This window comes from Pteropus medius, unplaced genomic scaffold (assembly GCF_902729225.1).
Source record: "Pteropus medius unplaced genomic scaffold, Ma_sr-lr_union100, whole genome shotgun sequence".
NCBI lineage: Eukaryota > Metazoa > Chordata > Mammalia > Chiroptera > Pteropodidae > Pteropus > Pteropus medius.
In genome coordinates, this window is record NW_024354503.1 from 7,352,250 (window position 1) to 7,424,338 (window position 72,089).

The 72,089-nt window shown below is 34.2% G+C and overlaps 2 protein-coding genes and 1 pseudogene across 3 annotated transcripts; 1 reads left to right on the plus strand and 2 right to left on the minus strand.

Annotated features, from left to right (window-relative positions):
• The first annotated feature begins 10,764 nt into the window (after nt 1-10,764).
• Nucleotides 10,765-39,808, plus strand: HSF2 (heat shock transcription factor 2). 2 transcript variants are annotated; one of them, XM_039854145.1, is made up of 13 exons: nt 10,765-10,971; nt 21,101-21,209; nt 21,383-21,510; nt 22,382-22,506; nt 24,554-24,629; nt 27,553-27,614; nt 28,173-28,260; nt 29,667-29,815; nt 30,486-30,725; nt 31,384-31,489; nt 35,562-35,615; nt 38,272-38,356; nt 38,805-39,808. In XM_039854145.1, exons 1-13 carry the CDS (start codon nt 10,879-10,881, stop codon nt 39,095-39,097), a joined length of 1,608 nt encoding a protein of 535 aa, XP_039710079.1. In that variant the 5' UTR covers nt 10,765-10,878; the 3' UTR covers nt 39,098-39,808. The 2 variants fall into 2 exon arrangements, with proteins under 2 accessions (XP_039710079.1, XP_039710080.1); XM_039854146.1 differs by lacking the exon at nt 35,562-35,615 and having other exon boundaries at nt 10,766-10,971.
• Nucleotides 30,054-30,169, minus strand: LOC120596440 (uncharacterized; annotated as a pseudogene).
• A 6,696-nt stretch (nt 39,809-46,504) lies between the features above and the next one.
• On the minus strand, nt 46,505-70,587 carry SERINC1 (serine incorporator 1). The gene is made up of 10 exons (XM_039854943.1): nt 70,406-70,587; nt 60,800-60,961; nt 58,257-58,426; nt 52,583-52,662; nt 52,241-52,378; nt 50,425-50,594; nt 50,225-50,315; nt 48,711-48,855; nt 48,371-48,601; nt 46,505-47,080 (listed from the first exon to the last, which is right to left on the minus strand). Exons 1-10 carry the CDS (start codon nt 70,442-70,444, stop codon nt 46,945-46,947), a joined length of 1,362 nt encoding a protein of 453 aa, XP_039710877.1. The 5' UTR covers nt 70,445-70,587; the 3' UTR covers nt 46,505-46,944.
• Nucleotides 70,588-72,089: the final 1,502 nt, after the last annotated feature.

Below are 72,089 nucleotides of genomic sequence, written 5' to 3' on the forward strand. Positions count from 1 at the left end.
TCTCCTTCCACACCCGCTTCTCTCACCCAGCATTTTTCTCAGTAGGTCCAGCTGCCTAGCATTTACCCTCATCACAAGCCTGGGTGAAAGATACAAAGAAAATGAAAATTAGAGATAGTAGGGGGATAGGGGTGGGAGTGGAGGAGGGTAGATGAGAGTGAGAAAGAGAGGGAGGAAGGGAGAAGGAAGGCAGAAAGGAAGGGAGGAAGGGAGGAGACAGGAAAGGATGAAGGAAGGGAAGGAGAAAGGAAGAAAAAGCAGCCATTCTTCTCAATAGAAATTGAATACACTGCTTGGAAAGAAGTAGGGCAGCTTGTGTGGGAGTTGGAACTCTTAGGAGTCCCAAATTATAGTGTTCAGCTTCCGACCCATACATCTTAAAACAAAGCTTGCCAGTGCAATAAACACCTTTGACAGAAACTCACTCAGCTCTTCTATATCTTTCTTAAACATAAATGGACAAGCAAGACCCGCCAAAATTCTGAGGGAAAAAAAACCTGATATTTGAATGAGAAAGGTCAAAATATGCAAACATGATTCCAGGAAAAGCAGAGGTAATTCATTAACAAAGGGATTTAAAAAAAAAAAAATACATCTTATAGCACTCTCAAAAATATTCAAGAAGATACTATACCTATTGCATGTATAAAACAAATAAAAAAGAACAGAATTCTATTAAAAATTTAAAATCAGAAAGCATGTGTGTTAAATTAAAATGTCATATTAAAATATGAATAATAAAAATCTTCCAGAATAATAGACCTAAATGATAAGAAATAAGAGAAAATAAAACATAGATGATTACTCCAAGATGTCCATTAGAAAGCGAGAATAGAGATAATACAAAGGACGTGATAATAATAATATATAATGATAATAGAAGAAATCTACAGCTAAAGTCTTTCAGTGAAAGTCTGCAGATTGAAAGAGCCTGTGGTATGTTGGGTTCAATGAATAAAAGAAAGACACACTGAGCTATATCATTGTAAACAATAAAAACAATTTAAAAAAACAATAAAACAATTTAAAAAAAAACAATAAAAAATAGAATATAATTAAATTTTCCAGTGTGGAAATAAAAACAAATTATTTAAAAAGTAATAAATCACACACTATCATCAGAATTATCAGCAGTACTAGATGCTAGAAAAGAGTGGAAGATTTTTTTTTTCAAAATTTTGAGAGAAAATGATTTCCCACCTAGGAGACTGTATAGAGCAAAACCATGCACCAAATGTGAAGCAAAAATAAATAAATATTTTCAGATATGTAAGCATTCAGAAAGTTTAGCTTCGATGGTACTTTCTGATGAAATTCTTTTAGGATATACTGCAACTGAAAGAAGGAATTAGCCAAGAAAGAGGCAATAGTGGATTCTACTCAGAAGAGCTGTGAAGGAGAGTCTCAGGATGACAGTGAGGCACCCAAGCAGCAAGTCACTCTGGGTAGACCAGGAGGAAGGAGGGCTCCAAGGAGAACCTGGCAGGAAAAACGTCAATGATGTCAAAGACTGTATGAGAAGAAGTTTGAACAAAACTTAAAATGTAATAAAGGCAAATGATGCAAGGAAAAAGAAACCAATATGGATAATACAACGCACTCCTTGATGCTGCAGGGAATAATATTTACATAATCATAATAACCATTTACAGTGTCAATTGAATTTCATATTTTAGAATCAACTTATGAACAAATTATGAAAGTATTGTAGTTATAGAGTAGAATGTATGTGGTGTGAAACAATAAAAGTAAAAGTACTGTGACAAAAGGTGACAAGTGGAAGAGAAATTAGGAGAACTGAAGAGACATCAGGGCTCTTACTCATGTTTTACAGAGTGGAGTCAAAAGATAACCTCTATAGTCAGAGAAATAAGAAATCGAGATAGTAAAAATTTTATATAGCCTGAGCTAAACTAAAGCTATGGCATAGAAGATAAAATTTTTGATAAAATTATATTGGAAAGCTTGGTAATAATGAGCTATCAATCATAGCAAGAAGTCAATACAATATAAAAATATCTAAAACTGATAAATCTAGAAATACATAAGCACATTTTGAAGATATCTTAGAGATTTAGTATGTGACAGCTAAATTAACTTAATCTCATTGTGCCTATTTCCTCATTTGTAAAATGAGAATAGTAGTACACGGTGTTTATTGTGAAAACTAAATGATATAATACATGTAAATCTCTTATAATACTGCCTAGTATGTTGAGTGACAAATACAAATAAATATATATTCAATGCCTCTTGATGAGTAATACTGGAGATGGGAAAGTGAACCACAGGGCTCTTAATTTTAATTATTTATCTCTTTTTTTTCTTTTAACAAGGATAACTATTGCTTTGATAACAAAAAAACTAAATAACTTTTAAAATCATATTTTACCATTGAATAAGGTCAATTCCAAAGCCTAGAGATGCCAAATTTAAAATTATACAACAAATTTTTAAGCTCTCCTATAAAACTAGTAAAAATCTTTTTTTTTTACATTCAATATTATTTTATATTAATTGCAGGTGTACAATATAGTGGTTAGACATTTATATAATTTGCAAAGTGATCCCCACCCCCCCCCACCCCACCTGCCCCACTCTGGTGGAGTCGGGGGTGCCACCACCCGCATTGGCTATTTATCTATGCTGCTGTGCTGCATACCAGTTTTTTAAAGGGAAATTCTTAAAATCTCCCCCCACCATCTCCTCCCACTCTCCCTGTCTATCACCACTGGTAACCACTAATCCATTAAAGTCAAATTGAATTAAAGGATTAATATGAACAAAACTAAGCCAAATTCTCATCCTTCTTTGATCTTCTAGACAGAAATGTTTGGGCTCTCTACTCCTCTTTGGTATGTATATCGATTTTTCCTTTCTTTTTTCCTTCACTTTCTTTTATTATCCTCCTGGCCCTTTTTCTCTTTCATTGTCTTCTCTTCCTCTATACTGGTTGCCCTTCCTGTGCTTTAGTATGCTAGTGGCCTGTCTTACAATGCTTGCTTATCCCTGCTGGGGTATTTAATACTGAGTGGATTGGTGACCATGGAAATAGATATTTCAGAAATTAAAATTTATTCATCTCAATAACAAAGTCATCGTAATATGTATTATAAATGAAATTTATTTAATATTATAAGTATATTCTAATGCTAGAATGCTTTCCTAAGTTCTCACTTTTTAAATTTAAGAAAGTAATTTTTTTAAAAATTAAAAACTATGAACTATATTTAATAGTATCCCAAAGTTCTATTGTCTCAATGAATCGTTGAAATGACTCAGAAAAATCATGTGCCTTTAACATCATCTAGACACTTTTTTAAAAAATCTATATTGCTGGTAGAATAACTTACTGTGCATTATGTTTTATCATTAATTAAAAGAAAACTGCTATTAGCCAAGAAGAGAAACTCTGATCCTAGGGAATACAACTCTCTTAAGTACATGTAGTGATGTAGTTTTGCTAAGAATGAGCAATCCTAGTGCTGGGAGAGTGAAACTTAGGAAATTAATCAACTTAAACACCATTTTGGGGTCTCTTAAAATGAGATTCAGGTTTCTTTAATACACATATTTCTTACAATGTCTTTTTCTGCTGTATTTATTTTTAATCAGAGACCGGAAATAATGCAAGCATTTACAGGCTGCAGCAGTAACTCAGCATGGACAGCAGAGGGAGCTAGAGGCACAGGCCAGACGTGTGGGGGAAGCTAGTAGTTCACTACCACCAAACCAAGCCTTAATTAGTCCCATGCATGCATATGCAAAACTATGCAACGTGAGGGTATGCAAAGCACACGGATTGAAATAATTGGGAGATTTCTGTATTCTCAAAAGTAGTATGAAAATGTCGAACTATCCTTAATGGAGCCTATTCTTGCCAAATATTAATTCTTGGGTAAATATAATTAGTAAAAGATCTATTTATTTTTTTAAATATTTTAGAAATAGCATTTTTAAGTATTTCAGCACCTCTATAACTCCTTTGCAAAGAGTCCAGGCTTCTCACATAAAGACTTTCCACTTTGGAGGAAGGAGGTTAGGTCAAAACAAATCATCTCACCCAGTTGCAGCCTTATTCCCACAAAAAGGGCATTTTTAAATTCTTGTTCACTACTCTTTTCTCTATGGTCTTATATTTTCTCACTTTTTTCCATATCTTTCCTTTTCTTTGTATTTTATTTGTTTTTCCTTTTTCTTTCATTTCCGCAACTAATTTTCTCCAGATGTTTCCTATTTGTTTTCTCATTTTTATTTTATCAGATTGTCTGTTTTTTTAATGCTCCTTAATTTCTTTTTAATAATTTTTCCTTTTTTCTCCCTTTTTTCTTCCATCCATAACCTTAGCCATTCTCGAAATTTTCTCTTTTTACATTTAGTGAAAAAACTACCCATTTTCAACTTTTATGAGGTGGGAAGAACAATATCTGTGGCTACATTCACTAATTTACTTATTTTATATAAATGCTTAACCTGTGCCTACAGTATATAAGACATGTACCAGGCACCAAGTTTGGGAGGTAGCAACAAAGATAAAAATGAAAAAGACATTATTCCTTTCCTCTGTTGCTCATAATAATAAATACATACAAATAACCTTGAAGGCAGTATAATATCAGTACTATCGGAAAAATATAATATTTTTCTCTGAGGATATGGGATTGGATGTGAAAACTATGAGACAGCTTCCGTGAGAGATCTTGAGGGATGGAAAGATATCAGTGAGTGTAAATGAAGAGAACAAGATAACAACATGAGGTGAAAAGGGAATAGTGTAATCTTGTTAAAGCACAGGATGCATGTGGAATAACTAGGAATTTTGTACGTCAGACAATAAGGATGGTTCCTCTGCAATATGTATATAACCTCCTGCCTTTTGGTAGACTCCGTGGGAAAAACTGAATAACACAATTACTAATCCTCATCCTTTATTTGCCTCTTTCCTCCTTTGTAAAATTGGATAAAAATAGTACCTGATTCATAGGGGTTTGGTGAGAATTAAATGAGTTAATAAATGTAAAGTACTTATAACTGTTGCTAGAACATATTAAGTACTGTAAATGCGTTTCCTGTTCGTTTTATTAATTTAATTGAGGTCAATTTAAACGTTCAATATTCCTTCCATGAAGATTTTTCTAATCCCTCCAACAAACTCTGATCTTTACTTCACTGTACTCCAAATCGATGTTATCTGGTTATTATTCAACAGTTCTCTACTTATTTTGTGTATTTTCATTTTGTCTTCATTAGCTCATAAATTCCTTTGGGCAGGAACCATAAAGTATTATATATTTTCTTGATTTGTCCATAGAACTAATATAAATTGGGACAGCTAATACACATTCAAAAACATTAGCTAATCAATATACTCCTTGTCTTAGAAGTGAATAAGTGACTAGTATGAAATGTAAGCCTGCACATTCATTAGTGGAAAGTGAAAATTACAAATAAGCTTAGAAGCTATCTGAGAACTGCTCAAATAAACGGTTTACTGTTTCAGGGTTATTTGATGATATCAGAATATCTATTGGACATCCACTATTACACATTTATGCACAATGAATTCATGATTTAATTAAAATTTCACAACAATCTTATGAGATTTTGTAAACAAAGTGAGGCTCAGAGAGGTCCACAGTCACATTGTCATTAATAATGACAGAGCTAGGGTTAAAATCCATGTCTGCTAAACTCCAAGTATATGCTCTTTCTTCTATAATATCTTCTATTAATATAAATTGTAAAAATAATTTTTGGAATGAGTAGGTAAGTTACATAGGCAGAACAATTACGGAAGCAGAAAGTGAGAGTAAAAAGCAAAATACAAATTTTCAGATAGTTCTCTAGCAAGAACTATCAAATATTTAAAACTAACTGATTTAAAAGGTTAGAATTCTGCAAATTAATTATAAGTTCACTAAACATATTAATATTGAAATTTTTTCAATGGTGAATCAAATGCTTCTTTTTTAAAGGTAGTATGGAAATTCTTGAACAAGGCTTTATTGAGGGAACAAAGTTCATAATGACAATACTTTGATTTTTAGTTCATGTTTTTAAAAATTAGCCTAAATCTTCTTGACCCCATGAGTAGGCCATTTCTTTGTTAACTTGGAGTAGAATTAATACATTACTAAACGTATATTGACTTTACTTGGAGGGAGATGAGGAGCCTTTGCAGGGTTTTGATGTATATTTGCAGCTAAAAATAAGTAGCATAGAGCCATGTAGTGACTTGTTAAAGGATAATTTAAAAGCAGGAGGCTAGCAAAGGGAAAAAATGGTTTGACTACATCCAAAATACTGATGTTCAAATTTTTTTCTTCTTAGGAATCATTAAACCTTTTCTAGTTAATGACAAATATCACAGAGTAAACTTTAATTTTAATATAGAGAAATAATTCTCTATTCATCTAAGCTTAGAATGCCTTAATATCTCATCAACTGTTGATTAAAATAAAAATGTTAATAGCCATTAAAAATGTGTTTGTCAATTTATGCAGTCAATATTTTGATTAAAGTTGCTTTAATATGCAGAGTGTCTGTACTTTTTCGATGACCTGAGGTTTTGGTGTAGTTGAAGGTCACAGACCTGTACTGATATCCAGAAAAGGGAAGTTGAGGATAGTTGGGTTGCTGCAATGCTCACTTAGGATGTTAATTTTCCGAGGCTGCCATAACAAAATGTCACAGGCTAGGTGCTTTAAACAAGAAAAATTTATTTTCTAACAATTCTGGAGGCTAGAAGTTTAAAATCAATATGTCAGCCAGTTTGGTTACTTCCTATGCCTCTCTCTTCCCGTGATATCCTTGTATGCTTACTCTCCCATCTGTATTTGTCTGTGTCCTAATCACTTCATACAGGGTTACCATCATATTGGATTTAGGACCATTCATCTGACCTCATTACCTTTTTAAGGTCCCTATCTCCAAACAGTCACATTCTGAGGTCCTAAGAATTAGAATTTCAACATATGAATTGAGAGGGCAGGCACAATCCAGCCTATACACCTAACAGCAATATCTAAATGATCTATTGGCTTGAAGCAAGACTCAGGACCAGAGCATTAGGCAAAAACCAGGAGAACCAAAACATGTTTTTGTTTGTATTTTTTTGTTTTGTTGTTGCTGTTGTTTATTGCGACTTTTCACATCTTCAAAAAGCATCACAGTCATAGTGAAAAGAGCGGAATTTTACTGCACTTTCTTATATTTATTATAAGTCTTGTTAAGTGGCCTCTAAAGGTCTTCGCCAGGCTGTGTCCAACTCTGACGAAGAGTTAAGGGAGCAGCCCAGCCAAGTGGGTGGGTGGGTATTGGAGGCAGGGCTCTGAACCAAGCATGGGAACTGGAATGTGAATCAGAAAACTATGTCCGAACACCAATAATAAGACCCAGAGGTAGGTAAAGAGAGTCAAAAAAAAGCAGCTACCCTGGGGACTGGGAACGGCACACGCTCACTCCAGATACATCAGATATAAGACTTGGGATACCAGGTGTGGTTCGGTTTCCACGGTTCTAGAAGAGTAAATCTTAAACAAAGTGGTAGGAAGGCATGGGTTTTAAAGTGAAAAAGTTCCAAATCAAAACACTAAATATATATCATACCAGTTGTGAATCTATGAGAACGTGATCAAATTTCCTGAGAATGAGAATGCCTCAATTTCAATTAATATCTCTGTAACACTAGTTCCTTTTCTTTACTCTTTTCCCACAGCTGAGTAAGACTAGAGGAGATAATTATGACAATTATAAATTTAATTGAGTGAAAAATACACTAGAACTAAATAAGGCCAGAAGCAACATGGAATATATCTTCAGCCACCAGTACCCTCAAAGTCACATGTAATAAACTACAGTCTCCTGGCTTTGCATTAATTTGTTATGAAAATATCAAAGAATAAAGGAATCTCCTTTAATGTCTATCTAATAGTTAAAGCTCCCCTGAGATAGGGAGGAATATTAGATTCCTCCCTATCAAGCTTAAACATGTCCTATTGCCATGGAAGCATAATGTTGACATTTCTGGTTGCTGAGAGCGTCACAAGATTGGATACGTATATGATAGCATTCTGTTAGCTCAAATGTGGGGCTTTTTAATTGGCAGGACTTTTCTTTTATATGCCGGTACAATAATGGAAAGTATAGATTTACCATGTAAATTATATATGAAAATCTTAATAAAAGCATTCATATTTAAAGACTTATGTTTAAGGATTTTTGGGGGCAGCATCTTTCATAGTGAAAAAATAAACAAAAGCCTCAAAACAAAGTGGATGCCCACCAACAGCAGAATGGCTGAATATATTGTGCTGCACACACATCATGGGATACCATGAAGTCATTAAGAGAAGTAAATTATAGCTATGCCAGTTGACTTGAAATAATTTCCACCATGCGTTGTCAAGCAAGGAAAGTAAAATGCATAAAATTATGTATATACAGCATATTCATAGCAACATTATTCACAATAGTCAAAAAGTAGTAGTGTTTAAAATTTAAAATGTTTTAATTATAATGTATATTTAATTTCAAAGTTTATTATTACATAATACTAATTTATAGCAACAATATCTGCATATAATTTTACTTTTTCAAAATTTTACATTTAAGGACCATTTTATAAAATATATTCAATTTGGATTTTAAATACAACCGTGCTTTGAATACAATAAAATTTTTAATACTTTGATCATTACCAACAGGACACAGATTATGTGAAAATCTCGATGACAAACTAACTGATTTTGCTGACATAAAGGAAAGAAAAAACAATTTTATAGAGCATATGATTTATGAATTATATGTCTTTATTTTATTAGTCATCTAAAACACTAATTCCCAATCAATAGAACACCAGACAATAATTATATTTGGTCTTCTTGGATATTTTGCCAACTAAGTGTCTAATAAAAACTATAGCTTTACACGTATCTTTCAAATTTGTTATTATGAAGATGTATTTGTCAAGGTAAGAAAATAGAGCATATTTTATTTAACAACTTGTTAACCTAATTTGTGATCTTTCGATGTTCTAAAATATGTATGTGGGCCTCTATTTTTACTTTTGATCCAGGCTACTCAAATTTAGATTCGCCTAGAAAGCTCTTTGAATAAGGGACCTGTAAGATCCCAAGGTTAGGGACTTAAAGAAGAGCATAGGTTACTGGCTCAAGATATCTTGATGCCCAGTGTAGTGAAGAGTGGGAAAATCCAAGACACTGCTTTTAGTCAATACACATATACTGAACTTCATTCATTTCATTAAGAAAACGCATTTCCACTTCCATCATCCTAATAACAAAACTTCTAGTATTGATAAAAAAAAAATAAGATTAAAGGCTTCATAGAGCAGGCTTTTGATTAGTCTTTCAAATGCTAACTATTCCTGGAGAAAGCATTCCTAATTAGAATATTTCGAATGTTAACTACCCCTAAGGTGTAAATTACAATGAACTGTCACATCATGTACCACTGTTTAGGTAGCAGTATTTGAATAATAGCAAATGTAACAATCACCAAATATAAAGGCTTTATAAATCAAGAATTAACAGTTCTTTCATGTGTTCTTGCAAATTCTTGATTCAAACAATGTCAGACTTTTCTCTGAAAGGTCAGACAGAAATCATTCAGTTCCATCCTAGGATGCTCTATTTGATCTCTGCTATACCAAACTGCACTATGAGCGCAGACTAGAAAAGGACATCTCCCTTTCCAGTAGGTCCCTGGATGTTGCTCATAGTATTCTTATTCCCAATGAGGAAATGGGGAAGACTGGCACCAACAGATAAAGGGATTGCTCTAAATTACATTTATATTACAATTAAATTGGCACCAGTGCAATTTAATATTCACTAAAGTGTCCTTGAAGCTGAGTCTAAACTCAAGATATGCTGACTCCTTGTCCAATATTTTTTTTCCCCTATAACCAATCTCCCGTAAACAAGAATGTACTTGTAAATTACGTGGGGAGAACAATTATTTTAGTTGATTAAACTAGTATAGATAACACTATTTCCTTTTACGCTGAGCGTAGAGTGGGCATTTAATGCCTATTGAATTAAAAATAGCATGTAAGGTGCCTGTTACAGATCCTGGTTCTGAGTAGTACATGCTTAGTAAAGAGTGTGTTATTTAATTTCCTCTTTTTTGATAAGCATAAAGTGCCCATCTTCTAATTAAAATTTAAAGACAAGTTTCGTAATATTTATAATATTCATAATTTTTAAGAATTATGAATTATCAATTTGAGGCCCAGTATATTATGTTTGAAAGCTGCTTTCCCCACTTCCCCCCCTCCTCCCCTTCTCCCCTCCCCTCCTTATTATACTCCTTCCGGCTGACTGGCGGAAACCTCACATTACCTGCCAAACTTATGGCTCGGGACAGAGAGGACCCTTCGTAGCCCCTCAGCCACAGCCCAGAAACCCAAAACTACTTCCACGTGAAACAACCACACACGATCCCCACAAGCGAAAGTCCACTACACCAAAGGTTCTTGTATAAAAGGCGAACGGGAAGGCAGCGCCCCCTTCTGATCCCACCCTCTCCACGTCCGCAGCATCCAATCGCTTTTCTCTGTCCTGGGTCGGCGCCCAGGATTGGCCGCGAAAGAGGCCGGCGCGGCACGAGTGCTCACGGGCGAGCGCGGAGCCTTGTCCATCACGTGCGGCCGCAGGGCCTCAGCGCCTAGCTGCGCGCCCGGCGAGGTCGGCGGGGCGGGGCCCGGGAGCTGCTGCGCCTGCGTTGTGGGCGTTCTCGGGGAGCAGCTGCCGCTGCCGCCGCCGCCGCCGCCGCTGCCGCCGTCGCCGCCGCCGCGCCGCTGCTGCTACCGCTGCGTTCCCGTGTGGAATTTGGAATCCCTGCGCCTCGTTAACAATGAAGCAGAGTTCGAACGTGCCAGCTTTCCTCAGCAAGCTATGGACGCTTGTGGAGGAAACCCACACTAATGAGTTCATCACCTGGAGCCAGGTACGGGTCAGGGTACGGCGGCCTCCGAACCCCCTGACTAACCGCCTCCTCTCTCACTCTCTCCCGCGGGGTTGTCTCTCGCGGCCTGTGGCTCGACGCCCTGTGCGGGGCCCGTGGGTTGGTAGGGCTGGGCGGGCCTCGGCGTTCGGCCTTGTGGGGAACCCCTTGTATTGTTCGCGCGGGGAGCCGCGGGGGTCCCAGCCGGCGACGCTTGTCCAGGCCGCGGTGGGGGAGGGGCGGCCCGCGCGGGGCTCCGCGGCCCGGCAGGCGCCGTAACGGTCCGGCCCATTCCGCGTTCGGAACCGGCCCAGCGGAGTGAGGGCGGCCGACGAGCGGAGGGCGCAGGGGCCACGTTACTGCACACTCATCCTCTGTCCTCTCGTGCGACTCGCGGGTTTACTGATCGCTGAGGGCACAGGCAGCGCGGGGCCGAGATCTTCCACGCCAGTATTTAATTGAGGAAATCTACCTCAGCGACCGATTCTCATACCTCTACATTTGGGGTCTTTATGCGGAGAGCAGTCAGGGAAAGTAGGCAAATGTCCAAAACGCAGGTTACTGCTTATCAATAGGTTTTAAAATGTTATTTAGAAAATTATACGTTATTCTTTGGAGATTCAGAGCCATTTGTATAAATTAATTTTTTCGATTACTTTAATGAAAGTGTTAATAGATAGGTGTTCAGTATCCTCGGAGCTAAAATGAAATCACTAAATTACACTAAACAGTTGCCCCAGAGTGGTATATGGATGCCTTGATTATTAGTTTGATCCCAACTGCCACTAGACGGTGACCTTAGTCAAGCTCTTTATCTGGCCTCAGTTTCATCGTCTGTCCATAAGATGAATGGGTTGACTAGGTGATCCAAGACCCCTTCTACTTCCAAATGTTAAGATTCTAAGCAGAATGATTATTACATAAATAGTGCATTTGCATTAGAATACACTTTTAGGCTATTGGAATCATTTTGTGAAGAGTTAATTTCTCCTATGGTAGATTAGATGGTCATCTGTTTGGGATTTTTTGTTTGTTTGTTTAGTGATCTGGAGAAGAATAAATGAAAACTAACTGCACAGTACCTAGCACCTGTTAAGTCCTGAGTAAGTGTTATCTCACTTAGATTAGATGGTCATGTGTTTGGGATATTTTTTGTTGTTGTTTAGTGGTCTGGAGAAGAATAAGTGAAAGCTAACTGCACAGTGCCTAGCACCTGTTAAGTCCTAAGTGTCATCTCCTCCCTTTCTTTTGTGTGCCTTTTTTATAAGAACTCTTAGTTTTATTACTTTGTCTTAACAGGGAGCACTATATTGAGTACATGAAGTTTTGACTACTATAACACCATATTCTGTCTTACATTACTGTCATTTGATCATTTTTTGATATTCTAGGTCTTAATTTTGTCGAAGGTTGGTATCATCAGCCGAATGGTGTGCATTAAGCATTTAATGAATTCTGTACAGTAGTACAAAGAAAGATGAAAATAGGGAAGCCAGCCGTCAGCATACACTTAAAAATAAACAGATGTCTCATGTTTTTCATCAGTCAGAAGGATTAAATGTTGACATGGATGGATCAGTACAGACTACCATTACTCAGCCTTGTATTCATACTGGAGATTGGACTGTGAGTCTTCCCCCCGACTTGGCTTTGGCTTGGTTGGACCTTCTTGTTTTTATTGCTTAGAAATAGTACCTCAATATATTGATAATTAGTTTTAATTAAAGGGTATTATGTTGGTGGCAGGACTATTTCAATAACATTGTTTTTATGGCTAGTATCAGATGTGGAGAGTTTTTTTATGGACCGTATCAAATGTAGAGAGTTTCATACTAATCCATAAATGCATTATATTATGAATTCTAAATCAAATAAGCTACTTAAAATTATTCTTATTTATCCCATTATTAAGTCTAAACTACACATTTTTTAATATATAATGGGACAGTTAAAATATAAATTCAGTGAGAGAAGGGACAGTATCTGTGCCAGGGATAAGTAGGTACTTAGTAAATGTTTGATGAATCAATGAAATCTTTGAACTATGTAATGGAAGTGATAGGAATGCTAAAGATGGAATTACACCTGAAAAGAATCTGAGATCATCTGGTTTAGCCTCATCATTATATATATGAGGATTTGAGGCTGAGGTTAGATTAGTTATTCATAATTACAAAGCTGGCCATTATTGGAGGTGGAAATCTAACGGATTTCTGACTTTCTAGATCAATTGTCCATCAACATCACTATACTTAATAAGATTGGCTCAATATTTAGTTACTAAAATGTTACCCCTCCACAAGTCACTGGACACTTCTGGCTTAATGTTGTCTAGGGCTGAGCTTAGTGGCTTAGGGAAGCTGTCTGTCTTCCTCTCCCCCAGATTTTTCCAAAAGCATTGTTAATGCAAGGTAAAACTTTAAACAATGATGTTAAATGGAAAAAAACAAAATAAGTTACCCTCATCATTTAAAATTTGCTATTTATGGTTGTTTCTGGTTTTCTTCAAACTTGTTTCGCTGAACTTTTATTGAGGTAATTTAGCATTTATACTATCTGAGTGAAAATCATATTAAGACCTTTTAGAAGCAGCAGATGTTATGTAAACCAGGCAATCTTTTATGAATTTTTTTTTCACTTGTGGAAAGCAATTTACTTCCAGCTTGTGTATAAGACAAGGGGAGAAAACTCTTACCAACTGCAGTTTGAAAGCTTGGCTTAATATTCCTGAAGACTTACATAACTTTAGTTTTAATATCTCCATTCTCATCAGTAATTATAGAAATATAATATTCCAAGCAATCAAAATTATAGTGTGTTACTGATTCAGGTAGTAGAAATGTCTTTAGATCCAGTGTCTTTAAAACATATTGAACATATTTTATATTTTCTCATCTTCTCCCTATGAAAGTTTCTTTTTACTTTTTTAGTTTTACATTTTTTGTAACTTCAAAATTTTACATAGCTATTTTGGCTCCGATAGGCAGTCTCTTGCCAAATCAAGGACAGAGATAGTACTGTTGGACTACATAAACCTGTTTCAATTGTCACAGTCCTAAACAGAGAACACAGGTTTAGCTTGAAGCAACTGGGGAAACTTGATACTCAGGGATGAAGTTGTGGAAGTTGAATGGAAGTTCTTGCCATTGATATGAGGAATGGTCCATACTGTTATTGATATTTGATATTCATGTATGTTGAAGGGAAGCAGCATAAAAGAAGGAAAAAACTGGAAAGCCATTGTTTTGCCAGCGTTCTGACCTTTGTCTCTGTCCTTCAGATTGCTTGAGAAGACCAAGAAGTGATTTCCACTAAAGACCTCACATCCACCTTTTTGTGCCCTTTGGCATTCTATACTTCCCTATCCTCCTCAAATCAGCAGAGACGAATCAGGAAATAGGGAAAGGGAGCAAAACAGAAATTATCCAGTGTTCTCTAGCTGTTCTGGATGAATTTGTGCTGTTGTAGGCCCTTAGATTTCTCAATGGTCTGGTATCATTTCAAACTTCTCAGCAACCATTACATTATAACAGTATTCCCAAGTGAAAACAAGAAAGGCTAGAAGTGTGGCAGAAATCCACTTTAGATAGGCCTACAGAAAAGCTGAAAGATTCATTGAGTGTTTTTAATTTGTATGCATAAGAGAGAGTGAGCTAGAGACTCAGAAGAAATGGTTGGTGAACATTAAGAAGTTATAGACTGGTTGTATAAAAAAGTGTTACAAATTTCTATTCTGAAAAGTGTTTTAAAGTTATAGGGCTGAAGTACTAGATTATAACTAAGAATATTTTGAATGTTTTTAACCAAGAGTACCAATTTGAGCAGTAATAACTTACTACTCTTTGGAATCTTGTCAGCATTTATGAGGGAGGCCTAAAGAAAAGCTCTCTCACCTCTACTCATCTCTCCCACTCCACTCAGTAATGGCTTTCTGCCCCTTGTAAAACATATAGGGAGAATTGTGTTGTACTGCTTGAGCCTCACAGGATTTAACAGCAGTAAGGTGGAATGTTTGCTCTCAGAGAGATTATTTACTAATTTTATTGTGGAGATTGCAGGAATACCATAGTGGAGACTGAATGATACGAGTGAACGAGGATCGTTTATGTGTGAGAGAGCAAATATAAGCAAGAGGCTTTCATCTCTTTGATATAATTTGAATTGATATTCTAAAAATAAAATTTGCTCTACTGTGACCACAAATTCATTTATTCAGTCACTCACAAATATTTGTTGCGAATCATTTATGACCAGAAGTGTGCTAGTACCAGGAATTCATTCAATAGTGAACAAAGTGTCTGCCTTCATTGAGCGTACATTCTAATGAAGGATACTGCTCATTAAAATGTAAGCAAACACAAATAACATAATTTCAGTTAGTGTAAATACTGCAAAGCAAATAAAGCAGTTAGGAGATGGAAGAAGTCACACACTTTTTTGAACAGGAAAGTTTAATAGAATTACTAACTGTGTTAGGTGAATTGGAGTAAAGAAACAGAAATAGCAGTTATAAGAAGCAGCCATCACTGCTAGGGCTACAATAGAGTGCCCAAATAAGTGCCCTTTCCCCCAAGTCTAAGATCCTGACCTTACTGGAGAGAGTATGACCATGTCTCATTGAATCACAGAGAAGTCACTGGTGCCACAGTGGTGGAACTTACTGGAAATTCAGCCTTCAGAACTTGCCAGGAAATATCACTGCTAGGGTAAAAGTTGGCACACTGGCCCATGGGCCAGCCATCTGTTTTGTAAATAAAGTTTAATAGGAACATAGCCATGCTTAGTCTGTTACCTATGTCTGTATAGCTGCTTCTTACAACAAGGGCAGAGTTACGACCTTATGGTGTGCAAGCCTAAAATATTTACTATAAAGCCCTTTAAGAAAATGTTTATGGGCAATTGCTCTAGAGTACTCTTGAAAGCTGTCCACTGAGAGATGTCTTGTCAGAGTACTCTGATTTGAAACCTCCCAAGGGAGAGAGAGTGAAACTATTACTCTTGGGGTGCTGTTAACCTCCATGCATTGCAAGAGCTAGGTGCTGGAGAACATGCCTGCAGTGCAAGAGCCTGTCAAGGACACACTGGATCAGGGGAGAATCCCTTCCTTTTATAATATCTCTCTGGTATCTTCTGTTCACAAAGGTTAACATGCCAGTTAGAAAAAGAAAGATATTTATGCGACCATTTATGCAGAGTAGACAAGAAATAATTTGGAGCAATAAGTTGATAACTAGCATGTAAAATGACTTGAGGTTTGTATTTTAGGTAGGATGATGAAGAAAGTCTCTCAGCAGAGCTGATATTTGAGCAAAGACTTGAATAATTAGAAAGGATGGACCAAGAGAAATGGCAAATGTAAAGTCTTTGAACATGGCATGTTCATATGCTTGGAGAAGGCCCATGTGGTTAGAATATCCTTAGAGAACGTGAGAGTGAGGCCAGAGAAGTAGGCAGGAGCAGATGGTATAGGGCCTTAGGGCGATGATAAGGAGATTGGAAATGAGGGAACTAGTTAGAAGGCTATCGCAATTTTCCACTAGGATATTGAACACAGTGTGGCAGAGACTAGAGTAGTACCAGTGGAAGTAGTGAGAAGTAGTCAGATTTAATACTGACCTTGAAGGCAAAGCTGTAGAACTTACTGATAAATTGGCTGGAGCTGGGGAAGGGACGGAAGAATTAACATTCACAGATTTGACCTGAGCAACAGAATGAATGATGGTACCGTACCATTTTCTAAGATGGGAGAAGATTTAGAGACATGCAGGTGGGGGTTTTGTTTGGCCCTGTTAACTTTGCAATTACAAGTGGATCACTAGCATTATCTGAAAATTATTTCATTTTGTTTATATTTTTATTGATTACACTTAGTCATATGGCCGTACTTAATTTCAGAGGAAGTGGGAAAATGCAATGCTAGGAAGGAGAACAGATATTTCTGAACAGCCCAAATGACTTCTATACTCCAGGACATCCAAGTGGAAATGTTGGATAGGTTGTTTGGCTATAGGACTCTGGCATTCAGGGTGGAATTTGGAGCTTGTGAGTGAGTGGTAAAGCCGTGAGACTGGATGAGATCATCCAGAGAGACAAATGAACTGAAAATTAGGGTTTTCCAATGTTTAGAAGGCATGAAGAACAATCTAGCAAAAGAGATTGAAAAGGAACAGTGAGAGAGGAGGAAAAACAGAGACTGAAGTCATAGTAGTTAATGAAAGAAAATGGTTCAAGAAAAGATCAACTGTGTCCAATGCCATTATGAATATTCTTCACCTTTCCTAGTGTACATAAGCAAATTTTTTTCTGAGGTATATACACCTATATTGAACAGTAGAAATGCTGGAAAATAGAGTATGAAATGTTCAACCTCAAGATAGTTCAAATTATTTTCCAAAGAGATCAAACCAGTTTATACTCCTTTTACCCATGCATGAGATTTTCCATTAACCTACACCTTCAAAACTCGATGTTGTTATGCTTTCTAATTTTTACCAGTCTAGTGGATGTAAAGTGTTATCTCAGTGAGGTCTTAATTTACAATTCCCCAGTTACTAATAAGTTCAAACACCTTTCCTTATTGGCTGTTTGTGTTTCCTAGTCTATGAAATGTTTGACTATTTTTCTACTGAGTGGTTTATTTTTTATTATTTGTAGGAACTCCTTGTATATTCTGTATATTCATTTTTGGATATATGTACTGCCTCTATGTTCTCTCTCTTGTGGCTTTTTACTTTCTTTTGATAAGTAGTTCTTAATTTTAGTATAATTTAATATATCAGTCTTTTTTGTGGTTCATTCTTTTTATTTTTTCAGGATGTTTCCCCTTGCCTATCCAAGAAGAAAAAAAAAATACCATCCTTTTCTTCTGATAAAGATTTACATTACACATCTTAAGTCTTTAATTCACCTGGAATTTATTTTTGTGTGTGGTATGAGGAAATGTAAAACAGTTTTATTTTTTTAATATAAATATTTAGTTGTCCTAGCCCCTTTATTGAATAGTTTCTTTTTTTCCCCTAGAGATATGTATTGCTATTTTTGTTTTATAGCAAGATTGTATACAGATATTGTGGTTTTGTTTCTAAGTTCTCTATTCTGTTCCATTGGACAATCACATATTGCATGCCCATATCAAATATCTTAATTACTGTAGTTTTATAAAAGTCTTGCTTTTGGGAGGGCAACTTATTCTTCAGGAGTACTTTTGCTCTTCTATATATGTTTTAAAATAAAGTTCCATTAAAAAAATGAGATTTTTATTGGATTTTTATTTATATTGTGAGTATAAATCAGATTAGAGAGAATGGATATCTTTACAAAACTGAGTTTTCACATGAACAAGGCATATTTCCAAATTCATTTTATTTTTTAATAAAGTTTTATAATTTTTTGCAGTTAAATCTTACACATCTTTGTTAGATTTTTCCTAGGTATTTTATAGCTGTTGTAAGTGGTGTCCTTTAGTTAAAAGTACGTTTCAAGCTATTGCTGGTAATTAGAAATACAAGTAACATTTGCATATTGATAGTAAACTAGTGAGCCTAATCATCCATGGCATCTGTAAATGCCAGTTTTCTTTTTTTTTTTCAGAACCTTACACCCTCAGTTTTTTTTTTTCTTTTTTGCAATTGCTAAGACCTCAGTAGGGTATCAAATAAAAGCAGTAATCATGGGATCTCTTTTCCTTATTTTTAAATGTTTTTAATATTTCTCCTTTAAGTTATTAGCTATTAAATTTGATGGTTTTTAATTTATCTTTTTTGTTGTTGTTGATGTCAAACTTAATTGGGTAACTTAGAAAGGAGAGAGGCATGTCAGGATGGAGGATACAGGAAAAAATTGACTGCGCGAGTGGGAATCGGACTGTATATGTGAGAGTTTATTTCAGGGTTCTCTGTTCTATTCCATTGGTCTGTCTTTATGCTAGGTTTGCAATAGACAGTAGGTTGTGAATATAGCTAAAGAACATGTGTAAAAATGTAGACAATTGGAAATTCAAGTGTGAAATTTGAGATGGTCAGGAGCAGAGATGTAGATGTGATAATCGTCATATAATTATTGACATAATAAAGACAATAATTGGATACACTGGTGTAGGTGAAATTGTCTAAGGAAAGAGTGTAAAAGGTGTCGTGTTCAAGGATAGAAACCTAAAAACACTTATCTCTTGGTAGGTGGAAGGCAATCGCAAAGAAATATGAGAGGAGAGCCGATAGTGTGTAGTTTCAAAGCCAAGATAACACATTTAAGGAGGGAGGATTGTCAGTAGTGCCAAAAGAAATGCTGCAGAGAAGTTGTAGGAAGATCAGGACTGAAAAGAGGGCATTGAATTTGGCATTTGAAATTTTAGAAAAAATGGTTTCAGTAGAGCGATGGAAACAGAAACCAATTTTTAATGGAAGATAGTAAATGGTCCTGAATGGGAGAAGAACGTTTTAAAATATTTGTTAAATTTTGTGGTGAAGGGAAAGATGATAAATAGGGTGGGTAGATTGAGAGGGAAGGAAGGTAGAGGGGAAAGTCATTTTAAGATACGAAAGGTATGCATTTTTAATTTTAAGTTATTACCTAATAACTAACACTGGTTATCAAACTTTTAAATTTCGCCAGTATAATGAGTGAAAATCATTGTTCTGCTGTACATTCAGTCATGAACAAGATGAAAATTCACATTGGGTTTTTCACTTGTTGGAATTTTTAATTAATACGGTTAACCTTTTGCCATAAATGTTTTGGATACATACACAAAAGCGTAACCACAGAATTATATGGTAATTCTGTGTTTAATATTTTGAGGAACTGTCATCCTGTTCTTCATAGCAGCTGCACTATTTTACATTTTCTCCAGCAGTGCACATGGGTTATGATTTCTCTGCATCCTTGCCAACACTTATATTCTGTTTTTTTTTTTTTTTTTTTTCCTGTAGAGTGTGTGTTTTAATAATGGCCATCCTAATGATTGTGAAGTGGTATTTTGTAATTTTGATTTTCATTTCTCTAATGATTAGTAATGTTAGGCATCTTTTCATGTGTTTATTGGCCATTTATATATCTTTAGAAAAATGTCTATTTAATCCTTTACTCATTTCTAATCAGATTGTTTTTATTGTTGAAGAGTAAGAGTTCTTTATATATTATATATATTAACCCCTTGTTAGATACATAAGTTACAAATATTTTCTCTGATTCAGTGGGCTGCCTTGTCACTCTCCTGATAGTGTTCTTGGCTTGAGGTAGCCCCATTTTTCTATTTTTACTTTTGTTGCTTGTGCTTTGGATGTTATCCAAGAAATCATTGCCAAATCCAATTTAATGAAGTTTTTCCCCTTTTGTTCTCGGGTTGTTTTGTTTTGTTTTGTTTTGTTGTTTTTTGTAATTTTAGCTCTTTTGTTTAGGTCTTTGATCTATTTTTAGTTAATTTTTGTATATGGTGGTGGTAAGGGTTCAGCTTCATTCTTTTGCATGATAGTATTCAGTTTCCCAGCATCATTTGTTGAAAGAATGTCCTTTCCTCCTTGAATGGTCTTGGCACCCTTATCAAAAATCCTTGGGCTGTATATGTGAGAGTTTATTTCTGGGTTCTCTATTCTATTCCATTGGCCAGTCTATATTTATACTAGTACCAAGCTGTTTTGATTACTGTATTTTTGTAGTAAGTCTCAAATTGTGTATTTTTTGTATGGAAGAACATTAGTGACTTTAAATATTAATTAATAGCTGGATATCTTACTGAATTCTCTTATAGGTTTTTAATTGATTGTACAAATACAAATTAGGTCTTTTGCAAATAATGATAAAATCCTTTCACATTTTATCTTATTTTTGTCTAATTGTACTGGTTTTAAAACAATATCAAATAATTATGCTAGCTACATATTGTATTATTTTTCTTCTAATATTTCACCATAGATATGATGCAGCTTTCGGTTTGAGACATGCTCCTAAGCTTTTGAAGTTGACATCAAAAAGCTTGATTGCAGTTTGGCAGTTAATTCAGAGTTTCTGTCTTGTTGCTGTTAATAGGAATAAAATGTTGGTCTGAAGGTATCATGAAAGGATTGCTTAGTTTGGGGGTTCCTATGTATCATCTAATGTCAGAGGACCTTAATTAATTGACTCTTTATTTTTTCAGAATGGCCAAAGTTTTCTGGTTTTGGATGAACAAAGATTTGCAAAAGAAATTCTTCCCAAATACTTCAAGCACAATAACATGGCAAGCTTTGTGAGGCAACTGAATATGTGTGAGTATGGACAGCAGTTTATTTGGAATAATGTCATCAGCCACTTTTTTCCTTTAGGATGATTAAACCACTTTTTTCCTTTAGGATGGTAAAGAGGAAAGCATACTTCATAAAAGCACCATAATTTTTGACTTTTCTCTGTTTTAGTCATCTGAATTTTGAATCTTTTTCAGATGGTTTCCGTAAAGTAGTACATATTGACTCTGGAATTGTAAAGCAGGAACGAGATGGTCCTGTTGAATTTCAGCATCCTTACTTCAAACAAGGCCAGGACGACTTGTTGGAGAACATTAAAAGGAAGGTGAGCTATTGTTAACATTTTTTAATTAGGGAATTAGCATGTAGTATACTTGGCCAAGACCTATTTCAGCTGTTGAAATTAAGAATATACAGAAATACATTGGTGTTTCTTGTTGGGATGACTTAGACAAAGCTTTAATTATTTCCCCCTATTTTTTTTTTCCTGATACTGAACTTTACTGAGGGCTCAAATACCTTCTAAAGGGAAGGAAAATGTTTACATTCTGGCTGAGGGTGAGACATCATTCATATTAAAATAGCTCACTTCTTTTAATTTAGCTTAAAAAATGTAAGCTAGAATGTAAAGCTCCTTGGAGGGCTTTATCTGTAGTTCACTGCTGAATATCAAATGCCTAGAATAAGTCCTTTTGCATATAGTAGGCATTTAATAATACATTTTTGAATGAATCTTTTGTTGAAATTAAATATTTTTACCAAATCCACAAAAAAGGGAGGAGGGAATAAAAGGGTAGTGGACTATGAATGAAAATGGCCTAGCATGAAGCTACTACTGCATAAATTTAATTAAATGTGGAATGTGATAATAAAGAGGCTTGGGGAAATTACAGGGAGTTTGGCAGTAGGAAATGAAAAAAAGGTCCCTATGGTGTTCTTGCTTGTGGAAACTTCTTCATGTGTAAAAAATATATACATATATATATATTCCTTATTTCCTATCTCCAAGCTATGAAGTTTGTTTTCCCCTGGAATCCTATCCTGGGCTTTTTGGAACTAGATTTCACTTCCTGAACAGGCTAAAAAAACCTCTTAATATAGGGAAGTTTTGAATTACATTCATGGTGATTAGTATTTATGTGTGTGTGTGTTTTTTGTTTTTTTTGTTTTTTTGCCCTAAATTTACTTTTTGAAAGGTTTCATCTTCAAAACCAGAAGAAAATAAAATTCGTCAGGAAGATTTAACAAAAATTATAAGTAGTGCTCAGAAGGTTCAAATAAAACAAGAAACTATTGAGTCCAGGCTTTCTGAATTAAAAAGGTAAAATATCATTTCCAAATATAATTGTAATATGAGGGGTATGTGTTTGTTGGGTGTTCGAGGTTGATGCTTTAAGTACTTTTAGATCACATTGTTGAAGCCAGGATCAAAGGTCATTTTTCTGTATGTATTGGTTCCCTTTATTTTTGATTTATAGCTATGGACTTTACACCAATATTGAATTTTCATGATGGTGCTTGAAAGAGTATATAAACCTGGGAATTCAAAACTATGATGCATAAGTCTTACTGATGAAATAGTAGACCTTTAAGTTGGTGTGGGAAGTGTGATTTTACTTAAGTTAGCTTTTTTTGATGTATTAGGGCACACAAGCCATAAGAAGTACTAAATATCTTAACCTATTCTTTTATGGTGGTTTTTTAAGACTTTCTATGAGACCTTAAGAAAAAGTAGGACCAAAAAAAAATAGGGGAAAAAGTACACAAGAGACTTTCCCTACTTGATATTCATTTTACATAGACTGGGGAAAGCGTTATTCAAACCTTCTGTATACAGAAAGATGTTTTATTTTGTTTTATAGTTCTTGGCACCATTATCCTAACTTGCCAGAGTAACAGCATGTATATAGAGTAGATGTATACCTCTTTTCTTAGTAAGTAGCTGGGATGTTCTTTTACCCTAATTGCCAATGTCTTGAGAGTAGTTATTTTATGTGTTCTTCCTTTCATTTCAAATACGGCATTAGTTTAACTATTCTTAAGTAGCTTCATTAAAAGAGTAATCTTGGACTTTTATTCCCTTTTTGAATAAGCCCTAATTTTAAGCTTTTCCATTTTGCAGATTTTATTTAGCCACTTATGCTGGTTTACTCTATGTATTTTCTGTCTACTGAGGTGCCCTTTGACCCAGTTCCTTGAATTTCAGGTTTAGTCCTTAAGGAATGGGATCTCAAATTCATGCTTTAAGTTTTAGAGGTAACCATTCTTCCACTTATCTTTAGTAGGCAAATGACAGTATCTTTAAATTTCTGAGTCAGAAAAAGTATATTAGTATTAAAGTCTCATTTTCAATACCCGGTACATGTAAATCCAGTTCTTTTGTAATAGTTTGGATTGAGGAAGATAGCTTTAGTAGAAATTAAAAAAAGAATAAAAATTAAACATTTATTAGGTGAATTATCTTTCATGTCTTCTCAGCATTATCATTGCTGCTAACAGTTACACAATGAAATTTCAGTTAAAAATGGTGAATAAGGGAAAAGAAGCTATTAGTACCGGGCAAGTTATTGGTTTGTCATATATTTAGATACGCTTTTAAAAGACAAAGATCTTAATGTTTTCATATTCCTGTGTTCGAGGTAGATCTTAAAATAGTTTTAGAGTCAGACTTTAATTTGACTCCAGCACTTAGCAAATTATCTGTGTGATGTTGGGCAAGTCCTCTCAATTCTCTGAGTCTTTGTCCTCATCTGTAAAAGAGAAAAAATTCCTTTCTTGATTGATTTCAGAGAAGTTTAAATCAGTAGTACACATAAAATGGTTAGAATAGTGACTGGAGCATAGCAAATGCTAGGTAAAGGTCACTTCCCTTTAAGAATTGTTTCCTAAGCACATGTTCTGAATTTACTTGGTAGCCATAGTTGAAAGGTTAGCTTAAACAAGGGGTAATGAACCAGATTGTCAGAGGAATAAATTATGTACTACTACTCTGTGGATGTAGGCGTGAGCCTTTTAAGTTTTTGTGTGTATGTTGCCATGAGTAGAAGATACTGAAGCTGTGAAGGAATGATTCTAGATTTGTGTCAAGATAGTTGCCATTCTATATAATTGTACCAAAGATTTCCTAGTCTCTTGAAAATATGTAATAAAAACTAGTTAAGTTCTCTAGTATTCTTTTTTTAATGACCTTTATTTTTTTTTTAATTTAAAAATTTCTTTATTTCCATTCTCCCACTACCATCCCCTTTGGCAGTCATCAGCTTGTTCTCTGTATCTGTGATATTCTTTGGTACTCTTAATTAAAATATTGAGGTTTGGCTTCTGACTGAATTTTTTTGTTTTCATCTTTTTAATCAATGATAACATAGTGAGAATGAGTCCCTTTGGAAGGAGGTCTCAGAATTACGAGCAAAACATGCACAACAGCAACAAGTTATTCGAAAGGTAAGCTGTTTTTCCAAGATGGAGATCTGCATTCATTTAATGAATACCATTTGTTACACAAAGAAGTCTCTATTGAATAGTCAATGATTGATCTTAGTTTCTTATCTACACAGGTAGAAGGAAAACTGTGAAACCAAACAAATTAAGCCATTGGGTACACAGGTAGAAGTAAAACTATGAAACTGAACAAATTAAGCCAAGTGTTATATATTCTTTTTAATAAAAAAAAACTTATTAGCTAAACATGGTTATTCCATACTCACAGTTAATGTGTTATTAGCCTTTAATAAATGACCTTTTGCCTAATATAACAAGTTTAGGATACTGTATTCTTAGCATGATTAATACACTACCAATTTCTTACACAATTTTTACTGTAAAAGACAGCCTTTATTGGATTTTTTGTTTTGTTTACTATTTTTTACTCTAAAAGGCATAGATACAATTTCAGAAGATAAATGACTGATATTTTCAAATCAGTTGACCCAATTATGAGTTCAAGTGTATGTCATTATTAGTCTGTACAGAAAAGCATTTAATATGATGTTGTAAAGTAAATCCTAGATTCTAGTATCTGAGCTGAAAATTACTGGGGGAACCGAGAATCTCTGTTGCATTGTATCCTTGTGATTTAATCTGTTCGTATCTGTTTTAATATGTTGATAAGAGGTGAAACATAAAAGTAATTAAGGTAGCTATTTTTTGCTAATGAGTAAACTAGAGTCTTAAATATAAGCAACAAGTTTTGGGGGGGGGAAAGGAGGACGTGAGAACTTCACCTTGTTCATGCCCAGAGGCCTTTAGCTAAAAATAGGGTTATGACTGACAGCATTTGAATCTAGTGAAGCAGGCTTAGAACAGAGATGAATGGTAGTTGCAACCTTTGGCCTATAGTCAAAATAGATAAACTATTTTTTTATTGGTATGCAAGTGAAATTTGAATGTAGAATTCAATTCCAAACGTTTAGTCCGAGTATGTGTATTTTTAAAACCTCCGTAACTGATTCTGACATGCAGACCTGTTAAGAGTACCTGATTTAAAATGATAAATGTACCTTAACCTGTACTTTATTTTAAAAATCTGTTTTTCTTTTTCAGAAGAAAAACAGTGTTTTGGTTAAATATTAACTTATAATGCTCCATTATTTGTTGGATTTTTTTCCTAACGGCAAAGATAGTTGGTAAAATTCTTATGTTAAATACCAGTTTTTCATGAAAGCTAACATTCCATGTGCTCAGATTTGAATTTGAATCTGTGTATTTTGGTGGAGGTTAAGGAGCTTACATAATTCATGATGACAGCCGATAATTTTTTTTCTATTCCTGGAATTGGTTCTTAACTCTGCCATTTACTCTTTGGCCTTGGATTAATTAGAAATAATATACGTGAGATACCTGTTTCAGGACTTGTCAGGTACAGAAGTTACATGCTTTAAATGTTAGATGCCTATTTTCTCCTTCAGGTAGTAAACTCTGTACAATGTGATGCAGAAGTGTGGAAAGAGAATTGAGATTTAGAACAAAATTTAGGAGAAATTTAGCCAGTGATTCATGTTCTTATAAATTCAACTACTAATGTTTTTAGAATTTTCCCATAACACTTTTTTATAAATTAACAAAAATAATTGAGCTTGAATGATTTTCTAGATATTGTTAAGCTTAAATGCTTGCTTTTGTCAGCTTTCAGCATTTCCTTTTGAATAAGCAAATTAGTGGCTAACATCCTTTTCATATACTCTAATGTTGTCTAACTTTTCAGGTAAAATAACTTTTTTTCCCATGGAAAAGTTCATATTGATGGTAAAGCTGACTAGTAGTCTCTTTTAGAGGTGAACACACACAATATTAAAGCTATACAATATGTATTTTTAATTGACAGTTCTCTATTTTAATCATGTAATTACGTTTTACAGAGCTTACAAGGAACTCTTTTGCATAGTCTACATTGTCTTCCAGTCACTTTTGGCCTTTTTTCATAGTCTCTCAGTGATATACTATTTTTCATAGTGCACCATATGATTTTCCTTTTATAGTTGACAGTATAATTTCAAGGCATACTCTAAGCCATTGGTTCTCACATTCACATCTATACCAACTAGAGGACTTGCTAAACATATACTGGGCCCCATCCTCAGAATTTCACATTCAGCATTTCTGGAGTGGGGCTAAGAATTTGCATGTCTAACAAATTCCTAGGCCAATGCTGCTGGTCCATGTGCCACACTTTAAGAAAAACTGTTATAAAATATAAAGTATCATTGTCATGTCTTAATCTGTTTAGTAGTTTTCCTCTAAATTTAATCAGACTTTGAAGATTAAACCAGCTTTTCTTGATTGTTAACAGGAAGCTTAGATGGATGTTTAGTGCCTCATCAATAATTTTTCTAGAATTAGCCAATAAACTTTTTCTAACTTGAAAATTTTATCATCAATTTTAAGAAAGTTGGTAGTTTCTTTAGCCTCTAATTGTATTATCTGGTGTAAGAAAAATATTACCTGTCAAACACCAGGGGTTTTTTTTTTTGCCTCATAATCTTCCTGAAAGAATTTTAAATAAAAGTCGGAATCTCTATCCAGGCATGTTTGCCACTTAGCACGAAAACAACTAACTGAATATTGAACAGGTAAATAGATGGATGGGTGGGAGAGTGGGTTGAATGATGGATGGGTAGATGGTTGTATGTCTTAGGCATCTCTATATCCTAAGTAGTAGCAACTTTATGACAGGTTATTTTGCCTGGAAGCTGGTATATTTCTTTAGATATCAATTATAAGATGCATCCAATTTTCAAATGTGTTAATAAATGAGAAATCACGTGACTTAGAATAGAAAACATACAGTATTTAAATTAATTTTGTAAGACTTGTGTATTAAAGAATTAAGGAATCTGCGACGGAAATTTTATTTATATTTTCCTTTTAGATTGTCCAGTTTATTGTTACATTGGTTCAGAATAACCAGCTTGTGAGTTTAAAACGTAAAAGGTAGGTTTTTATAAAACATTTTGACCTGTACATTGCAACCAAAAATTTTACTGTTTAACCATGAATGGCCGACATTTGCTGAGTATATGCCTAGTGTTGTAGATGAACATTCTTCTCTTGTTAAATTATACTCACAACATTTCATTAGTGCGTTATTTCCTAGTACTGTCATTCTGCTCATGTTTTTGAGAGACAAGGTTAGCCTAAATTGTCCCTTTACAAACACACAGTAAAAAAAATCCGTTTTTCATTCACATTAGCAATTTAATGTAGCTAGAGTTATATAGTTCAGTCAGCAATGAAATATATCTGGAAAGAGTACTTTATAACATTTATTATAACAAACGTAGGACAGATAAATGGATAAATAAAAATCCTAGTCACACTCATCCCCTAGTTTCTATTCTTAAGATGTAATCGTTTTAAGAGTTTCTTGTGTATCGTCACTAAAATTTTTTATTCATTATTAAAATGAGTGTGTTTATGTGTGGGTAATTTACTAAAAGCAGTTTAAATACCTTGCTTCATTGAACTTCATGATTATCTTCTGATTTTCAGGCCTCTACTTCTAAACACTAATGGAGCCCAAAAGAAGAATCTGTTTCAGCACATAGTCAAAGAACCAGCTGATAGTCACCATCATAAAGTAATTTTTTAAATTTTATTTTATATTATCTCAAACTAAATTTTATTAACAGCAATATTTCATGCATTCAAAGAAGTTTAGTGAATAAGTGCTCAACCTTCAGCTTTATTAAATCATGACATTTTCATTATTTGGTCATTTTATGTACATGAATCCATGAACAATATTTGATATTCTTCATATATCTAAATTTCATATAAATGATACCATTTTGTACATATTGTTCATTGTGGCTTTTTTCACTTGGTCTTGGTTTTGAGATATACTAAACATAGAGAATAGTTCATCTCTACTATTATATGATATTAATTGAATTAATATGGTAATATAATTATGGATTTATCCATTGATTATTTTAAATTTCCAACTTTTATTATAAATGTACACAGACTAGACTGCTTTTCACTATAGTAGTTTCATAAAATGTTTATCTGCCTTCATTTTTGTCACAGGCTCTCTGGATAATTTGTCAAACTTATAACCAATGGCAATTTAGTCCAGTCCAGAGTCCACAGAGATTTTTAATATGTGATTATCATTGTTTCAAAACTTAGAATTCTAAATACTGCTAGAGATTTATTATTAAAGTATCAAGATTTTTGTTCTCAGGAAAATCAGAGTTAACCTAACATCTGGTTTTTCCTCCCACCACTGTTTCTAATCAAGCATACGTAACTATTTTGTTTTTTAAGATTGAAGATTCATGTAAGAGAATGAAGATTTTTTAAACAGATTTGTATATTTTTAAGTACTTTACATCTTTTGCTTCTTTATTATCTATAGAATGTTGAAATTTATAGATTTTTGCATTGTACTAATTACCTCTGTTTGCTTTAGAGAATTGAATGCTTTTTGTTAATGTACCTATGGTCTGAATGTAGCTTAAAAAAAAAATCATTGCTAAAAAGCCAGGCTGACATTTAACTGTGGAATAGTTGAAGTGCTTTTTTTCTATTATTGAAATCATCTTAATGAGTAAGAATAAAATATGTGTCAAACAGTGTCGCTTGAGTTGAAATAGTCCCCATCAACACAGTGACTATCTGTGCTTGAAATGTCTAGTGAAGCCCTAAGACTATTTTATTTTTTACCCTTTGGATATAAAAGAAAATACTTTAAAATTTGAAGATCTTTCCATATAACCATTCTGAGGCATGTCCTCTTTAAGGTCCCTTGTAGTAAGGAAAAAAAAAGTAGAATACAGAGAATATACCTCGGTGAATTGGTACTACTTATAAAAGTTAGCATATAAGTCTCAGAAAGGCAGAGAACATAATCTGTTTTGCTTACTCTTGTATTCCCAACATTTAGTAAACAATAGGTTCTCAATTAGCATTTTTTAAGCAGTAATGTTGTTTGGTAGTCAATATATATTTTTTCGATATATTTTCTCCCTGATTTTTCAGGTTCCACACAGTAGGACTGAAGGTTTAAAGCCAAGGGAGCGGATTTCAGATGACATCATTATTTATGATGTTACTGATGATAATGCAGATGAAGAAAATATCCCAGTTATTCCAGAAACTAATGAAGATGTTATATCTGATCCCTCCAAGTAAGGAAATTGTGAAATAAAATTTATGAAAATATTGGTTACTTTTCTTATCAAAGAGCTAAGTTCAAAACTACTTTATCTTTTGATAAACTAATATCTAACTTGTATTTAGACTATTAAACTGAAAAATTGAGCCAAATTATTCAACCATTCCCCCACCCCCAACCCCTGGAAAAAAGAATCCCAACAAAAAAGTAATGAATATTCTGATTTTTTTTTTTTTTTTTTTTTAAATTTGTGCCTTTAGCACCTGGTCTTCCTAGGTGGTCTCCCATCCAAGTACTAACCAGGCCCGACCCTGCTTAGCTTCCCAGATCAGACATCGGGCTTGTTCAGAGTGGCATGGCCATAGACCATGGACCGTGGCTCCACTGGGGCGTGAACCCAGGGCCTTCTACATGTAAAACAGACGTGCTAACCACTACACTATAGAACCACATCTGAGAATTCTGATTTTTTAAATTTTGTAGTTAAACACTTTTAATTGATTCTTTGTGGTCTTGTATCATATGAACTATCAATATTGGTGATTAAGCTGTTCTCCCAAGAAATTTATGCCTTTAATATGTGCTTTAGGGAGAGCATATCCAAGGAGAATGAATGGATAGAATTAATTTATTGAATTGATCTGAATGTAATTGGTTCTTTCTCATATTGCTTGCTGATCTAGCTGTAGCCAGTACCCTGATATTGTCATTGTTGAAGATGACAATGAAGATGAGTATGCACCTGTCATTCAGAGTGGAGATCAGAACGAACTAGCCAACGAATCTCTAAGTTCAGGCAGCGACGGCACCAGCCCTCTCATGTCTAGTGCCATCCAGTTAAATGGCTCATCTAGTCTGACAACAGAAGACCCTGTGACCATGATGGATTCCATTTTAAATGATAACATCAATCTTTTGGGAAAGTGAGTGTTCATCTAGATGTTACCTAAATTTATACACTTTCTTTGTTTACTTCACATATTCTGTTTCTCTTTGAGTGATCTTCCTTTCAGATTACGAACATATGTAGTCCACCTTTCTCTGTGTTGGTTAGGGCTGAGCTCCACAAATGCTATTTTGAGGAGAATTTAATCATCCCAAGAGCAGTCTTGGGATTTTTTGGCAGTTCCTCAGATTTCTTTAATGAAATACTTGTTTCAAATGTCCATAAAGTATGTGTGATTATATTTGTGTTTTTATAAGGACGTGGTATAATATATCTTATTAAGGAACTTATAGCATAAGAAAACCAGAAGTTAGTAGCAATGACCAGTAATAGGAGATTAAACATTTTATAATTGATTATGTCAAGGAAATAGATGAATTACACTATGTTGTTTCAGGACCTTTTTTCTGTACATACTGAAGTTATGTGTAATGGTGCGTTCTCAGTTAACCAGATTTTCAGAAATCCCAAACATTAACTAGGATCTCTTTAAGATTAAGAATTGGTATGGATTCAGCAGTTGCTAGAAGTATTTTGCCTAGCTAGATTGCATTGTGATTTTTAACATAAAAACAAACCCTAATATTTGATTTTTTAAAATTTCTTTCTTTCTTTCTCTGTTTTTTTTTTTTTAGGGTTGAGCTGTTGGATTATCTTGACAGTATTGATTGCAGTTTAGAGGACTTCCAAGCCATGCTGTCAGGAAGACAGTTTAGCATAGACCCAGATCTCCTGGTTGATGTAGGTACTTTGAATAATTTTTCCTGTACTGGCAGTTTGTGTATTTATGTATATTATTTACAAATCAATGCATCTGTTTCTTATATTCTACACTGTTTTTGTGTTTTCTTTTTTTAAATGATTGGTTTTGTTTATCAGAAAGTGAGCAGATGGTTTCAGGACAGTGAAGGAGGGTAATCACTACCCGTCTCTGAGTAGCAGTTCAGTTAATCCCCCTGTAACAACATATCAGTTCTATTCAGCAGTACTATTAAATCCAGGTCTTGTCTGGACTTGTTGCTGTGTTATGTTTTGCTCTAGAGTAAATTATCACTGAACAGAAATTGGTGGAAATTAGTAATAGAGATACTTAGCCAGGAAACAGCATGAAGACACTTTTTAGCTTTGGGAATTAATGTTTTCTACTCAAACATATTATATTTGCACCATTTTTAAAATTATTATGTCCTGTGTTCTAACGTTCCCTTGCTCCAATCCTCACCACTATTTCTATGATTTTGACTCCAGCGTTGTCCGGTCTGTGAATCCTTATCTACCGTTTCTGGCACTAACCACATTTATTGTTCTCTTTCCTGTATCACCCCATCCTCTCTTACCTAAAGCTTCCTACGTGGCCTGTTCCCATCCAGATGAATCTGATTCTCCTTATTTTCATTTCTTCTTGTGAACATGTTTCTTTCTTTATCCTGAAAGTTTTGTTGCTCATTTTTTTTGCATTTCTTCCCTTAAAATGCAGTTTCTCTCACATCAAGATTGTACAGTCTTGCCCTTTTAAGAGCTTTTCAGAGAGGCTGTAAGAAATTAGTCCTTTGTTACTCTTCAGTCATAGTTTACCACCTTATCCCTCTGCTTCTCTCATCAGCCTTTGTGTCACATGACTTTATCATTATCTCCAAATCATCATGCTTCAAAGGATGGATATCACATTTGAGTATTTCCTTTCCATGCTGACCTTTATTACTGTCTCAAGTAAATTCAGCATCCATGTTAATGACCTCCTTCAACTTGTTAACAGTAAATCCTTGATTCTATCAATCTTTTTCTCCACTGTAAATCCAAGGACCTTCTAGAATATATGTCCCTTAGATCACTAAGAAGGAAATAAAGTCCCATTATTCTGACCCTCTACACACTCTTGCAGTCTTCAACTAGATTATTTAAATCCTAGTCACAGAGGATAATTCATCATGTCTTGGTCCTCTCATGAGATATGGAATCTCATACCCTTTCTTCTTAGAGGAAGTACTTCCTCTTTAAAGCTATTTTGTACAACTGCCCTCTACCTTTCTTTTTTTTCTATCTTTGTTCTTTCCTATCTTCCTTCAATAGGTCTTTCCCATCTTAAAAAACATTTTGACATGTTGCTTTGCTCATTTATCATTCTGCTTCTCAAATCCTTTCACTCATTTAGAAATGAGTGGCTATATTTGTTACTTCTTTTTTACTCTGTATTTCTTTTGAAATCATCTTATCTTTCTTGTCTTCTCTAAGCCTGTGCTGTCTTCGTTTATCATAGTAAGTATGTTGTGCTTTCTTTTTTTTTCCAAATTAGGTCAGTAGGCTAATGAAAGAAGGTTTGTTTAGAATCAGATTTAGGTTCCATTTTTGGCTCCTGTTACTTAACTAGCTATGTTATTATTAACCTTGGGAAAGTTAATCTCTCTTGCCCAGTTTCACCATCTCAAAAATGTGACTAATACCTAACATGAAGGACTTGTGAGGATTGTAAGTAATTAACACTATTATTATTAACATTATTGATTTTAGAAGCATGCAAACTATTCTCTTTCTGTTTCCCTAATTCTTTATTTCTTCTAAGAGCGTTTCTTTTTCTTGCTGTTTTCTACTTGTGAGTATTCTCCAAGGTTCCTGGTCTTTTATCTTCTTTTATTTTTTCTACCTCTTTTTTTCCCTCTACCTCTTCTTTTTCTATCCTTTCTCTCTGAAGGAATTTGGGCTTGTAGGATTGCTTTCAAATGCGTATCTCCAACTATTAGTATTTTTTAAAGTAAACTTTACTTGAATTCTAATTCCATGCTTTTGGGATCATCAGTTAGATTGTACCTTAGTCTATTTGTTTTTGACACCAAACTTTTCTTTATTCTCTAAAGTAGCTACCCTTTTCAGCTTTCTTATTTTCTGAGTTGTATCAGACTTCTCTTTACTTACCCAGTATAGTAATCACAGTCATCTTGGTTTCCTTATCTTTTACCTCATCATTCACCATGTCCTGAGTATTTTCCAAAATAGCATTCACAAGTCATCCCTACTTTCTGTTTTCACCCCTGCCTCTTTCATCTAAGACCTTCATTATTTCATTCTTGAATTATGCTTTGTCACAAATAAAAAAAAAAAGAAATCACTCATAGGTTGCCTTGTTCTCTGGATGGCAAAGATGATAAGGACATGAATAAATATGCTGAAGAATATATGGATTCTCTCTGCAAAGTTCAGTACTTAGTGACCCAGTGTGGAGTCAGCAGAAGGGGTCTGGCCTTAGAATTCAACCAATTGTGTCAGCTCCTTCTACATGACCTACTTTTTTCTACGTCATACCATACATCTGCTAGGAATACATGAAGGTATCTCTGATTCAGTGCATAGGGGGAGTGGCAAAGAACAAGTGAGGAGCTTACACCACTGGCCCTCTTCAGATGCCACTCTAGTAGGAACAAAATCTGATCAGGCTTGTAAGGCACTATAAGCTGAACTGGCAGATATCGGCAATCATGTACAGCTTATCTACTCTTAAAGAACTCTCTTTTCATAGATCAGTAGGACATATGAAAGAGGGGAAAGTTAATGCAAAGAAAGGAGGAACGGGGGGTATTTTTAGGGCTACCTTGAATGTGGAAGTTGGAGAGGAATCAGTGCCTAGAGAGGATGGAAGCAGAACCTGTGACCTCTGCATTTCATTCTATCCTGTGAACCATTTGGTGTGCTCCTTCTCTTAAAATGCTTTAATTATTATGTTTCATTGCTCATGCTGTTCTCAAGGCTCTTAACTGCTATCTCCTGACTGGCCTTGCTTTACTTTTAAAACATTATATATGCAACTTACTAGTCAACTCAGAACTTCTATGTTATTTGGACTGGTAGTCTTACTTCTCTGTTGTTGATATTGCAGTAAGAATGTATTCTTCTCTCTGTCCTCCCCTTGCCAAGTCCTAACCAGTCCCCATGTACTAACTAATACATGTCACGTAGCTTCATCCAGACCTTTTGTTTCTTCATTTGCATGTATGTGACAGAGACAGACACATACATCTCTTAACTCAGTACTTTTGAGTTCCGCCATCCATTTTTATTTTAGTACTGAATTATATTTTATCATATGCTCCTATTTGATGTTGTTCTTATCTTGTCCTTTAGATTGTAAGCTCCTGGAGAGCAGGAATAGTATCTTCATCTTGTATTCTTCATGATGTCAGTTATTATGTGCTTAATAAATCCTTGTGGAATGAATGACTTTGAAACATATGACTTAAACAAAAGCTATATCTGTAAACTGGTTATACTGAAGAGTACATTAAACAGTGGTCTTGGCATTTATGGCTTCCCTTGCTAGGTGAGATGAAAAGAACAAACAGGAAGATACAACATTTGGTCAGAGGGCTCCCCTTGAGGTGTAATCTAGGAGCCATATTGTCATTGAGCAGATTGTACAAATTTATCACATAATTAGCAAATAGTCAGTAAAGGCTTAGGGTCAGTGCAAGGCACTCAGTCATGGTTGCTCCTTAAGGCCAAAGGCATTTAGGGAGAAAAAAGTAAAGGAAATGAAGGAAAGGGGAGGAGTGGAAAACCACCATTTTGCCTCAAGTGATTAATCCCATAATTTTATAGAGAAATTCTTACAAGATCTAATGCATGGGTTAGCTTCCTTTGCTTTTTTCATTTTTTCTTTCTACTTTCCTGCTTTTCTTCTCCAAACTTGTTTTACTGTATGGAAACTTCTAGTGCAGGAGCTACATCTCTTCACCCAACATGGCTGTATAAAAATTTTGAACACACAGTTAAATTTTTTAAAAATATTTTTTAAACTTATCATCTTTCTTGTTTGGTCTTTCAGCTTTTCACTAGTTCTGTGCAGATGAATTCCACAGATTACATCACTAATACAAAAGTAAGTTTTAATTCATGTTGCTCAGGACCCATAGCTATACGAATCTGAAAAAAAAAAGTCCTAGTAAGTAGAGAACAATATCACTCCCAGTTGAAAAAACGATTTTATATTCTTACCTAATATATGTGATCAAGGTAGTAAAATTCTAGATGAAAATTAGTTTTTGGTTATGGGGTGAATCATTGCCAATTCTACTAGCACTTGTGTGATTAACTACCAGTATGAAATCAAAGTGCTGGGAGATCACCTGGTTAAACTTGGTGTGTTCAGATATATCACTGAAATAAATTATTAAAAGATGATTTCTTCATGTTTTATGTGCTTCATTTTACATTCTTATTCCTTCTATAAACTTCTCAGCATTTTTATTAAGAATTTATTGGTACTGATATTCTTAAATAAGTTTCTTCATTTTATTAGTATATAGTATAAAAGGGATTTGTACCAATTGTAGGTCAGACAGATTGAAACAATGAAGTATGGATTTTGGACTTTTTTAAGTAATGCTTTTTGTTATTAACTGTATAGGAATAGCAGTTGAGATTAGCAAGTGTTGCCAAGAAATTCTTTGGAACTAGTTTTTCATAAGTAATAAGGACATTTTGAGGTTGTTAGAGCAGACATTTAGAAATCATTCTATCACCTTTACAGCTTATTGTCTTGAATAGGCATATACTCCATTTATCTTGCAGTTATACCAAATTGTTTAGTAATCCCTATTTTTCATTGAATACAAAGGTAAATCAAGTCTTCTGAAATTTGTACAAATTCTAGATTAGTAGAATTAAAACTTTACTGTAGTCTAACAATGAACACATATCAAATAAATATGAGTGATTTTGGCAAAAGGGTGCAGTTTTTCTATTATGTGCAAGGACAGCCTCAGCAGATTTTCTACATTTTCAAAGTTATAGCATGGATAACTTAGAGTTGAAAGAATTTGTGAGTTTTTGAACTAGAAAGCTGATTATACATTCAGTTTTGGATTGTCAGGGGGTGGCATACTTTTTCTGTAAAGGCCAGTTGGTAAATATTTTCAGTTTTGCAGGTCATATGTCTCTGTCACAACTACTCAGCTCTGCAATTTTAGTGCAAAAGCAGCCATTGACAGGACATAAAAGAATGAGTGTGGCTGTGCAACAGTAAAACTTCATTTATAAAAACAGTGTGCTGAGTTTGGCATGTGGATCACAGTTTGCCTAGATTTGTGTTATAAGATTCTAACCTTAACACTTGTGTTTCAGTAAGTATGATATGATTGATGTAAGACCTTAAGTTGAATGAACCCATATCATGTATTCATTTAGTGAATGTGATGTACTCTTCATTCCTAGACATTGAGTCATTCTTTTCTTGGATCATCCTCTTTATTCCAAAAACCAATAGGTTAAATACAGTTTTTAGAAATAGCAGTTAAACAGCAAACTGCGTATTTGCTCTACAATACCATAGAAAAATTAAATTTGAGAGTAACTTTTCATTATAGTTGTAGGATCTAGATTAATGTTTTCTCATAATGGGCACATCGTCTGTTATGTCCGTGCTCATGACAGGTGTTATATAACATGGATTATAAAACTTTGCTAATGAAGTTACCTTATACTCTTCAATACAAGAATCTAAGTGGCCACTACTAATGAATAAAAATTTGCATTGGAGATGAAACCTATTTGTCATCCTGGTTCTCATATGTTTTAGAATAACAATCTTGGAAAAATAACTATTTTAGGAAGTATAAAAATGGTATTATTGTATTAATATTTATTGTGAATGCTAAATGAGGAATATTTTTTATGTAAATTTTTTGTAAGATGCAAGTAGTTTTTATTATTTTTTGGTGTCATTATTATATCTGAATCCCAGAAATTTGTACTGCTTCATTATATGATGAATATCATGGGAGTTATAAAAATTAGTACGTTTGTTACACCATATATACTTAACCAGCATGCAGATATCTGGGACTTACAGCTATTCAGGAAAAATTGTGAACCTGTACACCTCAGTTTGGAGTACTGAAGAATTTAACAGCATTAAGGATTTAATCAGTCACATGTGAGGAGAGAAGACAGTGGTTGACAGAAGCAATTTAAATGACAGAAAAGTACTGACAGAGCCACAAAAAGGAAGCGAAAAAACACCACCTCAGCTTTGAGGCTTCCAAGTTTAGGGATAAATAGTTTTAAGGATGTCACCATGTTATCCTGCGCTACTCTAAATATGTTCATTTATGTTAAATATCTGTGGGTGAAATGTGTAATACATTTTTAATCAAAACTTTAATATGAGTTTAAATAATGATCTCTTAATTAGAAGTTTGAAATCAGCCATCTTTGATTCATTCCCATCTTTTACCCTTAACAAATTTTGTCTGTTCTTCTGTTGAAATGCCCCCTCCTTTTCATACTGATTGTCATCCTAGTCCAGGATCTTTGTTTCATCTACTTGATGACAGCAGTAGTTTTCTTAACAAGTCTTACCTCTACTCAGATCTCTCTCTCTCTAGTCTATCTTTCCTGATGTGCCCCCTTCACATATATTTCAGATAATATACCTATATTAGCATACTGTATCAGTTTATTATTTTTTGCTGTTTTCAGGAACATATAAAATATGAAACAAGGATTTTTATATTATTGTTTTTTTTCTCTTTTAGTCTGAGAACAAAGGATTAGAATCTACCAAGAACAATGTAGTTCAGCCAGTTTCAGAAGAGGGAAGAAAATCTAAACCCAAAACAGGTAGGTATAAATGTAGTACTAGTTTCTGTAGATAAAATTTTAAGATTAAGAGTCCTATGTAGAAACTAACTCAAGCCCAGGAAGGTCTTGCAGTACTTAACAGTTGAGCACAGAATATATTGGTATCAGTTCTATGCATAGTGTATCAAGGTGCCAGCATATAGATAAAATTGAATCAGTGAGGTAATAGTTCTTAGAATTTAAATCATGTTTGTTTTTTACTAACTTCAGGAGAAGTGAAAGAATCTTTATTTCTTAATCGTTGAATAAAAGACTAACTTTTCTGACTTGAACATTCTTTAATTTACTGACACAAAATAGCGTATTTCTTGTTTTTCTGTACAAGGTTAGTGATTGCATATATGCATCTCTCTGTTTTTTTCCACCTTCAGCTCGAATGCTGTATAAGCTGGTGATAAAAGAGCACTTTTTCTCATTTTTATTATAGACAAGCAGCTTATCCAGTATACTGCCTTCCCACTTCTTGCATTCCTCGATGGAAACCCTGCTTCTGCTGTTGAACAGGGGAGCACAGCATCATCAGAAGTTATGTCTTCTGTAGATAAACCCATAGAAGTTGATGAGCTTCTGGATAGCAGCCTGGACCCAGAACCAACCCAAAGTAAGCTTGTTCGCCTGGAACCATTGACTGAAGCTGAAGCTAGTGAAGCTACACTGTTTTATTTATGTGAACTTGCTCCTGCACCTCTGGATAGTGATATGCCACTTTTAGATAGCTAAATTGCCGAGAAGTGGACTCTACATGTATATATTCATCAAAATGATGAACTATTTATTTTAAAGTATCATTTGGTACTTTTGTTTTGTAAATTGCTGTGTTTTGTTTAATTGGATACTATGGAATCAAAAGCACCATTTGCTTTTCTCACCACAAACTTACAAAGCTTTCAGATGTTATTCAGCTATGTAGGTACACAGATTTAATACACATTATTGGCATATCTTTAAGTTGGATTCAGATGGGCATTTTTCTCCAATTGTAGTAAATTGGATTTATTTTTTACATATATGCCCATTACTCCAGTTAAACTTTTGTCTTATTTGTTTGATGCTGTCTGTTTGTATTGAGTGTAAGTCACTAAAACTAATGGTAGAACTCCTAAAGCTTTCTCTGTTCCAGTTACTTTTACTAAGTATTTTTCACTTGGCTTATTTCTAAAACTGGGAACATAAAGTGCCTGTATCTTGTAAAATTTCATTTGTCTCTTGGTTCAGAGAAGTTCATTCATGTTCACCAGGAAAGGCAAAGTATACATGACTGCTTGCTGTCTGATATGGTTTCAGTTCCATATACATAGAAAGAAGAAGGGGATGATGGGGTGACATCAACTGCATCCACCTCATTGAACTAGTTTTAAGTAAAAGTTTTCTGGTTTGTTTTTTTTTTTGAACCATAATATTTAGTGAAATAAATCCAATGAATGTTGCATACTAGTGTCTATTACGTGTCTTCTTTGGTGGTGACACCCACATATCACATTGCTTTCTTTTCATAGGAAATAGACTTAAACTGTAAATCATGTCTGTTGTCCGTTATTCTTAATGAGTTACACCATATTTTTGTGCATCTCAAAAGACTGTGTTGCACAAGAGAGGAATATGATGTCTCTAAACTTACTGTGTTTTATAGTTCATTGAATAAAAATTATACTGGCTTTTCTATGTTTCTAATAAAGGACTGAGAGATGTATGCCTCTCACTGTCCCAAATGAGGAAAAGACATTATCTCTGGATGCCACCAAGGTCCTGCAATTTTTGGCCTGAGAGAAGATAAGAGAAACAGTCAAATCACTTTTTCCCTTTGGAACCAGGTGCTCAGAAGGATTATAGAGACCTAATGTAAGACCAGGCTACCTCTTCCTTTTATCACTCAAAGAATTCCACCTTCAGGCAGGGGACTGGAAGCAGTACAGTTAATATCTGAATATTCGATAGGGCTGTTTATTGAGGAATTCACAAAGTGGCTTCCCTATTAATAAGCTGTATTCTGTCTCTTGATATCTTGGAATTTCTCTTACCTATGATGTAAAAATTCAGAGTAAAGCCTAACACAGTGGGATAGGAAAACCTTTAGCAGATTCTAAAATACCTGGTTCAGGCAGTGGGATCTTGGTGAACTAATTAAAGACCTCAGAACACTTTTCTGCATTAAGCTGTAGAGGTCACTTCCCTATAGGGTTTTTTTGTTTGTTTGTTTGTTTTAATCTTTTTAAAAAATTTATTAAATGTACTGGAGTGACCTTGTTTAATAAAATTATATAGGTTTCAAGTATATAGTTCTATAATACATCATTTGTGTATTGCATTGTGTGTTCACCACACTAAGTCAAATCTCTCTTACCATATATTTGACCCCGTTTAATCTTTTCTACCTCCTCCTCATCCTTTTTCTCCTCTGGTAACCAACATACTGTTATCTGTATTTATGAGTTTTTGTTTGTCTTGTTTGTTCATATGTTGCTTTCAGTTTTATATCACATGAGTGAAATCATGTGGCATGTGGTTCTTGATTTTTTCTGACTTATTTTTCTTAGCATGATATTCTCAAGATCCATCCATGTTGTTGCAAAGGGCAGTATTTCATCTTTTCTTGTGGCTGAATAGTAGTCCATTGTATATATGTACCACTTTTTCTTTATCTAATCACCTGTCAAAGGACACTGGTTATTTCCATGTCTTCGTCACCGTGAATAATGCTGCAGTGGACATAGGGGTACATACATCTTTACAAATAAATGTTTTCAAATTTGGGGGTAGATTCCAAAGGAGGGATTACTGGGTCATATGGTAATTCTATTCTTAATTTTTTGAGGAACCTCCATACTGTTTTCCATAGTGGCTGTACCAATTTACATTCCCACCAGCAATGTATGAGAGTTCCTTTTTCTCCAACACTTGTTACTAACTCTTCTTATTGATGATAGCCATTCTAACAGGTATGAGGTGGTATTTCACTGTGGTTTTGATTTGCATTTCGCTAATAGCTAGTGAAGGGAGAAGTGTCTGTTCAGGTCCTCTGCCCATTTTGTTGGATTATTTGTTTTTCTGTTGTTGAGTTGTCTGAGTTCTTTATAAAAGATTTTAGATAGTAACCCCTAGTGGTATTTGGAGGTATTATTTGCAGATATCTTCTCCCACCCAGTTGGTTGCCTTTTAGTTTTGTCGATGGTTTATTTTGCTGTGCAGAGCTTTTGATATAGTGTCATTCATTTATTTTTGCTTTTACTTCCCCTTGCCTTTGAGGTTAAATTCATAAAATTCACTCCAAGACCAAGGTTTTTAAGTTTGCTACCTATGTATTCTGTATTTAATTGTTTCAGGTCTTATATTTAGGTCTTTGATCCATACTGAGTTAATTTTTATGTAAGGTGACAACTGGAGAAAAGAAAGCCTCTTCAGTAAATGGTGCTGGAATATTGGAAAGTCCTAGGTTTTAAGGTGAGAAGCGTTTAGAGATGGAGAGATAACTTTAGAGATGTTTTCTTTTACTATTACTATTCACTATATAGTCCAAATTTTGATGAACTGTAAAATTTTATCAGACATACATCTTTTAGGGGGATTAACAGGTCTTGAGAGGCTTCTCCAATTTTTTCAAAATTTGGAGGTGAAAAATAATGAGTTGGCATCAGTTTTATTCCTGTTTCTTGCTTTAGTAGAACTGAAGTCTTAAGAAACTTTATAATACAAAAAAAACTAGATGAGAATGGAAGGAATTTTGTTGTAACAGTGTCACACAATTCTTTTAACTCCTTCAAAATTATATACCAGAATTTTTTTTTTTTTAATGATATATCATCTGGTGGCTTACTTACATCATTCTTTAATTTCATTGAAAGCAAGACAGTAGAAAACGTCTGAATTGCAATAAGATTTAAAATTTTTTTTTAAGAATGGTTGGTATATAGTAGATTAGTTTATGTATAAAATATAGTGATTTGACATTTTTATACCTTACAATGTGGTCAGTCCGTTAATTCCGTTAATCGCCTGTCACCATGCACACTTATTGCAATATTATTGACTATATTCCTTTTCTCCTTTTTTACCCATCTCCCTATTCCATCCCCTCTGGGTCTGTTTCTTGGAGTCTGTTTTTGTTTTGTTCGTTTTTTTTTAGATTCCACTTATAAACGAATAATTACAGTATCATTTTCTTTCTCACCAATATTTAAAATTGTCTCTACTTGGTATTTAGAGATTTTACTTAAAGTGCCTTGGTAAGATTCAGAATAGATAAGAGGTGTATATTGTCTTATGTGAAAAGAATGATTGTTAAAAGGCATGATGCCTTGTCCTGAGGCATCTTTTCAGGCTGATCTTTAGGAAAGAGTATGAAATTGAAGATCTGGAAACCGATACCTTTAAAAATAACTTAGCTTGTGTTTACCAAGGGAGTCTCTGTGTACTATCTGAAAAACAAGTACCACCATATGAGGACAGTTAATTTAGAGAGTACCCCTCATCTTCATCCCACTGCCAGCTTGCTTTTGTTTCTAAGGGATACAAATAGGGTGTTCTTTTATGGCGTCGCTATTTCGTTCGTTGTTTTAACTCTGATGAGGGGGAAAAAAAAAGTTTGCACATTCTCTCCATGTCTGAGTGGGTTTTCTTCAGGGACTCGTTTCCTCCAACATCTCAAAGATGTGCACAAGGTGAATCAGCATCTGTAAATGGTCCTAGTTAAGTGAGTGGGGGTACATGTGTGTGAGCGGGCCCTGCGATGAATGGGCTTCCTTTCCAGGGTGGGTTTCTGCCTTACGCCTTGAGTTGCTTGGATAGGCTCTGGTCACCTGCAGTCCTGACCTAGAATCAGCAGTTTTGAAAGTAATTACCTTGTTTTTGTTGATTTTTCTTAAATGTATACATATAGCTGATTTCAATGTTTAATACTAGAGTGCTTTGGGTTTTTATTTACAAGTTTAGTGATGTTTTTGTGACCAGAAATAAGCCATAGAAACTTAACTCTTGTTTATATCAATTAGCCTGTGGTAAAATAGATTTTGTTGTATGTTGTTTTGCTTAAAGTCGCAGTTTCCAAGAACCTATGGGTGATACCAAGTGAGGACTTACTCTGTGTTTCTTATAGGTGGTATACACAGGAGTGTAGAGAATGAAGTGTGAGAAAAAGGGTCTACAGACTGGGAAAATGACTAAATGACACTCATGATGATGAACACAGAGAATACTACATTTAAGAATTAGCACCTAGATCTTGTTTCAAGCTTACATGAAATACTTTTTTGAGAACTGGTTACACATTAGGTTCTAAAGCAAATCAACAAAATTGCAATTCTTATCAACCAGACTACATACAGTACAGACCGTCTAGACCTTTAGTTTTGAGGAATACTGCCCTGGTATTTTGCAATGTCCCTCAGTGTGGGTACCTGATGCTTTCTTCCATTACACTGGGGTTGTGAGTTTTGGGGAAGACCACAGAAGTGAAGTGCCATATTCCACATCAAAGGTACATGTTATCAACGTGACTTTTCACTGTTAACCTTGACTTCATAGATTGGACTGTCAAAGGGAACATTTCTACGAGCCCAGAGATTCTCTACATCCCCATGCTGTCTCAAAAACCCAAGCAGCCCATGACATCTCTGCCTACATGTATCTTTTTATGTATTCCTGTGTGCCAGCCCACACTACAGATTTTTGACTTACTGGCCTCTGATCAGTGAGCCAATTCCTTAGATCTACATCATATTGGTTCTCTCTCTGGAGAGTCCTAATACTCTCACTAAAAATGAACAGGTACTCTCTTTATCCTGTATCACGGAAAAGAGGGCGAAGGAGTGGAACATCTTTTGGCCAGTAAATGGGGATGCTTTCAGAGCTGTCACAGGGCAGTAATAAAAAGTGTAACACTGGCCAAACACTGATAAGCTGAACATAGGACCGCAAGACAATTAACTGAAACACTTAAAGGCCTTTTAAAAATTGATAAATTTAAGCTAATCAAAATTAAACTTTTGCTCTGCTAAAGACTTTGTTAAGAGGATGGAAAGAAAACTACAGACTGGGAGAAAATATCTGCAAACTACTTATTTGATAAGACATATCTAGAATATATGAGTAACTCAAAACTCAACAGTAATAAAAAAATCCAATTAGAAAATGGCCAAAAGACATGAATAGACATTTCACCAGAGAGGATATATGGATGGCAGACATGCACATGAAAATATATTCAACATTATTAGCCATTTGGGAAAGGCAAATTAAAATGAGATACCACATTTCTATCAGAACAGCTATGTGACATCAAATGCTGACAAAAGATGTAAAGAAACTGCTCTTACGTTGATGTGAATATGAAATGTTAGTCACTCTGGAAAAGTTTCACAATTTCTTATAAAACTAAACATTCAACCCATCCACAAGGATCCTTATTCATCTGATTTGGGGAAACCACTCATCTAGTCTCCTATAATTTATTGCTAGCATGTTATATAAATGGAATGATACTCTGGGACCTTTTAGGATTGGCTTTTTTAACCCTACAAACTTTCCTGGAGATTCATTCAATTTGTGTGTACCAACAGTTTACTTTTTTATTAATGACATGGATTTACCTGGATTAAGCCTTCACCCTGTTTCCAGTTTGGATTATTACAAAAAGTTATGAACATTAATATACAGATTTTTGTGTTAACATTATTTTTCTGGATAAATACCCAAGAGTTTTCTGGACGTTGTCTTGTGTATAATATTGGAGAAACTCAGACCATTTCAAATGAATTATTAAATAAAATGTACTAAAACGTGATATGCATATGGAATAGAACATCTTATATTTTTTTTTAGTAAGGGATTTATTTACATATGTGGAGAGAGATTCAAAGCATCAATTGGCAACTTAGAAAAAAATGCCTGGAGGACACAGCAGGTATAAAGTATCTATCAAGTGAAATAAAAATATTCTCGAAACTAAACTGGTCCACCAATAAATTCTTTACAAGGAGAACACCACTTTAATTACCTTTGATGTCCATCTTCAGGAGTTACTTACAAAGGACCCAAGAGGGTAAATATCACCTTTAAATTAATTACTCAGGACAGAAAATGGTCAGGTAGGTCTGCATATTTCAGCCATGTAAATTTGAGTTGATAATACCACACATTTTCTCTAAATTCATTTATTTAGAGATAAAACACAGTCATTCAAATCACAGAACACAATATCAACATGTAAAATAAAGTTGGGAAATTAAGTTGAATTGTTACATTTCATGTATATTAATAAATATCTTAAAAGAAGCAAGTGTATATTTTAAGATTAAGACACTAAGGACACATACAAGTAACTAAGTTTCTAAGTTAAATGTCATAGTGTTTGATTTTCAGTTTGAAAGATTATAACGAATATATTTTAGTGAAACAGCAGCAAATACAAAAGCATTTTGAACTGTATAGTGTACTATAAGCAGTTTATTCTATAGCATTCCATCGTTCTGCTGGCCTAAGTTTACAGGTAGAAGGTAAGCTGGACATCAGTAATCCACATCACATAAATTATCCACCATTACCGAGGTATAAAATCTAATATGCATATATTCTGAATAAAAATTATTCTTGAATGCCAGAAAGAACGTAGGCTATTTCTGGCAGACTTTGGACTTCTCAGTTTTGCCACTAATTAGCTCTCTGAGTCATTTAAGTCTGTGCTTCTGTTGCTTTATTTTTAAAGAGAGGACTGGACTAGATTTTGTCCATCTACTGAAGCTTCATATTTTGCAGTTTTGTCCTATCAAAAGTTTATCACCTTTGATTTTCAAAACAAACATTCAAAGTGATTTTCAACAACTTCCTTATACTTCATGATTATCAAAATCTTTGTCTAAATTATTCAGAGTTCCTAGCGTCTCCAGTGAACCTACATTTTTGCATGTGTTTATAATGACCAAAACCAAGTTCACTATGTTGGTACAGAAGGCCATCCCTAACTCAGGAAAGATTACTACCTAAGTATTCAATTTGGTACCCATCAACACCAATCTTGAGTTTCTTTCAAGGCTCTGTCTCAATCTCCAGCATAAACTACACCGTTATCTATGAAACACTCCTGTATAAGTTTCTTAACTTCGTATCGAGGGAAAAACTTACTTCCAACAACTGGCATTTAAGTGACTTATTTATACAATTTTTAAATACCCATGTTCTTTGCAGTTTCCTGTAGGACAAGGCATCAAGTATTTCAAAAGGCAGCCATACACTTTTATAATTTCTGAGATAGCTAAAGTTCTAACACAATTTAAAAATCAAATTGTCAAGCAGTTTTGTTTAACTATTATTTTCACAGGTACACAGCAGATGATAAACCTAACAATGTCCACTTTTTCTAATACCATACTCATAAAACCTTTGTGATTCGGTCTAACACACATAACAAAGCGCTTGGCAAGAATATAATGAATAAAATGGCAAGCGGTAAATCTAATTCATGCCATAACAGGAAAGTTTCACGGCAAGCACACTCATACAACTTTACAAAACTTGGAAATACTGTTAATTTCAAATAAGCAATGATCAAAGTGGGACTTTCATGCCAGCCATCCCAGTCAGTCAAAATCACGATTTGTAAGAACAAGTGGTGCCACCAGTGTCCAAACATAAAGTACGATGCCAATCCAACTAGAAGAGATTTTCACCCAGACAGCTGTCCACTGACTTTTCATCTCACGAGAAGGCTCATACCTAAAATTTAAGGAAAATCAAAAGAGGGGTTGAGTTATCAGCCATCAAGCTACTAAGCTTCATTACTTCAGAAGTATGCTTTGTATAGAGCAGATATATAGCTGCTGACTCATCTGTTGCCTTGCTTTCTGTACTGCTTTAGTAGCTAATGTGAAGGTAAAAATCAGTAATTTTCTTTAAAGGAGTAAAGGATAGAGGCCTCTGAAGTAGCTCTTTGACACAATACTCAGAGGCTCTTTACGTATTTTTGGCTTAGTAGTTATGAGATAGCAGAGAAATTGAGTGTGACCTCTGGATAAATAAGATATTCTAACATAAAAGACTTATTAATCCTACTTTATAAAGAATATAATCTATTCAAAGCATATCTGGGGATCCATTCCCCTACCCTCGCCTTCTCAAATTTAAAAGACTGTGAAGGAAATACATTCCCAATTTGACTGATTTTTATGTAAGTGAAACAAACCCAAAATATTTTTAATCTAAAGTCTTAACATTTACTATTACTTGAGAGCTAAAGCTGTAAATTACTGAGAACTATGTGGATTCTTATAGCTTTATAAGCTGTAGTGTAGGAATTTTAAAAATGTATTTTTCAATAATAAATGCCAGTAAAGGCTGCTCAAAGAAATGAGGCAAAGAGTAATCTTTTTTCTACATCTTTTGCTGGTATTCAAAGTCTCCTTACAAGTTGTTAAAGATATTATGAATTAATAATTATTAAAAACAGAACTTCCCAACCCATACATAAAACCTTTCAGTAATCATTTGGACAAAATTAGAATTTTCAATAATAATAACTGCTACTTTCCTCTTACCAGAAAAAAATATTTATGGATTAGTTTTGAAATGATAAAGCATAAAAGAGTTCTAAGGATCCATCTACACTAATGTATTCACACTTCAATTCTGAAACCTTCAGAGCTTTTAATGACAAAATTTGAACAAAACAGAAGAGGTATCTTTTACTGTATTTTGTCAAGAACTGGTTACGGTATTTAAAAAATAAGGAAAAATTAACTGTTAGATCAACTATCAACATGTATTTTTGTAAGAAATGTCAGTTTCATGAAAATTTCCATTTTAATCTCTTTTAAGAGAGATCTGGAAATATTTCAATGTTTGTTATTGCAAAAGCAAGAAAGTAAAGCCTCCATTTCTCACAATGATCTCACTATTCATTTAGCTGTAAATTTTGAAATACACTGGGAGGATAAAAACACCATGCTTTGCAATGGAATTACAAAAAAGCCATCAGATTTTCCACATGCAGTTTTCATAAAACAGTACCTGTACCAGTTGGTAAGGGTCATCATGATATAAAGGGAAGCCAGGAAAAGCATGAAGTGAAAAAAGGAATAACTGTAAGTGACACCATCCTTTTCATTATCTACAGCTCGGTGCACATCATCTCCCTCCTCCAGTGATCCATCACTTCTGGCTCCACCATCTTCTATCAGTGTTGATTCATCACTTGTTAGAGTCAGTTTATTAACCTGACTATTGTTTGAAGTACGGATACTGCATGAAAGACAGTTTAGGAAGGGAGAAGAAAAAAGACATTTAAAAAAATGTTTCATGAGTTAATAGCTAGACTTTTTGTTTAAAAAAAAATGGTAACTTTTCTTACCTAGAATATAACACACACAATAAAAAGAGGATTAGTCCTATAATTCCTTGAGCATGCCACCACTGAACAGACTGTCCCTCCTTTGAGACAGTGGTTGTTGTATTGTACCCAATTATGCTTAGTAGACTTGGGTTGCAATTTGTTTCTGTAATATAAATTAAGGTCAAATTAAAATGTTAGACTAGTATAAAAAATTTATTTTTCAGAGTATTTAATGGTAGGTTTTTTAAAACTCCTTATACCCTTACCAATTCAAAAAAGTTTTGCTCGAAAAGGGCACAAGTACAACAAAAAAATACTTTAAGACAACTTGTATTTATATTAACAATGAGACCTTTTAAACTTTTTAGTGCTAATTTTACAGAAGTGCTTGAAAAAGTTAAATAATTTTATTTTCAACCTCTTGCAGGAGTTGAGAGAGAAGCATTAATAACCTAATGCTTATTCAGTTTCTTAACTCTTGTAAGAAAGAAAGATGGGGATTGGTAAAGTATTCACTAAAGTGTCCAAAATATGTTTCCCCTTTCCACAAAGCTGGATATGTCAATCACCAACCTATTAATGAAAATTATTATCTTAAAGCCATAAGAATAATCTCTAAATCAAATTACTAATAATTTTTTTCTAACCACTCGCCTGGACAAAATAATGAATCTTCACTAATATACTAAACAAAAACACCTTTTTCTAACTAGTGATAAAACACCTACTGAGTTTGTAAACGCAATGAAGCGAGGTTCAGATATTATATTTTATAATTTTTTTAAGGAAAAGAGACAATTTTCTTTTCCAAAAACTAATTCCTCAACTAATTTGTTTCATCTCAAATGACATATTGGCTTCTATTCCCACGGAATTCAATATAATTGGCCTATAGAGAGATTCATTAAAAAGCCCAATTACATTCACTTAAGTAGTCACAGGAAAAAAGAATAACTTATATGAAAAAGACTATACTGTTTACAAGTAAATCAACAAGCATGTGAACAGCTTTTACTTCTTTCTACCTATCATATACACTGTGCAAATTAGGAATATTTCTTATAAGTTTCTTATAATTTTGTTAGTAAAAGAAACTAAGTTAAAAAAATATAGTAATACATCAATGACAACAATGGTATTATTTCCATACTCTTAATTTTTTCCTTTTTAGTTTTTGCTAAATTGAGGTAACATTAGTTCATAACTTTCAAGTGCACATTATAATTCAACACCTCTGTATACACCGTACTCACCACCAAAAGTCTAGTTTCCATCTGTCACCATACAATTGATCCTTTACCCATTTTGCCCTCCCTCTACCACCCCTTGCCCTCTGGTAGCCACTCATCTGTTGTCTGCCTCTGTGAGTTTGCTGTTCTTTTGTTTGTTTTTTATATTCCACATGAGTGAAATCATATGGTATGTCTTTCTTAGAGACAAATAGCTTAATTTCACAAAATGACCATCTTTGAAAAAAATAAAAGTTGCAGGATTGATTAAAAAGAAAAAAAACTCAAGCAAACAAAACATACCTGGTTCATTGGTCATTGCAGACCATGTCAAATACATTGTGTACACTGTAATTACTGAAGATTGTAACAAACCAGATCTTGGTTGTGATTCCTACAAAAAATAATGAAACAATGGAGATAAATATTCTAACATGACTCGAAATGTAGGAAAACTTAGAATAATAGAAACTTCATAAAAACTAATGATATAAAGAGCATACTTGGATTTTTGGCAGTATAGACATTACAGAAGCACCAAGGCAGAGGAGCATGTTGACACTGATGAATGCTTTATTTTCTGAACAACTGGTTGGATGAGTATAATAAACAAAGAATAGTACAACAGCAACTAAAGACAGTAGATAATTCAAAGCTGTAGCTGATAACAAAGCTGTGAAAGAAACAGAATTGGACAATTAGATTTTATAACAAATATTAGGAAGTAGGCGTAGGCCTTGTTTTAAAAGTAATCTTACTTTATTAAAAATATATTTAAACAACTAACATTGTCAGCATTATGCAGGCTATAAAAGCAGGGAAGAATATTAATTCTGAACTTTATAGTCTTTACACATAGTTCACTATTATACACTTTCAAGTTAGCAACATACTGGTACGATTTTTATTAATAGTAATATCTATATTCAGAGTATGCAAAACATTCACATATGTTAACCATTGTTTTCAAGATACAGAAAAAAAAAACTAGAATTATTTGATGTTTTTAAAGAAAAGTAAAGGCATTTGAAACAAAATTATTTTCATTGTTATGTTAAGCCCATAAAACAACTCAATTCGAATCTTTAAAAACTTGTTGGTTATGCGAGAGTAAATCATGATTATTAAATAAGACAACCTAAGTTTCTTCTAAGTAAGTTTCAACATACAAAGTATATTCTAGTTTTTGTGCTAATGTGGACTCAATATACATATAGTTATGTATCTGCGTGTCACTGACAGGGGATCAATCCAACAGATATTTACTGAATGCCTACAAAGTTCCAGGCCCTGGGGATATAGCAGTGGATGAAACAGAAACTCTTGCATTAGATTTTGCATTAAAGATTGAGGTATTCTATATAAGTGAATTTTCCAAATGACCAAAGCTTATTTCTTTGAATACTAAACTTTCCTTATTTTAACCACTAAAATCAAATACCATAAACTAGTTGTGTAAGAGAAATATTAGGCTAGCAGATACGCTGGATTTAGCTTTCGCTGTGATTTAAAATTTTAGCTGAAATTCAAATCATTTCAAATAAAAATCTAGATTTAAGGCTACTTCTGAAAAAAAAAAAATCAGAAAAATTAAGCGACATTGGGTTCACATTTCCACAAGGCAACTATTGGACGGAAATGAGTACTAGCCATGCACTTTAGATAGGGTTTTCATGCTCTCCGATTCATCGTAATCCCTATTATTTTCACAAGGATTGAATATGAACTTAAACCTGGCTCTCTTCCCTCATTCCTGTTACCTGTTTAAGCATCTGAATTTTCATGTTTTACAATATAACCATAGGACTCAAGCTCATCATTAATAAATGAACATTAATTACATTCTAAGAATTCCCTTAATGTTACTAACACACATAAAGGCATCCTTTGAACTTAATAAAATATTCCAGAGCTGCTTTTTATATATTTTTTCTGTCTGTTCATGTTTATGAATTATACCGCTCTTTATCTATTTCTAGCAGTCCTAGTCCCTTTAAAATTTTACTTTTAACATACTGTAGGCTATGAAATTAGGCTTAAAATGTTCATACTTTGAGAATAGGCTTTGGAACATCTATTTTTGCAATTCGGGGTCTTTTGCAGTATGCCATGGTTCTTAGGTCTATGTTCCTAGCTGATGTGCCAAAAGCTCTCAGCAAGTTGTCAACACAATGTGAGACAATGCCACTCAAACTCCTAAAGTAAAACCTCTTCATAGAAAATTAACCCCATAAAAATTATGACTTCCCTAGTCTACATTTCTGCTCTCATCTTCAAAATTCGACTATCCTGAAGATGTTCTGTAAGACAAAAACTTACCTGCATACCAACATCTTGAGTTTCCTTCTTCCATTTTTTCAACCCATGATTCATTCCACGAATGAGCAAAATCAATAAGTAAGACTAGCTGTATGAGGATAAAGCAAAAGGCACCTGCCATGCCTACATAAAACCACACTGAAAGAAAAAACATATACATAAAAGTGAGTGGCTGGTTCAGTTTTTACTATTTCATTTTCACAATTCAATACATAAAAGGGAAAGTAAAATTTTATATAAACACTGATTCTGCCAACAGGGAGTAGAGTTACAGTTAGTTCCAGGAAATTGTTTCTTTATAAAATATCAATATCACACAATTTAAAAAAAAAGATTTCTTACCAGTTGTAAAAGTTCCTTCTGGAATGAAGAAAGCCCCAATAATAATTGCAACTGCTGCAGCAAATTTAAAAAACCAGAATCTAAAACAACAGAATGATTTTTTTATTAATAACATTCAACAAATAAGTTTCACATATAAAATATTTTAAAAGCATCTTAAAGAATAGGTAGCTACACTTTATGTAACTGTTCTATTGTTTCTGATGATATCCTGAAAATGAGAAGTGAAGACTACTATGTAAACTGTTTTAGGACAGTTTTAAGTAAGATATATGGGTCATTAATTCATTATAATAAAATGAAAATATCAGTTCTATTTCACAGATTTATTTTATATGAGTGTGATAATATGTGAAAATGTAAGGTGAGCTGTATAATTACATAGGTTTCAAATATATGGTAAATACTCCATCCAAAACTCTAATAATAATTTAAAACAACCAGCTTTTAGGATATCAGCATCGTGGCAGTATAAGACATCCCTACTTTCTGCCCTCCCTATATTTAACAAATAATTAGGCATCCATCCATAAAAGTGTCTCTGTGGGACTTGTGAGATCCAGCAGCAACTTGTCAAAAGACCTAGGTCATAACAGGATCAATGAACAGACCTCATCTGAAGGCAACTAGTAAAGATTTGAGATGTATGCTACGTCAAAGGAAAAAGTAGCAATGCAAAACTACAAAGAACATGAAGGATCAAAACATTTCACTGCCACAAGATAACAATAATCTTTCAATAACTGAACTCAATAGCACAGAATCTTGCAATCTAGCAGATAAAGAATTCAAAATTTAAGACCGAATCAGGAAGAAAATCTGAAGAGACCAATAAGAAGTTAGGATACTAAATCAGTAATTGAAAACCTCTCAATACAGAAAAGTGCAGGACCAGATGGTTTCACTGGTGAATTCCACCAAACATTGAAAGAATCAACGCCAAAATTTTTCAAATTCTTCCAAAAAAATTAAAGTGAAGGGGACATTTTCAAACTCATTTTACCAGGTCAGCATTACCCTGATGCCAAAGTCAAAAACTACAAGAAAACTACACACTAATTTCCCTAATGAATGTAGATGCAAACAACAACAACAAAAAGTTAACAAATTCAAAAACACATCAGAAGGATTATAGAACCATGACTAAGTGGAATTTATCCTTGGGATATAATGATGGTTCAATATACACATACCAGTAAATGTGATAATTGAGTGAAAAATAAAAATCATATGACTATTTCAATGGATGAGGAAAAAGTATTTCACAAAATACAATATCCTTTCATGATAAAAACCCTCAAAAAATTAGGCATAACAGGAACATATCTCAAAATTTTAAAGGTCACATATACAATACCCACAGCTAACGTCATACTCAACAATGAAAGAATAAAAGCTTTTCCTTCACAATCAGGTACGAGTTCAAAGAGTTCTCACACTCACCACATGGTACTGGATGTCACAGCTAGAGCAATCAGGTAAGACAAAGAAATGAAGGGCATCCAAATTGGAAAGGAAAGAGTAAAAAAACTGTCATTATTTGCAAATGATACGATCTCATTTATAGAAAACCCTAAAGACTCAACCAAAAAACTGCTGGAACTAATCAACAAATTCAGTGAAGATACAAGATATAAAATCGACATACAGAAATCAGTTTCATTTCTATACACTAACAACAAAATATCTAAAAAAGGAATGACAGAACTATCCCAATTCACAACAGCATTATAACCAATAAAATACTAATAAATTCAGCCAAGAAAGTAAAAGATCTATACAATGAAAACTACAAGGCTGTGATGAAAGGACCTGGAGAATATACAAACAAATGGAAAGATATCCCGTGTTCACAGATCTGAAGATTAATGTTGTTAAAATGTCCATACTATCCATCTATAGATTTGATGTAATTCCTATAAAAATTCCAATGGCATTTTTCACAGAAATAGAAAAAACAATCCTAAAATTTGTATAAAACCACAAAAGACTCCAAACAGCCAAAGTAATCTTCAGAAGAACGAAGCTGGAGGTATCATTCTTACTAATTTCAAACAATCCTACAAAGCTATAGTAATCAAAACAGTATGGTATTGGCATAAAAACAGACATATAGACCAATGGAACAGAATAGAGAGCCTAGAAATAAACCTTTACAGATACATTTAACTAATATTTGACAAAGGAGTTAAGAACACTCAACAGGGAATGACAATCTCTCTAAAAGACAATCTTGGTAAAAGTGAATAGCCACAGACAGAAAAATGAAAATGGACTATCTTACACTACTCACAAAAATTAACTAGAACTGGAGTAAAGACTTGAACCTAAGACCTGACACCATAAAAGATACTAGGAAGATACTGATACTAGGAAGAAGAAACTGGAAAGAAGCTCCTTGACATCAGCAATGGCATTGAGTCTTTGGATAAAACAACAAAAGCACAGCGACAAAAGTAATAAAACAAGTGGGACTACATCAAACGAAAAAGATTCTACGCAGCAAAAGAAACAATAAAATGAATTTCCTACACAACAGAAAAAACAATGAATAAGAAGTTAATGTCAAATACATATAAAGAACTCTTATAACTCATTAAACAGTCCAATTAAAAAATGGTCAGATGAACTTTTTTCCCAGAGAAGAAATACAATGCCAATAGGTATATGAAAAGGTGCTCAGTATCACTAATGATGAGAGAAATATAAGTCGAAACCATTATGAGATATCTATCACCTAACATCTGTTGGAATGGCCATCATCAAGACAATAACAAGTGTTGGTAAGAATGTGGTTAAAAAAAAAAAAAAAAAAGCCCTGTGCACTGTTAGTTGGAATGTAAACTAGTTCAGCCACTACGGAAAACAGTATGAAGATTCCTCAAAAAATTAAAAATAGTCCTACCATATGGTTCAGTAATTCTACTTCTAGGTATATATCCAAAGGAAATAAAAACAGGATACCGGAAAGATATCTGCACTTCCGTGTTCACTGAAGCATTATTCACAATAGGCAAGATATAAAAACAACCTGGGTGTTTGTCAATGTATGAATGGATAAATGAATTGTAATATATATACAACAGAAGATTATATAGCTATAAGAAGGAAATCCTTGCAACATGGGTGGACCCTTGAGGGCATTATGCTAAGTGAGATAAGCCAGACAAGACAGATACATACTAAATGATATCACTATATGTGGATTCTGAAAAAGCTGAACTTGTAAAACCACCACCATTCTTGGTGGTTACCAGGATCTGGGATTGGGTAAATTGGAAGATGTAGTTTAAGGGTACAAATTTGCAACCAGTAAGTCAATAAGTAAGTCCTAGAGATCTAAAGCACAACTTAGTGATAGATTATAAGCATCAATTATGTATTAGAGACTTCGAAGTTGCTAAAAGACTGGACCTTATTTGTCCTCACCGCAAAAATAAATAATGACATGATGTGATAAAGGTGTTAGCTAACATTATAACATTTAATCATACTGCAATACATAAACATTAAAAAGCTTTGTATCCCTTAAACCTATACAACTATACATCAATTATATCCTAATTTTTTAAAAAAGCACATGTAACAAAGATGGTTATAAGAGTTAGAGCTACATGCATATTACTTTGAAGAGTTCATATAGCTGTGATTGCCATTCTGTAATGCATTTTGAAAAGTGTTTAAAAACATATCTAATGAAGACGGTTATGCGTGCTAAAAAAAAAATAAAGCCAATGACTAAAGAGATAAAATAAAATCAACCTGTTATAGCATATTTTTTCATTACTATTTATATTTCACTTGTTCATTCTTCCTGTCTTTGGTAGCGTATATTAATAAGCAATAGCAGAGACTAAAATTTTTTTTTTAATTTATGGGGTGGAGGAAGAGACAAAATTGAACACATTCAAATAGAGTATCAAAAATGGTGCTCTATATTGAGAGATTAATAACAGACTGTGAAGTTTCCTTCTAGGCTGTCCAATGCAATCAACCATTTAGAAAGCAACCGCTCTGTTTAGGAATAAAGTTTTTCATTTTGTCTGCATTGTAGGTCTAAGTAACCAAGTTCTGTTTTATGTAGTTAGACTGGTCTACCAAAAGCTAAAAGGAGAAAGAGGAATAGCTCAAATTACTAGTCACAGCTGTGGTAGATCGCTTCTTAGGACAAAAACATAAAACACTGTGCATCAGAGATTATACCACTAAATGATCCAAGGCTATTTAACATTTATATTTCCAGTTTGACATTTTAAAGTAGACGTGAGGATTTTCTTACCATTGAGCATCATAAATAACAAAATAATTTGGCAAATTGTGTAAGTTTATTTTACTTTAATGTTTCTTTAGACAGACTCAAAATTACTAAGAGGCTACCCAGACTTTTATAGTCACGTACCACATAACATTTTGGTCAATAACAAACCATATATACAATGGTGGCCCATTAAGATTACAACGGAGCTGAAGAATTCCTATCGCCTCGTGACACTGTAGCTGTGGTAATGTAATGCAACACGTTACTCATTTTTTTGTGATGATGCTGGTGTAAACAAACCTACTGTACTATCAGTCATATAAAAGTATAGCACATACAATTAGTACAGTACACAGTATCTAAGGATGCTAAAAAGCAATTGTTAATGGTTTATGTATATACTATACTTTTTTTTCAAAATTATTTTTTCAATTACAGTTAACAGTCAATACTAGATTAGTTTCAGGGTATGCTATACATTTTTTTTATTTTATTATTATTTTTTATTTTATTTTTTTCAGCCTAGACAGTGGTTTAATAGTAACGGTGTTTTAGAGAACTACATCTTGGATATGCTGAGACTACATCCCACCTGCAGTGTGAAGAGTAAGCTATATGTCTACAGTGGCTTCAAGGTGCACCTAAAGAATGGAGCAGCCACAGCCCACATGCCATGTACGTGCCATTTTTACTAAAACTATGATGCTAAGGACAATGAAAGGGCATGTTTGAACTATGTTCTGATGAAGGAGAATGTGGCCACATTCACTAGTCGGGCAAGCACTTATTTCTTTTCCCCCTGAATCAAGGAAAAAAGATAACAGTGTACTCTTTTCAACTTACATAAAAGTTTTCTGTAAAACAGTATGCTGTTATGCCAGTGGCGGCCTCATACAGCTTGTGTTTACATCTCTTGACTGCATCATTTTTCTCTCGTATTTGATTTAATCTCGTGGTGCTTTATAAATACAGTGCAGCCTAAGTGTACAAGGATTTATGAAGTCTACAGTAGTGTACACTAATGTCCTAGGCTTTCACATTCACTTGCTACTCACTCACTGACTCATCCAGAGCAACTTCCAGTCCTGCAAGCTCCATTCATGGGAAATGACCTATATAGAAGTACCATTTTTTAAATCTTTTACACTATATTTTTACTGTACCTTTTCTATGTTTAGATACACAAATACTTAACACTGTGTTGAAGCCACCTACAATATTCAGTACAGTAACATGCTGTACAAGCTTGTAGCTTATAATAAGCTATATTATATAGCCTAGCTGTGTAGTAGGCTATACCATCTAGATTTGTGCAGTGCACTCTGATGTTCTTAAATCAACGAAACCGCTTACCAACCCATTTCTCAAAACGTATCCCCATCATTACGCAGAACATGACTGTGTTCAAAAACTTACCCATTGTGCACTGCAGCTCTAGGATCACTGCTGCTCTTCACTTTGATCATTAATAGAGAGAAGAGAAGATAGAACATAGCCAAGCCAAAGCACAAACGGTATACAGCTTTGTAGCCAACAAGAATGTTACAAGGGACGACACCTTTCTCATTCTCACAAAATCCAGGAATCTAGAATAACAAAACAAGAGTTTGTGATCTAGAATTTTTTCAAGTAAAAATGAAAATGCTGTGTAATCAAACAGTTTGATTAAAGGTTTAAAAATTGAAGTCAGCTTTCGTTTATGCTGAATATGTAATCAAAGTTAAGTCTAGAACATTTTCATCAGATAGAAATTTAACTTTTCTCACTTAAGTGAGCGGATGATAAACTATAAATAACAATCCTAAACTAGATGTGACTTTCAGACTTAGTCTAAATTTTTAAAAATTTACATTCTACTGTGATATACTAAATTCTCTATAAAAGAGAAAAATAAAACCAATGAAAGTTTAAATAGTGATAAAATAACTAAGTCAGTTTTTAAATCCTAAAGAGAACAATGATGGCTTTTCAAAACCAATGCTACTTAAATTCATTTTGAGTTTTAGTCCCTTATTCTAGAAGTGTTACTTCTGATAATGAATGGATTTGGGTTAACAGAATAATTGGTGGTAGTGATTTTACTTTTTAACGTAGAATCCTGAAAAAGACTGATGACCACTTCAGAAAGTCACTTCAGAATCAGGATACGAAATTATAATTTTAAGTGAAAAAATGGGATTAGTCCTCCCTGAGAGCTACATACACTATTTGTATGTATGAGAATGAATGACTTCCTCTAGAAAATGTTAAAGAAAACCAATATGGTAAAATATACTTGTTAATTTGGCCTTTAAAATCAAGAACTTAAAATTATAGTTACACTAATGAAGGAGCTACTCCCTTTTGTTAGTTTCTACACAGTCAATAAGCCCTTTCTTGGTCTCACTTAAATCCTTTCTGACCCAGTTGAAACCTTATGGCAGTATGTACTTACCCATAATCACTTGCAACACATACTGGCTAGCACCCTTAATTATCCCACCCCCTTAGAGCAGCATACTACCTGGCCAATTACCATCATTAAGTTAATTCAGCCATCTATATTAATGAAGTTAAGCTGGTATAGTAACAACCCCAAAATATCAGTGGTTAAAAGAGCAAAGGTATATTTCTTGCTCATGAACATGTACATAATTGTTCCTGAGTAGTCAACTCAGGAATCCAGGCTGCTGGAGAAGCCATCATCTCAAATGATGCACAGGTTGTGACAGAAAAGGAGATACTACATCAGCAAGTAGAGGCTGATGTGTATCACTCACAACTCACTGACCAGTACTAGGGACACGGACCTATGTATCACAAGCACTCTAGGAAATGCAATTCTTTGGTGATCTTCAGAAAGCAGAGAAGCAGAAATATTTGGTGGTAAGAACTAACATCCACAACTAAACTAATCATAAACATGGTCAAATGGATCTATGACGAAAATCAATAATCATTTATTGGCTTATACCAAGACTTAAACAACATTAACTGAGCATCCAGATATGCCATGTACAATGCTACCTACTTTGAAAATCATAGTAATTTCATTTCCCAAACTCACCATTTTTCTTTATCTCAAGGCCAACTCCAAACAGACAACTGTAGAAGTTCTCTGACATACACACTCTCTCTAAACCTCAAATTTTCTATTCATCTTGCTTTGGAGGACAGCTAACTTCTCTATCCCTTCTCCTAATCATTCTCTCTCTCTTCCCCGCTCCCCACTCTATTCCTCCCTCCTTTCCTCCCTCTCTCTAACACTAAACATACACACAAACATGCGCATGTGTGCACGCGCACACGTCCTGCAGTACCCCTAAGTCAACATTTTACGAACTAAATAAATTGGATTTTCCTCATTTCCTTTTACAATCTGACTTCCTGAAAAATTTTTTTTAAATAAAACACCTTATTTTTTTTCTGGATTACCATGTTTCCTTCTGGTTGTCTAAGACCAGAGCCTTTTCATTATTTAAAATTCTATCACTGCCAATATTTAAATCTAGATTCAGTCCAAAAATCTATTTCAAGCCCTTGATACACTCCTTGACTACACCATTGCAGCAGCCTCTACAATTAACTGCTTGACTTCTAAATTATCAGATTGATCTTCCTAAAGCATATGTACTCTAGTCCAAAAAGCTTTGTCTCCATGCTGCTTCCTATTTTTTAATTTCTGAATATAACAATTCTACTCAATCTCAGAATGTCCCTTTTTCCATGAAACCCCCAGAGATTCTGACATTTATTTGGTTAGAATTACTTATTCCTTCTTAATACCACAGCATATTTTCTGTACCACCATCACAGAATTTAATAAGCTGCCTTACATTGTCTTTCCTAAAAGATGATCAGCTACTAAAACTGGGATTACATATTATCTTACTTCGTACATTATTCTGTTTCTAATACACAAAAATCATTTTCATGCATATGCACACTGTATGTTCAGTTAATCGTTAAAAAACACTAACCTTATTCAGCTGTTCTTCCATTCCTGGTATTAACATTACACAAGCTACACACACTCCAACAAGCAAGAAAAGTGCATAGATCAACCTAGTCACAGTGGAGTTGTTTCCACTAGGACAGCATCGGCACAGCAAACACGGGGCACTGCCGCACAAACATGGTATCTGTGAAAAGAATATTAAAAACCAGTATAGTTTAAAATGATAACAGTGAACATCTTCATTCTATCCATTCAAAAATGAAAAAGAAAACTGAAGTTAAAATTTTTATTATGAAGGGGTAAAAGTTATATGATTCACATACATTATCTCTAAATTATGAAACTTAGTAACTTCTGGGTAAAGATGAAGCTAAATCAAACATTAAAATGCTTGTCTCTGTATCAAGCAAAATGAGTAAAATCAGTTAAAAGAAAGGGAAAAAATCAGCAGCAACTATAGTTGAGCTAAAAAAAAAAAAAAAAAAAAAACAGAATATTCATTGTCATAAGTCCATCTCTAGCACCTGCACATTAGCCCCAGAAATCATACTAGTGAAGCACCTGCACATTAGCCCCAGAAATCATACTAGTGAATTCACAAAATTCTCAAATACTCCAGAAGAAAACAAGTGAATTGGTATCCATATCTTTTCTCTCTTAGGACTTGGTGGTAATGGTAACTGAAAATTACTTCTAGAATTAGGCAAAATAAGATAAGTGAAAACTAGGGCCAGCTAACTTTCTCCAATAGAACTCCACATAAAGTCAGGCCAAGTTCGAGTACCAGTGACTAGACTTAGCCTACTACCTTAATCAATGGAAAAAAATAAATGAAACATGGTTTTCATACAATTAACAATAGGCAATACAGGATGGTAATTTCTAGGAGAGCGAACAATGTGAGCCCTATGACGGGCCCATCATTCTGCCTGGGGAATTTCCAGTACAAGAAGTGCGATCCAGGCAGAGGTCAACAGTCTACTTGGGCTGAGACAAAGTTGGGAGTTCAGGAAGTGAAAGTAGCTTCACTGGGCAGAATCCTAGAGAGGAGAAAGCTACAGAGTGAGTGCTAGAGATCTGCAATCTTCAAGTTGAGTCTTCAGGAGAGCAATGACCAGTGCATACATTTGAAAAAAATTACCCAGGAGGAGGGAGGAGTTGGTATTCCCACCAACTAGAGTGAAAAATCCTTGTAATCCATGAGGCATTGAATAGAGTTATAAAGTTACTACTCAGGAAAAAAATCAGCCATAAGATTAAAGGCCACTCCAGTGTCACTTAACGAAGCCTAAAAGCAAACACCAAAAAGATCCAATTCTCTTCAAATAACTCACCTATGTCCAAGAACAAAGCCTAAGAATGTTTTTAAAATACAAGTATATCCAGCACCTTTGTCAAGTATTGACTGATGATATTTATGTGGGCCTATTTCTAGGCTCTCTATTCCATTCCACTGGTCTATTTGTCTATTCTTTTGCCAATACCACAGTCTTGATTCCCACTGCAGCTTTGTCAATCCTCCAACTTTGTTCTGCAATATTGTGTTGGCTGTTCTGGGTCTTTTGTCTTTCCATATAAACTTTAGAATCAGTGTGTCAATAGCCACACAATAACTTGCTAGGATTTTGATTGAGATTGCACTGAACCTACAGATGTTTGAGACACTGATAGCCTAACAATATCAAGTCTTCTTAATCTATGAACACAGAATATCTGTCCTTTTACTTAGCTCTTTGACTTTGTTCATCAGTTTTGTAGTTTTCCTCCTATCAATCTTGTACTTACTTTGTTAAATGTATACCTAAGTATTTTGGGTATTTTTAGATGCTAATGTAAATAATATCATGTTTTTAATTTCAAATTCCATTTCTTAATTGCTGGTCTATAAGAAAGTGACTTACTTTTGTAAGTGACTTACTTATTTCCTAGTAACTGCAACCTTGCTGTATCTGCTTACTAATTCCAGAAGTTTTTTCTCAAACCTTTTTTATTTTTTACATAGATGATAATGTCATCTGTGAAACAAAAGACCATTTTATTTCTTCCTTCCCACTCTGTATATCTTTTATTTCCTTTTCTTACTGCATTAGCTAGAACTTCCAGGATAATGTTGAAAAGGAGTGGTGCGAGGAAACATTCTTGCCTTATATCTAATTTTAGTGAGAAAGCTTTGAGTTTCTCACCATTAAGTATGATGTTATCTGTAGATGTTCTGTTAATATTCTTTATCAAGCTGAGGAAGTTCCCTCTACTCCTAGTTTACTGTTTTTATCATGAATGAGTTAAATTTTGTCGAAGAATGCATTTTCTACCATCTACTGATGTGATCATGTGATTTTTTTTTAAAGGCTGTTGATGTGATGGATTACATAACTGATTTTTGATTGGTAAACCAGCTTTGCATACCTATGAATGTTTATAGTAGTTTTATTCATAACTGCTCAAATTTTAAAGCAACCGAGATTTCTTTCAGTAGGTGAATGGACAAATGAACTATGGTACATCCAAGCAATGGAATACTATTGAGTGCTTTAAAAAAAAAAAAAAAAAAAAAAAGGGCAGGCATTATCAAGCCATGAAAAGACCTGGAGGAATCTTAAAAGGATATTTCTAAATAAAAGAAGCCAATCTGCAATGACTACATACTATATGATTCTGGAAAAGGCAAAAAGATCAGGGGTTGGGAGTGGGTAGAGGGATGAATGGGCAAGGCAAGTTGGATTTTTAAGGTAGTGAAATTATTCTGCATGCTCCTATAATGGTGGATACATATTTTATACATTTGTCCAAACCCATAGACTGACTACCCAACACCAAAAGTAAACTCTAACTTAAACTATAGACTTTAGATGATTATGATGTGTCAATGTAGGCTGATTAATTTTAACAAACATACCACCTTGGTGGAGAATGTTGATAATCAGGGAGGTTATGGTATGTGGGAATATATAGGAAATCTGTGTAGCTTCCTCTCAATATTTCTGTTAATTTAAAATTACTTTTTAAAAAGTCTTTTAAAAAGTATATATAAAGTATGTATAAAAACACATTGTGATCAGGTGGGGCTTAGCAGAGGAAAGCAAGTCTGGTTAAGCTTCTGAAAATCAACCAATGCAATTTATCATATTAATAGACTGGAAAAAAAAAAAAAAATAAAAAAAAATCATTTGACAAAATTCAATTTCCATAATAAAACAAATAAAAAAAAGTTCTGTAAACAGGAAATAGAATATCCTCAAAAAATCTATAGCTGCTATCCATACTTCATGGTGAAAGTCTAAATGATTTCCCCTAAGATCTATAGCAAGATAAGGATATCTGCTCTCACCACTTGTATTAAAACGTCACATTGGAGGTCCTAGCCAATATAACAAGGCAAGACAAATAAAGAAAAGGTATAACACTGGAAAAGAAGAAAAAAAAATGTCTCCATTCATACATAATTGTCTACATGGAAAATCCCAAAGAAATTAAAAAATGCTACTATAATTACAAGTGAGTTTAATAAGGTCATAGGATACAAGGTCAATGTACACACATCATATGCCTTCATACTAGCATAAAACGACTGAAAACTTAACTAACCAAATAAGCTAAGTATAAATCTAACAAAATGTATACTACATCTCTAATGATGAAAATTAGAAAACATCGATATAAATTAAACCCTTAAACAAATGGAATGATAAACTAGGCTTACATTGTGATGTCAATTATTTCCTAACTGACCTACAGATTCAATCCAATTCCAATCCCAGCAGGTATTTGGTAGAAATAAACCAGCTGCTTCTAAAATTTATATGAGAAGGCAAAGGAACCAGAATACCCCAATTTTGAAAAGGAATGGTTAGAAGACTCATACTACCTACTTGAAAACTACTTTTAATTTAAAAGTGACTTTTAATCAAAATAGGATTGGTCTGGGCAAAAGTATGGACACATAAATAGAACAGAGTTCAGAAACAGACTTATACAAATATAGTAAAAGGATTTTTGGTAAGTGTCAAAGCAAATGAACATAGGAAGGATAATCTTTTTAACAAATAGTGCTGAAATTATTTATTTTAAAAAAATTACCTTAACATTTCTTAGATACAATATGAAAAGCACGACCCACAAAAAGAAAATGATAAATTGGGCCTCATCAATATTAAGAACTACTTCTCTTTGAAAGCGGAGAATGAAGACAAGCCACACTTTAAAAATATATACATATTTGCAAATCAGATAGCTGAAAAACCATTTGTATGCAGAATATAAGGAATTTTCAAAACTTACTAAGAACACAACCAAAACGAAAAATGGCCAAAATATTTGAACACTTCGAAAAAGAAAATATATGGACAGCAAATAAGCACATGAAAAAGTGCTCAATATCATTAATTAGGGAAATGCAAACTAAAACCCTGAGATACCACTACATGCATATTAGAATGGCTAAAATAAAACTGATAATACTAAGCACTGACAAGGATGTAAAGTAACTATCGGTCTCTTTGCTGGTGAGAATGAAAAACAGTATAGCCTTATTGGAAACCAGTTGGGCAGTTTCTTATGTCAAACACACACGTATCCTTTCATTCAGAAATTCCAGTGCTAGATATTTACCTAAGTGAAATAAGAACTAACAGTTACACAAAAAACTTTTATAGGGATTCTTACAGCTCTCTTATCACCAAAATCTAGAAATGCCCCTTAACTGGTTAGTGGATCATTAATGTGTGGTATCTAAGCAATGAAATATCATGCTACAATAAAAAGAAATAAAGCACAATGTAAATGAATCTCAAATGAATTACACTAATTAAAAAAAGCCAGACTCAAAAGACCATCTGCTGTATGATTCTATTTACATTATATCTTGGAAAGGCAGAACTTGGATAGAAAAAACTGGTTGACAAAGATGGGGACGGCAGAATTTTTTATGGTGATAACTATTCTGTAGTGGTTACACAACTACACGATTTGTCAAAACTCACAGAACTGTTTACTACGAAGCATTAATTTTATGTAAATTCTATTAACTAAGAAATGAAAAGAAAATATATAAAAAGTAATACAGAAGGAAAAATAAAGACAATATAATAACATAAAGGTAACTGGTGCTCTTGAAAGAGAGAATCCTCTAAATAAAACAAAGAAAAAATGACAAAGATATAACAAAAGCTTCCTTAGATGAAGAAATAATCTGTATTTTCCAAAGAACACTATTTTCCAGAAGAAAAACAATGATAAAAGATTTAAAATCAGACATATTTGGTTAATTAATTTCAAAGATAAGTAAAAGCTCTTCAGGCAAAAGGTTAATTAATTTCAAAGATAAGTAAAAGCTCTTCAGGCAAAAGAAACAAGTCAACTGCACAGGAGATCTGTTGGGAGGGTTTGGATACCAGGGTGTTGTAACAGAACACAATCCATAGAAATCACTACAAAGTTCTGAAGGAAATGGTATACAGCTGACCCTTGAACTATACAGGTTTGAAGTGTGTGGGTTCACTCATATGCAGATTTTTACAAATAAATACCTAAACTTTTCGATCTGCACTTGGGAGTCCAAGGATGTGATGAACTGACTGTATGCATTGATCTACACCATTTTATATAAGGGAACTGAACATCCATGGATTTTGGTATCCATGGGAGTCCTGGAACCAAGCCCCTGTGGAAACCAAAGGTAGTTACATTTGGGAGAGTCAAAATTTAGATTTTCAACTGCTTGGGAGTCAGTGTCCCTAACTCCCTTTCACTTTCAAGGATCAACTATACTATTGTACCAATCCACAATATCTCTCAAGAATTTAAGTTTTAAACATGAAAGAATTTAGATATTTCAGCATCTGTGAACTGTTTTTGAAAAATCTATTAAATGACATAATTTGGTCAATTAGGAGATGGCATTAAGATTTTTAAAAATTTGAGAGAAGACATGGTAAAAAGGAATGCTTTGAGCTTTCCACTTAAGTGGAGGGTTTATTAAAACAGAATGCTGGGCCCTAGTCAGTGTTTCCAATAAGTTTCCTAGTGTACTGATGCTACCAAGTCCAGGGAATACATTTTAACAATGACTAGTTTAGTTCAAAGACTAAGCAACTATGGAAATTATAATGGCCACATATAAAAAATAATACCAAAGAAATTCTACTTAAAGATGGCAGACTGAACATATGAATTTACTCATATTCCCTTCAGAAACACCAGTAAAATGAAAAAGGAAATTTTAAAAGAAGAAATAAAAAGTCAAAAGAACAGATTATATTTGGAAGACAGAGTATAATAACTGACTTATCAGAACAAGAAAGTTGAATGATAACCCATCAAAGGAAAAAATTAAGAAGCAATAAAATTTACAGCAGAATCTCCAAACAAATCAAGAAGGAATCGGTGGCACAAGATACCTCCATAAGTGAGGCAGAAAGGTAGAGATGAAAACAGGATTGGTTAAATGTCTTTTTAAAGAGCAATTAAGACTCCAGGTTTTATTCCATTTTTCACTCTGGACAAATGAAGAGGATAAAGCAGGATTTCTCGACTCTGGCAATATTGATATTTTGGGCCAAAGAATAGTTGTTGGGGTATTGTCCTGTGCACTATAGAAAGTTTAGCAGTATCTTAGGCCTCTACCCACTAGATGCTACTAGCACTTCTTACCTCAAATTACAACACTGCAAAATGTCTACAATCATTTCCAAATAAATGTCCCTTGAGGGGCAAAACAGTGCCCAGTTGAGAACCACACCATAGAAACACTGCCTTAGAAAAATATTTTTAAGAAACTCTCCTAATGAAGAAATGTTTACTTACCATTCAGAAATTCCTTTACTTTTATTACTTTTTGTTAAACTAAGGAAAAATTAGACTTAATGTTTTGTCTAAAAAACATGTCTAGCATGCTACCATTCCTAATAAAGTATTTCCATCTATTCATTCATCCATTTGTATGTATGCATTGGAAGAGAAAGAAGTCTATTGGTAGTGAGATTTTTTTAGTGACATTTTAACTTCGTACTATGCATTGCCTGACTATTCACAGCAACTATGAATCATTTCTACAAAAACAAGCCTAAAAAATAAAAGTACTAAAAAATAAAAATCTAGCAGAAGCTGGCACAAAATAGACAGTAACAACTTGCTGTTTCTTATTAACTACTTAACTACATTAAATGTCTTGGGCAAAAAATAATAGTTACTGTATACAAGGTCCAGTCATCTAAAAAAATCAATTCTAGTCACTAACATCATCACTGAGACTGGGGTGGGGAAAAGTGTTTAAGCAGGCATACATTGCTGGTAATATAGGTAACCGATTAAGCAAGAGGTCCAAAGATATTTGGTAGTGTTTAAAGAAAATACCAAAGAGATTGTCATGCATGACACCAAGGATTATGAATAATCTAATTCTAGGCCACTTAATAGCAAAAAGATCAAAATGAAATAAAAAATTTAACATTCCAATCTCTACGCAGTAGTATCACATGTAATTTTTCTCTTATACGTATTTTTTCTATAGTTCAGAAGTTTTCTACATTTGCTTTATAAATTAGAAAAAATTTTACAAAAATTGATTAAGCCTAAAGAAACTTGAGCAAAGGAAAAATGAGGTTTATTTGTTTTAATTCTGGCTTAACTGATCTAATTTAATGATTTGAATACTTTTGAAAATTTGAATATATTTTTAATTCGTCAAAACCTCTAAAGCATACTAACTGTCAGGACTGTGGAAGAAATGGATTTGTATATCACAAGGCGAATTTCCCTTCTACTGCTGTGGAACTGTACTAAAATCAAGCAATTCAGGAATAAAGAGACAGAGGCACCAGGAAGAAAAGGGAAAAAGGTGACCTGAATTGCATACTACAGAATCCATTCTTAGACTGGCCACAATATCTAGAAACGTGAATAACCTTGGCCACCTAGCCTCTCTATCTGCCAGAGATCTAATTACTAGAAGGAAACTGCCTCTTTACTACTTTTCCAATGTACCTTGACATTAAGTGACCAATAGGCAGTGACAACTGTATCACAGTTTTGTAGTCAACAAAGGTAGAGAACTAAGTCGGAAAAACATTAATAGAAATATCATTTTTCCCATATTGTTCCCTAAAGTTATTTTCTTTCTGATTTAAAACACATACATATTGGGAAAAAAAAAATCCTTAAAGTTTTTTTTATAAACTATAATTGTCCTTGAGGCAAAAAGTTTGCTTATCAATGATCTGGAGATGAGAAAACACATACCCTTCCTTTTAAATCTTTACTGCATACAAAGAACATGTGCACTTGCTAACTGGACAAAATCCGACTTTATGAATCAAATTACACTATATCTCTTCCCCAACAATGAAAACAATCTTATAATAATCATTTATTATTTTGTAATACTTTAGTATACTAAATAAATTTACTTTTGCATAAAAAAACTCAATACATTCAGGTAGATTCTCTAATTTCTTGAGATAAAAATATAATACGTTTCCCTGTCCATCTACGTGAAATATAATCAAGAAAAAAACCTCGGTTGGCGTAACAAGTCCACGTATTATTTTACTAAAATTTAGCATTTATAGTTCAAGCCATATCAAGTAATTGGTATGTAAAGACAAGGTATGTAAAATAACCAAAATGCTGACGAATGTATATAATGCAGTCATTTGGGAAGTCAGACAATTGTTAGAAGTGGAATTTAGAATTCAAAGATTAAAGAAATATAATTTGAATCCAAATATCTCATCCCAAATTACAAATAACTTTATTAACTATTATGTCAATGTTTTGTCTATTTTTATTTGGAGGTGTGTGGTTATCTTAAAGTTTATCTGTACTATCTAAATCAAGAAATGTTGCCACTTTAATGAAAAATACTTTCACTCTAACGACATTATCAAAATGCAATGTACACATGATTAAACATGAAATTTCAAATTACACAAGAATAAGTATGTCAAAACAAGATATTTAATACCGCAAAATTGACCAGCTTTTCCAGATACATAAATTACTTGAAGTACTGTATGGTAATTCCTCATACATTAAGGACCCAGTCGAAGCATAGGGCTATTCATTTCAAAAGGATATTGCTACATATGACTACATCAATATTACTGCCAGGCTGTCCCAAATAACGGGCACTTAATTGTAGTCTGCGCGACAGAACAAAGAGGCCGACATGCCACTAGGGATGACAGTGCTGCAGTCTGGGGTCGCTGGGGAAGAGATGACGAGAAGAGATGCAGTATTCCGTGAAAGGAAAGGGCCTACAACCTTTGTAGAGAGAGCCTACGCAGACACAGAGGGGGTGTGGGGTGGGGAAAGGACCCGGGGAAAATGAGAAGCAGCTTTCACGGAAGACGGGTGGGGGCAGGAGACTACCAGCTTGCTTCTTCACTTCTACCACTGGAGTCATCCTCCCACCGCCACTGCTCCTCAAGGCCACCCGCTCAGTTTTTAGCAAGACTCAGAGCCCCGAAGCTAAGTTGAAGTGACCACAGGAGATAAGAAGAAATAGAGACGGAAGGCATCCCTCGCTGGGTGGGGTGCCACCTTCCCGCCGGGGCTCACCCAGCCCCACTCAAGTCCCTTTGTTTTCCGCCTCCCACGCTAGTACCCCGAAGGCTAACAAAAACCACCTTACCCAGCTCGCCATGGAGCACAGGCCCAAAACACTCCCCATCTCCAAAACGTCGCAGGAGAGGCAGAAGCCAACAAAATGGAGACAGCGCCACTCTCGCCTTTTGAGACTTATTTACGATTTACGAGCCACTTCCGGCGCAGAGCCGACCCCGCCCTTCATGCGTCACTTCCTCTGAGGCCTGGGCGGAGTGGAGGAAGCCGTGGAGCTGAGAATGCACATGCGCAACCGTGGAGAGGGTTTCGCTGTAATGCAGGGCTGACCGTAGTTTGCCAAATTAAGAAAACGATGTGAGAAAAACCCACCTTATTTTTTACTTGAATTTGAGTATCGGTAGAGGATAGAGCTGAGGTGATGGTTCATGCTTTGCCCTCCGTCAGAGAAACCTCTCTTTTGTGAGATTGCCTTTTCGATGTTCATCCATCGTACCTCCTCTTCTCTTTTCCTACTTTTGCGTCTCCCCCCACCCCTTCCATCCTCAGTTTACTCCTACACCCCACTGCCTAAGAGTTTTATTGTAACATTTCTATTCATTTGGGTGTTTCCAGTTCTTTGTAGCAATTATGTTTGCTGTTGACATGCATTTTAATTTCTTATCCTATTAAGATGTTGAAGTTTGCACAAAAATTTTAAATAACTAAGACATACTAATTATAAAAACCAACATTGATTTTGTCGAGACATTTGGAACCCTTATTAGGTGATAATATACATCTGCAGGGACTTGTGTTCATTTAAAGTTACTAGTTCTTATAGTGATTGCTCTCAGAAGATACTCTGGGAGAAGAGTGTCAAATAAATAGCCATTGTTATAATAAATTGTCATAAAATCTACAAAAATTGATTGGGTGAAGGTCAGGTAACACCTACGATGTAGAACTGTGGCCATTAACTGATTAGGTAGAAAAAAGGAAGGAATGGGATTGGATAAAAGATAATAGATGTAGTTTGGATATATTTAACTTGAAGTCTTTGAAATGCTACCCCTCAGCGCTTGAAAATGCAAGCTTGAAAACCAAGAGTTAACGAGATAACAAAATTAAAGTAATTTACTTTGCAGTTATAATTGAAGATATAGGATTGAGGAAGATAACCAAAGAGAAATGTTAAAGAGGCTTTAATATGGAACCAAAAAAATTAACACCAAAAGAATTATCTAAGGTGGGGAAAAGCGACTTCTCACTTTGGTTGTTAATGTCATCTCAACATTCTCTTTCCAAGTTCTGCATTATGAATTCTGCTTTCATTGTAAGTTTTGAAAATACCTTTAGTAAGATACTCGACTCATCAGAATCTCAGTATCTTCATTAGTAGTATATGAACCCTAATGAGTTGTGAAGATGAAACATATAGTGTTATAAATGATAGCACTATGTGTAGCATACTGTAGGCATCAACACAAGCTAATTACCTTTATTTTTTCCTACCAAGATTAACTAGTTTTTGTGGTTTGCCAAGTTGCAGTAGACATAGTGTATACCCAAAGAGCTACTTCAATTTCTCAGACCATTTCCTCAGATTATATAACATTTTCTGGTTTATATTCTTGGGAAGGATATCATATTGTTACACATAACATGGAAGCTTACTTCCCAGAATCCCTGATACTTTTATCGATGAAGCCCAGATAGCATTCAATCTTCATTGATCATCTATAGATTGCCTACTCAATTGCAATTTCTGATCT

Coding starts and splice junctions, on each gene's coding strand:
- HSF2 (XM_039854145.1), top strand. CDS start 10,879: ATGAAGCAGAGTTCGAACGTGCCAGCTTTCCTCAGCAAGCTATGGACG. Junction 22,507..24,553: donor AGGCTTTCTGAATTAAAAAG/GTAAAATATCAT, acceptor ATGATAACATAG/TGAGAATGAGTCCCTTTGGA. Junction 24,630..27,552: donor AGCAACAAGTTATTCGAAAG/GTAAGCTGTTTT, acceptor TTTTCCTTTTAG/ATTGTCCAGTTTATTGTTAC.
- SERINC1 (XM_039854943.1), bottom strand. CDS start 70,444: ATGGGGAGTGTTTTGGGCCTGTGCTCCATGGCGAGCTGG. Junction 48,602..48,710: donor TTGTGTGTGTTATATTCTAG/GTAAGAAAAGTT, acceptor TCTTTCATGCAG/TATCCGTACTTCAAACAATA. Junction 47,081..48,370: donor ACCCTTACCAACTGGTACAG/GTACTGTTTTAT, acceptor CTTAAATTTTAG/GTATGAGCCTTCTCGTGAGA.